General features: G+C 38.5%; 1 pseudogene; it reads left to right on the top strand.

Annotated features, from left to right (window-relative positions):
* The first annotated feature begins 30,068 nt into the window (after positions 1 to 30,068).
* LOC102952904 lies at positions 30,069 to 31,591 on the top strand (annotated as a pseudogene).
* Positions 31,592 to 71,729: the final 40,138 nt, after the last annotated feature.

Genomic DNA, 71,729 nt, shown 5'->3' with positions numbered 1-71,729 from the left:
TTATAGATAGTGGTTGTTGGTTTCAGACATATCTTACAAAGGACTTCAGATAATTCAGGGAAAGTGTCCTAATTTATGATCATTATAAATATGTCAAAAATTGAATTGAATAGAGAGGAAGCAAACCATAGGATTCCCTGCCTTTGCCCTTTGTAGTTCCCTTACTAGAAATATTTCAGCTAATTAGGGGTACCAAAGAAACAAAATTGTACACATATTTCATTCTGGTTTTTCCCCCTTTCTGGTTTTTATTATAGTATGTGAAAAGAAACCAATCCAATACCCTAAAAATATTACTCTGTCAATATTAATCCATTGGTTACACAAATAAAACTTACAGATACTTAGAGAATTATGGAACTCAGATCTTTTTCCTCTGAGAATATTAGTAAATCCACAGGTCAGAAGTATAATTCCAGGTATTACCTAGTACACACATATTATGCTTGGTTAGCCAACAAGAAGGCCCTGAGGTTCTGAAGAGTGTTTCTGAGGTGGAAATAGAATCATTTATTCAATTTTATGAGATAAGGCAACAATTTTATTAGGTACTAGTAGAAATCAAAGATCAAGCAATCATAAAACTTCTAACTGTATTTATTAGGAAGCAGATGATTCATATTTTTAGAAACCACATTCTGATTTCATTTAATAAACCATATTACAAAAAGACTCCAGGACATCACCCAGGTGGCCAAGTAGGAGACCCCAGCCTCCATCTCCCCACAAAGATCAACAATTGGGCAGCTATCTATGAACAAAAACATCCTTGGGAGATCTCAGGAGTCCACTTAAGAAACTTCAGGAACACAGTGGGAAACCCTGAGAATAAGTGCACAAAAAGGTAAGGAAGAACAATTTCATTTTGCTTGCATCATCCCATCCCCCTGAGCAGTGCTCAGACCAGCACTGCTGAGCACCACATGGGAATTCCTCAGCTAGAAAGGACCCCTCAATAGGAAAGACAGACCAAGGTGAGGAAACAGCCTGCCTAGGTTTTAGGGTACCACATGAAGGACTCACTTCAAAGTCACCTCACTCAGACACTTGTAAAGCTAAGATGAACAGAGACAGCTAGGATCAAGGAATAAAAGCAGAGGACACTGGTACCAACCATGCTGAATGACTGAGTTTCCCTGTAACCTGCTCTGCAAAGGACCCCAGCAGCTTTCATCTCTGAAGAAACCCATGACCAGGAAAGCAGCCTTTTTACCAGGTGTTCACCCCATGGGTATTTGTATTCACAGACTCCAGCCGCCTGAGTCCCTCCCTACTTGCTTCTACTCCCACCATGACGGAGTCCAGGAGCTGCACCAACTGAGGCCTCTGCAGCTACAACACACCAGCCTTGACCTCTGCATGTGACCCCCCATCTCAATGTATATGCTTAATACTAACCCCTCCAGCTGTGCATTTACAAATCACTAGCCTCTACCATCATGTATGTGTCCATGGAAAGGTCTTACAGACACAGAAGTGAACCCCAAAACCTAGGTTCTAACAGATGCTTGTGGCCCATATCTGGTCCTACCTCCAGTCACCATCTTGTACCACTGGCTCTTTGGCAACTAGCCCACACGGTTGCTTGTAAGCTTGGCTCCATACCTAGCTCCTTTCACTGGCCTGCACCACTGGGTCTGCCTGTAGCAACCCCTTCCAGCTATGCACCTTCATGCCAGTGGCCCAGCTCCCTTCATCACCTTCCACTGTCATACATGCACCCATAAGGAGACTCTGAAGTCCAAGGAATACATGCTGACATGCAGGGTTCCCACAGCTTCCAGCACACCCACACTTGACCCAGACCCTTGCTGATGGCTGTGGCCCCCACTACTGTGTTTGCCATTAACCACTACTACTGCACAGGTATCTCCAGCTGGCCCCCTCAACTAAGTATGTACAGAACACCACCTCTAGTCACCAATGCTGTCTGCCATAGTTCTTAGCCACTGGACTGGAGGTGACACTAAAGATCCCTATAGGCTTTACAGCCACTGTAGACTCTTGCCATGTTCATGAGAACCATTCAGTTGTTGATAGTGTGGATTCCAGAGGCTTGGGCCAAGGAGACATCATGCCACCCCAGACTTAGAGCCACCACATTGCCCTGCACAACTAGACCCAGTGTCACAGTACATTGCAGGATTCTCACACCTACAGGTGAAGAGCTTTCTTTACAGAAGTCAGATCATGAGGTCTGGAAGAGGTAATGACTTCTTCAAATGTGCAGACACCTGAAAAAGGTTATGGGGATCATGAAGAATCAGGGAAACATGACATCAACAAAGGAACACTTTAAACTTCCACGTATGGACCCCAAAGAGATGGAGATACATGAATTGCTTGGCAAAGAATTAAAAATAATTCTTCTGTGGGCGCCTGGGTGGCTCAGTTGGTTAAGCATCCAAATTTTGATTTTGGCTCAGGTCATGATCTCACAGTTGTGAGATCCTCCCCCACTGTGCTTTCTCTCTCAAAAGAAATAAATAAACATTGATAATAATAATAATAATTCTGAAGATGCTCAGAGAGCTACAAGGGAACATAGATAAAGATTTAACAAAATCAGGAAAACAATTTAACGAAGTGATAAGTTCAACAGAAATATAGAAAATATAAAAAAGAACCAAACACAATTTTGGATCTGAAGAATACAATGACTAAAATGAAGAATGTAATATAGCGTCAACAACCCACAGCACCAAGCAGAAGAAAGAATTGGTGAGCTCAAAGATAGATCATTTGCAGCTGTCCAGTCAGAGAAGAAAACAGAAAAAAAAAAGGATGAAAAAGAATGAAGAAAGCCTGTGGCACTTGTTATCGGAAGATAAACAAGAGAAATAAGAGAAAGGATTTACACTAGAGTCCTAAGAGGAGAAGAAAGTAATAAAGAGAAAGTTTACATAAAGAAATAATAGCTGAAAACTTCCCAAACCTAGAGAGAGTTTTGGACATCAAAGTTTAATAAGCTAATAGATCACCCCATAATTTCAATCCAAAATGATTTTTGACAACAAGTATTATAATAAAACTATCTAAAATCAAAGACCAAAAATAAACTTTATTTATTGTAGTATGGAAGAGAATTAACCACTTAACTCTGATATAAAAGTTAAAATATAAAAGCATTAAAAATAGCGTTGCATTGGAGGAGCCTGGGCAGTTCAGTCATTTGAATAGCAGACTCTTGATTTCAGCTCAGGACATGACCCCAGGGTAATGGGATAAAACCCTGCATCAGGCTGTGCACTGAACATGTAGCCTGCTTAGGATTCTCTCTCTCTCTCCCCCTACCCCTCTCCTGCACTCATGCTCTCTCTCCCTCTCTAAAATAAATTTTTATAAATGAATATATAAATAAATAAAACTTAAAAGACAAAAATAGCTATGCAATAACTTGTTAAACAATACACAATATAAAGAGATGCAAAATGTTACATCAAAACATAAAACGGGGACAGGACAATAAGAGTGAAGAGTTTTTTATGCAACCAAATTTAAGTTGTTAGCTTAAATACACTGTTATATTAGTAAGGTGTGCCAAGTAAGCCTCAGGGTAACCACAAAACAAAAACCCATAGTAAATATGTACAAGATAAAGAGAAGGTAATCAAAGTATATGACTACAGAAAATCAAAAATTCGTAAAGGAAGACAGCCAGACAGATAAAAAAGAACAAAGAAACTATAAGACAGGGAAAAAAATTAACAAAATAGTAACAGTAAGTCTTTACCTATCAGTAATTACATCAAGTGTGAATGGATTAATTCTTTAATCAGAATTTTCTAACACAGAGTGGTAAAATGGATAAAAAACACCCACAAGACTTGACTATATGTTGTCCACAAAAGACTCACTTCAGCTTCAAGAGTATACATAGGCTCAAAGAAAAAGGATGGAAAAAGATGGAAACCAAAAGAAAGTCAGGGGAACTACATTTATAGCAGAAGAAATATACATTAAGTCAAAACTGTAAGAAGAGACAAAGAAAGTCATTAGATAATGATAAAGTGGTCAATTCTTCAAGAACTATATATATATATATGTATACATATATATATATATATATGCACACACACACATATATCTCCAAAATAAGAGCATCTAAATATATTAAGTGAATACTAATAGACCTGAAGAGAGTAATAAATGATAATACAATAGTAGGCAATTTCAAAATTTTAAAAAATTTTTTTAATGTTTATTTATTTTTGAGACAGACAGAGAGAGACAGAGTGAAACAGAGTATGAACAGGGGAGGGTCAGAGAGAAGGAGACACAGAATCTGAAGCAGGCTACAGGCTCTAAGCTGTCAGGACAGAGCCCGACACAGGGCTTGAACTCATGGACTGTGAGATCATGACCTGAGCTGAAGTCAGATGCTTAACTGACTGAGCCACCCAGGCACCCCAGTAGTAGGCAATTTCAATACCCCACCTTGAACAATAGATAGGTCATCCAGATAGAAAACCAAAAAGGAAACAATGGATTTGATGTGTAATATACTCCAAAGGAAAATAACAGACCAAATAGAGCCTAACTAACAGAACCTAACAAAACATTCCATCCCATGAAAGAATACAGGCATACCTTGTTTTATTGTACTTCACAGATACTGTGAAATCTGAAAAATGAAGGTTTTTGGCAACACTGCATTTAGCAAATTCATCAGCACCGTTTTTGCAACAGCATTTTCTGACTTCATTTCTATGTGTCTCATTTTGGCAATTCTCACAATGTTTCAAACATTTTCATCATTATTATATTTGTTATGATGATCTGTGATCAGTGATTACAACTTGTTGAAAGTTCAGATAATGGTGAGCATTCTTTAGCAATAATGTTTTTTTTTTAATTAAAGTACATACATTGTTTTTTTTTTTTTAAACATAATGCTGCTGCACACTTAATAGACCACAGTATAGTAGTAATTTTACATGCACTGGAAATCAAAAAATTCACTTGACTTGCTTTATTGCAATATTCACTTTATTGTGGTGGTCTAGAACCAAACCCTTAATATCTCCTAGGTGTGTCTGTACATAATCTTCTCAAGGCAGAGGGAACATGTTCCAGGATAGATCATATGTTAGTTCACTTAAAATGTCTTAGCAAATTTAAGAAGATTGAAATCATATGAACTATCTTTTCTGACCACAATGACATGACACTGGCAATCAGTGACAAGAAGAAAAGCTGAAAAATACCTAAGTATGTGATTAAACAGTATACTACTAAACAACCAGTGGATCAAAGATGAAATCAAAAGAGAAATTCAAAAAGTAGTTTGAGACAAATGAAAATGGAAGCACAGCATACTAAATGTCTGGGATGCAACAAAAGCAGTTCTGGTTTTCTCTGAGGGGGCAGCAGGCAGAGGAAGAGGGAGAGAGAGAATCTTAAGCAGGCTCTACATCAAGAGGAGAGCCCAATGTGAGGCTTCATCTCACAACCATAAGATCATGACCAGAGCTGAAATCAAGAGTTGGACACTTACCTGACTGAGCCACCCAGGCACCCCAGCAAAAGCAGTTCTAATATAGAAGTTCATAATGATAAATGCCTACCTCAAGAAACAAGAGAAATCTCAAATAAATAACCTAACATTACACCTCAAGGAACTACAGAAAGAAAAATAAAACCCAAAGTTAGTGGAAGAAAAGAAATAACAAAGATAAGAGTGAAAATAAGTGAAATAGAGACTAAAAAGACAATAGAAAAGATCAATGAAACTAAGAGTTGGGTTTTTTAATGTTTTTCAGCTTTTTTTGATAATATAAAAAAAATTGACAAAGTTTTATTAGACTCAGCAAGAAAAAAAAAGATAAAGGATTTAAATATAAAAAAATAAGAAATGAAAGAGGAGATTTCAAAACTGAAAGCACAGAAATGCAGATCGCAAGAGACAACTATAAACAATTATATACCCACAAATTTGACAATCTAAAATAAATGGATAAAATACTAGCATCATAAAACCTACCATGACTTAATCATGAATAAATAGAAATCTGAACAGACCAATTACATGTAAGGTGATTAAATCAGCAGTCAAAAACCTTCAAACAAACAAAAGCACAGGACCAGATGGCTTCACTAGTGAGGTCTATTAATCATTCAAAAAATAATTCATACCAGTCCTACTCAAACTCTTGCAAAAATAAAAGAGGTGTAAACACTTCCAAACACGTTTTATGAGGCCAGCATTACCCTGGATACCAAAAGTAGACAAGGATGTGTCAAGAAAAGAAAGTTACAGATCAATATGCCTGATTTACATAAATGCCAAAATCCTCAACAAAATATAAGAAAAATTAATTCAATAATACATTTAAATAATCACATACCATTATCAGTTGTGTTTGAGATACAAGGATGGTTCAATATTTGCAAATAAATTATAAGGAAACACCATAATAAAATGGAGGATAATAGTAATATGATCACCACAATTGATACAGAAAAAGCATTTGACAAAATTCATGATAAAACTTGCAACTAAGTGTAGAGGGAATACATCCCAAAATAATAAAGACCATATATGACAAGCCCACACCTGAAGCTGAAACTTTTTCTCAAAGATCAAAACAATAAAAGGATGCCCACTCTCACCACTTTTATTCAACAGAGTATTGGAAGTCCTAACCAGAGACATTAGGCAAGAAAAAAATAAATAAAATGCATCCAAATCAGAAAAGAACGATTAAAATGTCACCATTTGCAGAATGACACAATATTATATATACAAACCCCTAAAGACTCCATCAAAAAACTGTTAGAACTAATAAATGAATTCAGTAAAGTTGTAAGATACAAAATCAACCTACAAAATTCTGTTACATTTATATACACTAATAATGCTCTATCAGAGAGAGGAAATATAAATCAACCTCATTTACAATTGCATCAAAAAAAAAAAACAAACAAACAAAATACCTAGCAATAAATTTAATCAAGGGGGTGAAACACCTGTACATTTAAAACTATAAGACACTGATGAAAGAAATTGAGGAAGACACAAATAAATGAAAAAATATTCCATGCTCATGGACTGGAAGAATTTATATTGTTTAAATGTACATACTAATCAAAGCAATCTACAGATTCAGTGCTATCTCTATCAAAGTCCCAATGGCATTTTTCTCAGAAACAGAACAAAAAATCCTAAAATTTGTATAGAACCGCAGAAATTCCTAAATAGCTAAGGCCATCTTGAGAAAGAAAAACAAAGCTGGAGACATCACATTGTCTTATTTCAAACTATATCACAGATCTATAGTAATCAAAATTGTGTGGTATTGGGGCACCTGGGTGATTCAGTTGGTTAAGTGCCCAACTCTTTATTTCAGCTCAAGTCATGATCTCAGTTTGTGGGATCCATCCATGCATCAGGCTCTGCACTGACACTGTGGAGCCTGCCTGGGATTCTCTCTTTCCCTCTCTTTCTCTGCCCTTTCCCTGCTCGTGCTCATGCATTCTCTCTCCCCTTCTCTAGATAGGTACATGATAGATAGATGATAGATAGATGATAGATAATAATAATAATAATAATAATAATGATAGGTAGATAGATGATAGATAGATGATAGATAGATAGATAGATGATAGACAGACACATAGATCAATAGAATAGAGAGTCCAGAAACAAGCCCATATAAATATGGCCAATTATATTTGACAAAGCAGCCCAGAATATACAATTGGAAAAGACAGTCTTTTCAATAAATGGTGCTGGGAAAACTAGCAGTTACATGGAAAAAAAATGAAACTTGATCACTCTTATATCACACACAAAAACTAACTCAAAATAGGGGATGCCTGTGTGGCTCAATTGATTAAACTTCTGCTTTGACTCAAGTCATAATCTTGTGGTTTGTTAGTTCAAGCCCCATGTTAGGCTCTGTGCTGACAGCTCAAAGCCTGGAGCCTGCTTCAGATTCTGTGTCTCCCTCTCTCTCTGCCCCTCCCCTGTTCTCTCTTTCTCTCTCTCTCTCAAAAATAAATAAACATTGAAAAATTAAAAAAAAAACCTCAAAATATATTGAAACTTGAACATAAATACCTGAAACCACAAAACTTCTAGAAGAAATCATAGGCGTTTACCTCCTCAGTATTAATCTTAGTAATGATTTTTGGGATATGACACCAAAATCAAAAGGAACAAAAACAAAATTAACAAATGGATCTACATCAAACTAAAAAAGCTTCTGCACTGGAATGGAAACCATGAACAAAATGAAAAGACAACCTACTGAATGGGACAAAATATTTGAGGTTAATACCCAAAGTACACAAAGAGTTCATACAACTCAATAGCAAGACAAAAACAAAAAACCCAATGTGATTTAAAAATGGCTAGAGGAGGGGCGCCTGGGTGGCTCAGTCGGTTAAGCGTCCGACTTCGGCTCAGGTCACGATCTCGCGGTATGTGAGTTCGAGCCCCGCGTCGGGCTCTGTGCTGACTGCTCAGAGCCTGGAGCCTGTTTCAGATTCTGTGTCTCCCTCTCTCTCTGACCCTCCCCCATTCATGCTCTGTCTCTCTCTGTCTCAAAAATAAATAAACGTTAAAAAAAAATTTTTTTTAAATAAAAAAAAAATGGCTAGAGGATCTGAATAGACATTTTTCTAAAGATGGCAGATGACCAAGAATTACATTACAAGATGTGCAACACCCCTAATCACCACTGAAAAGCAAATAAAAATCACAATGAGGGGCTCATGGGTGCCTCAGTTGGTTAAGTGTCTGACTTGATTTCAGCTCAGGTCATGATCTCACAGTTCATGGGATCCATCTTTGTGTTGGGCTCTGCACTGACAGCACAGAGCCTGCTTGGGATTCTTTCTCTCTCCCTCTCTCTCTGCCCCTCCCCTGCCCACACACTCTGTTTCTCTCTCAAAATAAATAAATAAACTTTAAAAAAATCATTGTGAGATTTTATCTCATTCCTGATAGAATGGCTTCTCACATATATGGACTCTAAAACAATAAGGAAAAAAATCAAGCTCATTGATACAAAGAAAAGACTGGTGATTGCCAGAGTCTGAGAGGAGGGGGATAAGTGGAATAGGTGAAGGTTTTGAAAAGGCACAGACTTCCAGATATAAAATAAGTCATTCACCAAGATACAATGTACAGCTTGGTAACTCTAGTTAATAATACTGTGTTGTTGGAGCCATCTGAAGTTCCCTTGTCTCTCAAACAAAGCAGTGTTGAGGCTATAGGACTTTGAACTCCAAGAGTTCAGGTGGCAAAGAGACACAGAAACTTTCAGGGACCCACCAGGACAACCTAACAGGCCACACGTGCATGATTGTGAGCTTGGAGAGATAAAAATAATGGAGGGGAGTGATCCCCTTCTGCAGAGAGACAAAGGGAAGAGAAAGAGAAGCCGGGGAAGCATAGCACTGTATCTGGACAAGAGGGAAAAAAAACACAGAGCAGGATGGAGAAAGATCCAATCTCTAACTGTTGGCTTTCCCTGGACTGGGGCCAGCTGCCCGGATCGCACACCTGGGGAGGAGGGCAGCCAGCCTTGGGCTTGGTAACTAGCTCAGAGGCGCAGTCTACAGAGGGAGAAAGCAATTCCCTCCCTGGAGTGCTGTGGGAAGAAGGTATATATCCACTCAAGAAGTGGCACTTCCCTGAAACTGGGTGGACTAAGTGGGAACCTTAATGTCATCGGGGTTTAAGTCCCAGCAGAGAGGCATAGGAGTCAGCGGAGTGGGACAAACCATGTGCTTAGCACTGTGTGGTGGCAGAGCAGCTCTTCCCTGGAACCAGGATGCACAGAGCAGGAATCTTTAAGACATTGGGGTTTAAATCCAAGCTGAGTGCCAGGGAGGCCCAGGAGTTGGCAAAGTGGGACAAACCGCCTCACTGGCACCTGTGGCACAGTGAAAACAGCTTGAACAGAGTGGTTTGGGACACCTGGCCCATGGAAGGGTGACTGTGGTGTCACCATTTTTCTCCCCAACACCAGCGAGGTGGAGCTTCAGGGAATGGACAGAGGTCCCACAGTGGAGGCGGACCCACCTGCACCAAACTACTCCCCTCCATGCCTGGTAATTGCAAATCTACCAGAATGGGATTGACACTGATGAACCAGTGTCAGACCAGCTCAGTTGCATTGCCTGATTTAATTCTCTGACAATCCTTATTATTATATAGATATATTCTTCCTTTCTTTTCTCCTTCTTATCTCTTCCCTCCTGTAGTCTGGTTACTCTGGTTGTTGGTTTGTTTAAGCAGACATATTTCATCCATTCTCTTGATACATATTCCACACCTCCTTCTTTATTTTCCCTTCTCTCTCTCTGGATTAAGCCATATACCTTCTCTGGTCAATTTTTATTTTATCTTCTTTTCCCCTGCTCTTGTCATTTCTCTCTTTGTATGGGATAAGACCTCTTCCATCAGGACTGCCTCCACCCTGTTGTTTAATGTAGCTGGTGTTTCTTGTTTTGGTTTTTGTTTTTTCTTTGTGTGTTTATTTGTTTGTTTGTTATCCTTTCCAGGGATACTTCAACAAACAAATCCAAGCACACGTGGTGCAGGGCTCAAAATATCACTACAAGTAGAGAGATAAAGTAACCAAAGTCACAAAAACAGAGAGTAAGTAACACTCTCCAAAAACTGCCTGAAGGGCCAGACCCTGGACAGTGTATGACCCCTTTTTAATATAGTAGTGCTCACAGGTGCAGGGCACATAACAAGCTTTTAAAACACATAAGAGAAAACTAGCCAAAATGATGAAACAGAAGAATTCTCCTCAAAAGAAATTCCAGGAAGAAATTACATGTAAAAATTGTTCAAAACAGATATAAACAATATAACTGAACAAGAATTTAGAATAATAGTTATAAGATTAATCTCTGGACTTGAAAAAAGCATAGAAGACAGCAAAGAACCTATTGTTGCAGAGATAAAGGAACTAAAAAATAGTCATGATGAATTAAAAAATGATGGAAATGAGGTGTAAAATAAACTAGAGGCAGTGACAGCGAGGATTGAAGAGGCAGAGGGGAGATTAAGTGAAGTAGAAGATAAAATTATGGAAAAAGAGGAAGCTGAGAAAAGAGATATAAAAAAATCACAAGGAAAGAATTAGAGAACTAAGGGAATTCAATGAAATGGAACAATATCCATATCATAGGAGTTCCAGAAGAAGAAGACAGAAAGGGGCCAAAAGTGTACTTGAACAAATCATAGCTAAGAACTTCCCCAATCTGGGGAAGGAAACAGACATTGCAATCCAGGAGGCACAGAGAACTCCTTTCAGATGTAACTTGAATCAGTCTTCTGTATGACATATTGTAGTGAAAGGGGCAAAATACAAAGATAAAGAGAGAATTCTGAAAGCACCTAGGGATAAACAGGCCTTAACCTACAAGGGTAGACACATAGGATAGTAGCAGACCTATCTGCTGAACCTTGGCAGGCCAGAAAGGAGTGGCAGGAAATTTTCAATGTGCTGAAGAGGAAAAATATGCAGCCAAGAATCCTTTATCCAGCAAGCCTGTCATCTAGAATAGAAGGAGAGATCAACATTTCCCAGACAAACAAAAACTGAAGGAATTCATCACCACTAAACCAGCCCTACAAGAGATCCTGAGGGTAAACTCTGTGAGTGGAATGTTGCAAAGACCACAAAGGACCAGAGACATCACTACAAGCATGAAACCTACAGATAACACAATGACTCTAAACCCATATCTTTCAATAATAAAACCGAATGTAAATGGACTAAAGGCTCCAATCAAATAAGGTATCACAATGGATTAAAAAAAAAGACCCATCTATTTGCTGTCTACAAGAGACCCATTTAGACCTGTGGACACCTTCAGATTGAAAGTGAGGAGATGGAGAACCATCTATCATACTACTGGAAGCCAAAAGAAAGCTGGAGTAGCCATACTTATATCAGACAAATTAGATTTTAAACTAAAGACTGTAACAAGAGATGAAGAAGGGCATTATTTCATAATTACAGGGTCCATCCATCAAGAAGAGCTTATAAATTCTTACACACCAAATTCAGAACATCCAAATATATAAAACAATCACAAACATAAGCAATCTTATTTGTAAGAATGTGGTAATTGCAGGAGACTTTAATACTCCACTTACAACAAAGGACAGATCATCTACACAGAAAACCATTAAAGAAACAATAGCCTGAATGATACACTAGACCAGATGTACTTGACAGATATATTTAGAACTTTTCATCCTAAAGTAGGGGAATACACATTCTTCTAGAGTGCACATGGAACATTCTCCAAGATAGATCACATACTGGGTCACAAAACAGCCCTCAATAAATATAGAATTGAGATCATACCATGCACACTTTCAGATCACAATGCTATGAAACTTGAAATCAACCACAAGAAAAAGTCTGGAAAACCTCCAAATACACAGAAGTTAAAGAACATCTTACTAAAGAATGGATAGGTCAACCAGACAATTAGAGAAGAAGTTAAAAAACATATGGAAACAAATGAAAATGAAGACACTACAGTCCAAACCCTTTGGGATGCAGCAAAGACAGTCCTAAGACGAAAATACATTGCAATCCAAGCCTATCTCAAGAAACAGGAAAAATCCCGAATATGAAATCTAACTGCACAACTTAAGGAATAGAAGCAGTACAAAGAAATCCCAAATCCATCAGGAGAAGAGAAATAATAAAGATCAGAGCAGAAATAAACAATACAGAATCTAAAAAAAAATAATAGAACAGATCAATGAAACTTAGAGTTGTTTTTTTGAAAAAATAAACAAAATTGATAAACCCCTAGCCAGAATTTCAAAAAGAAAAGAGAGAGGACCCAAATGCATAAAGTCACAAATGAAAATGGATTTATTACAACCAATGCTTCAGAAGCAATTATCAGAGAATACTATGAAAAATTATATGCCAACAAACTGGACAACCTGGAATAAGTAGACAAATTCCTAGACACCCGCACACTACCAAACTCAAACAAGAAGAAATGAAAATTTGAACAGACACATAACTAGTGAAGAAATTTAATTAGTTATCAAAAATCTCCCAACAAATAAGAGTCCTGGGCCAGATGGCTTCCCAGGGGAATTCTACCAACATGTAAAGCAGAGTTCAGAGCCATCCTTCTCAAGCTGTTCCAAAAAATAGAAACGGAAGGAAAAAAATTTGGACTCATTCTATGAAACCAACATTACCTTGATTCCCAAACCACACAGAAACCCCACACAAAAGGAGAACTACAGGTCAATATCCCTGATGAATATGGATGCAAAAATTCTCAACCGGATACCAGCAAATTGAATTAAACATCATATCAAAAGAATTATTCACCATGATCAAGTGGGATTCATTCCTGGGCTGCAGGGCTGGTTCAATATTCACAAATCAATCAGTGTGACACATCAAATTAATAAAAGAAAGGATAAGAACCATATGATCCTGTCAATAGATGCAGAAAAAGCATTTGACAGACTACAGCATCCTTTCTTAATAAAAACCCTCAAGAAAGTCAGGATAGAAGAAACATATTAAACAGTGAAAAGCCATATATGAAAAGCCCACAGCTAATATCATCCTCAGTGGAGGAAACCTGAAAGATTTCCCCCTGAGATCAGGAACACATCAGGATCTCCACTCTCACCACTGTTGTTTAACATACTGTTGGAAGTCCCAGTATTAGTAGTCAGACAACCAAATGAAATAAAATGCATCAAAATTGGCAAAGAAGAAGTCAAACTTTCACTTTTCACAGACAACATGATACTCTACACGGAAAACCCGAAATACTCCACTAAAAGATTGCTAGAACTGATGCATGATTTCAGCAGTCACAGGGTACAAAATCAATGTACAGAAATCGGTTGCATTTTTATACACAAAAAATGAAGCAACAGAAAAAAGAAATCAAGAAATTGATCCATTTACAATTGCACCAAGAACCATAAAATACCTAGGAATAAACCTAATCAAAGGCGTAAAAATCTGTATGCTGAAACAATAGAAAATTATGAAGGAAATTGAATAAGACATAAAGAAATGGAAAAACATTCCATGCTCATAGATTGGGAGAATAATTTTTGTTAAAATGTCAACACTTCCCAAAGCAATCTACACATTGAATGCAATCCCATTCAAAATTGCATCAGCATTCTTCTCAAAGTTAGAACAAACAATCCTAAAATGTGTATGGAACCACAAAAGACCCTGAATAGCCAAAGTAATATTGAAGAAGAAAACCAAAGAGAAGGCATCACAATCCCAGATGTTAGCCCATACTACAAAGCTGTAATCATCAATACAGTATGGTATTGGCACAAAAACAGACACATAGACCAACTGGATAGAATAGAGAACCAAGAATTGGACCCATAAATATATGGCTAACTAATCTTTGACAAAGCAAGAAAGAATATCCAATGGAAAAAAGACAGTATCTTTAGAAAATGGTGCTGGAAGAACTGGACAGCAACATGCAGAAGAATGAAACTAGACCACTTTCTTACACCATACACAAAAATAAACTCAAAATAGATTAAAGATAAAAAGTTTCTGTACTGCAAAGGAAGTATCAACAAAAGTAAAAGGCAACCGATAGAATAGGAAAAGATATTTGCAAATGACATATAGGATAAATAGTTAGTATCCAAAATCTATAAAGAATTTACCAAGCTCAACACCCAAAAAACAAATAACCCAGTGAAGAGATGGCAGAAGACATGAATAGACACTTTTCCAAAGAAGACATTCAGATGGCAAACATAAAAAGACACATAAAAAGATGTTCAACGTCACTCATCATCAGGGAAATACACATCAAAACCACACTGAGATACCACCTCACACCTGTCAAAGTGGCTTAAATGAACAACTCAGGAAACTACAGCTGGTGGTGAGAATGTGGAGAAATGGGAACCCTCTTGCACAGTTGGTGGGAATGCAAACTGGTGCAGCCACTCTGGAAAACAGTTTGGAGGTTCCTCAAAAAATTAAAAATAGAACTACCCTACCACCTAGCAATAGCACTACAGGAGATTATCCAAGGGATACAAGAGTGCTGATGCATAGAGGCACATGTACCCCAATATTTCTAGCAGCACTTTCAACAATAGCCAAATTATGGAAAGAGCCTAAATGTCCATCAACTGATGAGTGTGTACACACACACACATTCACTTAATGAGTGAATTAAGTCAGTCAGAGAAGGACAGGTATCATATGTTTTCACTCATGTGCATCTTGAGAAACTTAGAAGATCATAGGGGAAGGGAAGGGGAAAAAATAGTTACAAACATAGAGGGAGGAAGCAAACCATAAGAGATTCTTAAATACAGAGAACAAACTGAGGTGGATGGGGAGGTGGGGGAGAGGGGAAAATTGGTGATGAATATTGAGGAGGGCATTTGTTGAGATGAGCACTGGGTGTTGTATGTAAGCAATGAACCATAGTAATCTACATCAAAAATCAAGAACACACTGTAAATGCTGTATGTTAGCCAATTTGACAATATTTTATATTAAAAAATAATAATTCTGTATTGTCTATTTGAAGTAAGTGAAGAGATCTTTAAAGTTATCTTCATAAGAAAAAAAGTATAACTATGGTGACAGATACTAACTAGACTTCTGGTGAATATTTTGCAATATATACAAAATAAAGTCATTATTCTGTGCATCTGAAATTAATATAATGTTATCTGTCAATTATATCTCAACAACAGAAAAATAAAAAAAAAACAATCTTAAATTTCATATAGAATAAAAACAGACCCAAATAGCTAAAGCAATCTTGAGAAAGAACAAAGCTGGGGGCATCATGCTTCATGGTTCAAACTCTATCACATAGCTATGGTAGTAAAATCAGTATAACACTGGCATAAAAATATACATATTAACCAATTTAACAGGATGAAGAGCCCAGAAATGAATGCACACATGTACAGTCAACTAATATTTAACAAAAGACCCAAGAAAATCAACAGGAAAAGGATAGTGTCTGACAAACAGTGTTGGGAAAACTGGATATTCACATGCAAAAGAATGAAAATGGATCCCTATCTTATGCCACTCACAAAAATTAACTCAAAATATATTAAGGACTTAAACATAAAACTTAAAATTACAAGATCCTAGAAGAAAACTGGGTAAGAGCATCTTGACCTCAGTCTTGGCAATGATTTTTTGGATGTGACACCAAAAGTACAAGTAATAAAAGCATGAATAAACAAGTGGGACTACTTCAAACAAAAATCTTCTTCACAGCAAAAGAAATGATCAATGAAATGAAAATGCATCCTATAAAATAGAAAAAAATATTTGCATAGCATGTATCTACTAAGAGGTTAATATCTAAAATATAAGTAACTCATACCACTCAATAGCAAAAAGAAACAAAATCTGATTTTCAAAATGAATAGGAGGATTGAATATTTATGCCTCCAAAGAAGACACATAAATGGCTAAAAAGTACATAAAAAGTCATTCAATATCACTAATCATCTGTGAAAGGCAAATCAAAACCACATGAGATATTACCTCACACCTGCTGGAATGGCTATTAACAAAATGACAAGAAATAACAAATGCTGGTGAAGATGTGGAGAAGGGGGAACCTTTGTACATTGTTGATTGGAATGTATATTAGTACAGTATTATGGAAAACAATATGGAGGTTTCTCAAAATTTAAAATGGAACTACCACATAGTTCCCACTTCTAGGTATGTATCCAAAGGAATGAAATCATTATCCCGGGGTCATATATGCACTCCCGTGTTCCCCAATTAACTGGTGATATTTGGATATTGTAAGTATCTTCTCCTCACTAATAAATTACATTTCACATACTGTCTGATTCACATAGTGTCTGATTTCAAAGTGCGCGCTCTTTATCGTTATGCTCACAGACTATGTTTCTTTGAGCTATCTATACATTTCTTAATCATCATCTTTCTACATGTCTCCCAACCTCCCCACCTCCTTACTTTTACATAGTCAATGGCTATGAGGATATATTATATTTCCATCTTAAAACACTTTGAGATTTTAGCCCTTGGCAGTTTTATAATCAAGGTAGTCAATTTCTCAACAGAATTAAAAATGTCTTAATAAATAGACATTTATTTAACAATGAGACAGACAATAGACAAAATTTAGACAAAATTTAACAATGAGACGCCTTTTGTCCCACCTTCAACCTCAATTCTGATACAAGGGGGAAGAGTTGATGTCTGAGAGTTCATATACAGTGTATGTGACATAGCAATGCCCCAGGAGAGATTCTGAGTACAAGGTAAGCATGTTACCATCATGATGAGTGGGGGAGCTGACAGCCCTGAGAGATCATGCTTTCCTTTAAACCAAGATTTGTTTCAGACATGGGAGAAGGCAACATTGTTCTAAGAAACACAGATGCCTGAGGAACCCTATCACATCCCTTCTTCTCATGTTACTTCCCTGTGTTAGCCAATCACTGAGACTGAAAATGATGACAAGGAAGGAATGGGAAGACAGGGTGACCCATGATTCCTTGCCTCTTCCTTCCTCAGTAGTAAGGAAGGAAGTAGTAAGGAAGGAAGGTCCTTCCTTCCTCAGTAGTAAGACAAAAGTAGTGAATTGGTAGAATGTGCGCATATCAAGAAATGAAAACATTTGTGGGTTTTTTGTGCAGAATTTCCACCATTCTGGTAAGAACACAGTTATGTATGTGCGCACAGGCTACAAAACATGAATTGTGACTGTGTTACTTTCTTGATCCCACATACAAGTCAAATGCTCCTATAATCTTATTTAAAACTGGCTTCTCAGGATGCCTGGGTGGTTCAGTCGATTAAGCTGCTGACTCTTGATTTCGGCTCAGGTCATGACCTCACAGTTGTGAGATTGAGCCCCACTTCAAGTCCCTCATTGGGCTCTGAGCTGGACATAGAGCCTGCTTAAGATTCTCCCCTTCCCTCTGCCCCTCCCCCACTTGCACGCATGCTCTCTCAAAATAAACAAACATCTATAAATAAATAACAAATAAATAAATAGATAGATAGATAAATAAATAAATAAATAAATAAATAAAAACCTGACATCTCACTTAAAACAATTCAAACATAAATGGCACCACATTTCACATATATGACCCCAAATAAATATTTATTTCAAAAATGTTAGCAAACAAACCAAACATCTGTTAAAATTACCCACACAAGTTCAAAACCATCGTGATTATTACAGCAAGACAAATAATTGTAAAATATAATTGTAAGTTCTTTGAGTAAGTGACAGTTTAAAGAACATAAGGTTTTCAAGAATGGATACTTATAAAACTTCCAACTCTTATCTCCTCAAATGGCATTATATAGTAAAGTTATACATACAATAATTGTTTATAATCTGCATATTTATTAATCAGTTGGGAAGTATAAGTTGTTGTAATAAATATCCAAGTCATAATATTTTGTCAACAATTTCATGCCCTTCTATCACCCCAAAAGTATTCAAAGGAAATAAGCTAAGTTCTTCAAAGTCTTATTTTAAAACGCTATTTTCATAAAACCAAAGTTTTTCTCAGTTAAGGATCTTTTCTTTCTTTAAATAATACAAATTGTTGGTGAAATGGTACCTATCATTGTTTCTAAATGAATGATGTTTAAGCAAAAACAAATGTTTTTGCCTTGGAAATCTGTATGTGAAAACTCACTTTAAACTGGGGTTTACAGTATAGTGCAAGGGGGGGGGCACCTGGGTGGCTCAGTCAGTTAAGCATCCGACTTCAGCTCAGGTCATGATCTCGCCGTTCATGAGTTTGAGCTCCACTGAGCTGTCAGCACAGAGCCTGGAGACTGCTTCAAATTCTGTGTCTCCCTCTTTCTCTGCCCCTCCCCAGCTCACACTCTGTCTCTCTCTCAAAAATAAACATTTAAAAAAAATACAGTATAGTGTAAGGCACATACTAAGTGTTCAGGAAACTTTTCCTTAGAAAATATCCCTTAGTTGCATAAATAATAATAATAATAATAATAATAGAGCTATCTGGAGATGTCAATGGCACAAGAATGATCATAGAAACATGGTGCACAATTACACACAAAATAACCCAAATATACTCCAAGAAAGGAAAAGATACACATACTGTGATATTTAAAATAATAGAATAACACCTAGCAACAAAAACAGAAAAACCCAAGCTTCCTACATTATGATATAGGTGGAAAATATAATACTGCATGCAAATATCATGTTGCAGAAGAATTTATTCAGAATTACATAATTTATCCAAAATATAAAAACCAAACTAAACAATGGGTTACTTAGGCAAATGATAGACGATTAGATGGTAGATAGATAGAGCTACAGATATGGATATAGATATAAAATGAATATTAATAAGCATATCTTGATTTAAATATAATATGTAAAGGAACCTATGTGTAAGTGTACGTGCGTGTGTGTATATACACATACATATGTATACACAAAGAAAATTCAGAGAATTTTAAACACAAATTTCAAGATAATTTTTAAATCTGGTGGGGAAAACACAATGCCATCAAAGAGAGATACACAAAGGGCTTCAAAGATATTGATCAGCTATATTTCCTATTTTTTTAACAGCCCTCCTGTCGTGTAATTTACATGATGTAAAATTCATTCTTTTTAAAAAATTTACAGTTCTGATACATATACTGAAGGACTTTTGGTACAGTTCTGATACATATACTGAATTGTCCAACCATCATCATAACCTAATTTTAGAACATTTCTATCACCCCAAAAAGACACCTGGGCCCATCTTGCAGTTTCTCCCATTGCCATCCCCAGATCCAAACAAACACCAACATACTTTCTGAAGTGCATTTGCCTTCCTGCATATTTCATAGAAATGGGAACTTATTCTGTTCTCATGGTTGATGGATTATTACCATTATTGATATAGATATTGATATTGATATAGATTATGTGTTATATGTATTATATACATGTATATAATGTATATACATTATATACATGAAATAGTTCATACTAAATAAATGGAAATAAAAAATATTCATAAGCTCTCTTGTGAACTGAAATTTTTAAATTTTAATAAGATTTTTAAAGTTTTATTTTCTCAATTCTGCTCACTAATACCTATTGGTAATGGATGCACAATGTACAAAGTAGCTCATAGCTTCTTAGTTTTATTGCCTGTAAAACGGGATGCATGAAGATCAATTAAGATGGTATTATATAGAGGACATCTGTAAACTATAAAGAATCACATACGACAAGGCTCTTTTATTGGTTCTCTATTTCTTTTTCAAGAAAAATGTTCTCAAAATTGAAGATTGTAATAATATGCTTAAGAGCAAATTGGAAATCAGGAACTGTGTGTGTGTGTGTGTGTGTGTGTGTGTGTGTGTGTGTGTGTTTTCCTTTCTTTGGTCTAGAATTCTAGATTCATAAAGGAATATTCTTCTTATTTAATCTGAAGTTTCATACCATGGTTCTTATCTTGACTGCACATTAAAATTTTCTAGGAATACTTTTAAAAACCCAGAGGCTCAGTCATCTTTCCAGACAACATTAAATCAGAGTCTCCTACCTGGGGCCCAGGCATTAGGATTCATTGGTCTCAAATATTTTCATTAGCATTGTTACTTTCATAAAACGTGTAGAATAAATTATGACTTACATATCAACAGGCTCATTTTATCTTTAAGGATTCCAAAACACTGTCTTCTGAAGAGGAAATTCTTTAGAGAAAAGACATTGTCAATGAAGCATTCTTAGTATATATTTCTTTATCTGAAGCAGAATGAGTGATAGAGAGTGACTCTGGTTGAATCTTGAGTGAAAGTGTTTACTTTTTTAATGTACAACCTTATATGAACTATGCTCTAGGTCACTCACTCATTTTGGGTACAGGTGGAGTGAAAAGAAGGTCAGGGCATATCCATCAGTCTTGACATTGAAGGCAAGGTTATTGACAAAAGGGAGCTGATCCATCATGCACAGAGCACTCCCTTTCAAATAAAATACGTTCTTGTTATCACATGAGTATCGTGCACAGATAGATCAGCAGGAAGGATGCACTTATTAATGCATATCATGGATACTTTGTGTTTTATCCTTCCTTTTTCAATTGTTCTTGTCTACGTCTGACTGTAATTTTTTTAAGGAGCACAAAATGAAGATAACTTATAGAAACTTTCAATGCCAAACTTTATAAAATGGCCAGCTTCAAAAATTTGCTATAATTAACTCTTATACATACATATTAAGGCTCAGTTTATATTTTTTAAATTAAAAAAATCAAGTTTTTTTTTTAATTTTCTATACAGTGTGGTGGTTAAGATCAAGGACGCTGGCACAATGCTGCCATTCAAATCATGATTCCAACACTTGCTAACTGTGGCAAGTTTCATCACCATTCTCAGCCTCACTTTCTGCACCGGTCAAGTGAGTGTCTGTGAAACACTTGGAATACTACCCGGCACACCTGAAAGCTCCACCGAAGTATGTGTTCTGTAATTTTCATCATACTTTTATTTACAAGTGAGGAGGTATCCCTACAATAAGAAAACAAAACCAAGCACCAGTTTTGTAAAGTATTTCAAAGAGAATCTGGAGTCTGCTGCTTAGACACAGTGTGTGGTCTCAGGCTGGTGTCTTGGCTTCATTAGCTCTTTGATGAAGGTGAGTCCTATTAACTCCCACCGTTAGCCTAATCCAAAGTTACAAGGACAGGTAGCTGGCATGACACAGTGAATTTGATTATTGAAGTGGCACTGTTTGTTTGTGGTATATCTATGATTGGGCTATATGCACAACAGAAAGCTCAAAGTTCAGAGAAGATAACTATTTAGTTATCTTTAGTTCAGAGAAGATAACCAGACTTTGGTGGCTCCTCTTGAGCTGAGAATTTTCCTTGTCAGAAGAACAGACATCTAAAGCTTGTTGCTTCTGCATTACTAAATTACAATTGCACTGTTTCTGAGGCATCTCCAATCCTGTCGTTGTTGGGACATGAGGCTGCCTCTCAGGTAAGTGTGGAACTCTACTAATTAGTCACTGCATTGCAGGGACCAGGAAGGACTCTTGCAGAGTACAGGCTGTGGTTTGCAGAATTGCTCATAGTGTCACAGTCCTTCCCAATTGTCCTCCAGTAGAAGTGCTTTGAAAGCACCTCCCAAGTGGTCAGCCCTTTTTAGTATAAAACCCTAAATTCACTACTACTGAAAGTAAATAGACTTGATTGAAACCATTGGAGAAATAGCCTTAAGATTAAAGATTTAAATAAATATATATATTATATAAAATAAAATATGTATAATTATAGACAGATATGCACGGTTAAAATTAGTTAATATGTATATTTATATATATAAATGATTACTTAATCCTAATGATGAATATATATGTGTGTGTATATATATATATATATATATATGATTCAAGAAAGAAATTATTTGAGTTTTAGAGTACAAGCCTGTCCCCTCAGCCTCCCCTAGCCTCATGCTTCTGGTTCCATTGCCTGGCAAGAGTTTGTAAACTCCCCCAACAAAACTATCAGGTCTTGTCAACCTCCAGTTAATGCAAGAAAGATTGGCAACTCATAATTTGGTTGAAAAGAAGAAAAAATTCAGCTTGACCGTTCAGTGAATTCTTTAGAAAATACTACAGGCAACAACAGATGTTGAAGAGGATGAGTGAAAGAGGATCTCTTTTGCATTGTTGGTGGGAATGAAAGCTGGTGCAGCCACTCTGGAAAACAATATGGAGGTTCCTAAAAAAACTAAAAATAGAACTACCCCATGACCCAGCAATTGCACTACCAGGCATTTATCCATGGGATACAGGTGTGCTGTTTCAAAGGGACACATGCACCCCCAGGAACAATAGCCAAAGTATGGAAAGAGCCCAAATGTCCATTAATGGATGAATGGATAAAGAAGATGTGGTATATATATATATATATATATATATATATATATATATATATATAAAGATGTGATATATATCACTCAGCAATCAAAAAGAACGAAATCTTTCCATTTGCAATTACATGGGTGGAATTGGAGGGTATTATGTTACATGAAATTAGTCAGTCAGAGAAAAAGAAAAATCATATGACTTCACTCATATGAGGACTTTAAGAGACAAAACAGATGAACATAAGGGAAGGGAAACAAAAATAATATAAAAACAGGGAGGGGGACAAAACAGAAGAGACTCATAAATATGGAGAACAAACTGAGGGTTGCTGGAGGGGTTGTGGGAGGGGGGATGGACTAAATGGGTAAGGGGCATTAAAGAATCTACTGAAATCATTGCTTCACTATATGGTAACTAATTTGGATTAAATTGAAAAATAAAAAATAAAGTTAAAAAAATAAAAATAAAAATAAAAAAGAAAATACTATAGCTCCCTATAGGCCAGAGCCTCACATTTTAAAATCTGCTCTATCAAAATAGAACCCTGAAACAGATCTCACTACTTTGGGCTGACAAATGCCCTTTGTTCAGATGTTATTTCTTCTTAGAACATTTTTGTTTCATTTACAGAGAGGTTAAGATTGCATGGTCAATTACCATTTGGCAAATAGAATTTGCAAGTTTCTTTTTAATTCTACAGGCTACTTTGGTTGTGACTAATCTTAATTTTCAGTACTTTACTAATTTTCTACTATATTAAGAGCTCAGTCTTTTGTTGCATATAATTTGCTATCAGAATTGCACACATAATGTCAGCCAGAAACCAAAGAAATATATAATGTATAACTACAAATATATAAATATTTCAATATATATGTATATGAACTTACATTTCCTTATTTTTTTTCAGTAATGAAAAAAGATTAAGTGATAGAGATATGACCATAATTATTTATAAGTCTTAGGCTGTCATCTTATTGACAGTAAATCAAAATGTGGATGGTGATAATATATTTTCTTCCACAGGAGTAATTTACTGAAAAAATGAAACAGTCTAAAGGAAAAAATATTAAGGATCTAGCTGCTTCTGCAGCCAATTTTGCCATATGTTAATACTGGATGTATTTTTTGACACTTGACACATTTCAAAAAAATTGAAATAATACTTCTGTAAAAGTCATATAGTATGACTTTCTGAGGTTCTGCTAACAATGTACCTACTGTAACTCCTAGATATCTACCACAGCATTAAGCAGTGACACTTTGAAGAGGCAGGGGATATTGACACCAAGTTGAACCCCACAGACAGCCCCAAATTCTAACTCGGGTTGGTAGGGTTATAGTCTTCTACTTCCAAGTATTTATTGAACTGCATTACTTTGCAATTTCCTCCATTTGATTTTTTTCTGCCCATCATGAAGTCAGCCAGCCCAAGGAAGAAGGACACACATGAATTACACACTGGCCCAACAGCCTCCATTTCTAGGACTTTACTTACTTAAGGGCACCTTCACCAAACAGACCACCTGCTGTGCAGGCTAAAACAGAGTCCACAAATGAACACAAGCAGAAGCTTGACTAAATAAGGACTACCTGACTACATAGTGAGTGCAGAATGCCAAACAGACAGAAAACTGTCCTTTTGGGGGGACTTTAAAAGAGCAGAGACTTAATAAGCTCATCACTTACAGAGGCTGAACACCTGCCTTGGAAAAGGAAAAATAAATGGCAAAGCTGTCACATGAACCCATTTCTCTTCCTGTGGAACTTCTCAGGACTGAAGCCAATATCCTTCTACCAGTGCTGCCCATAAGAGGCAGGTGGCAGAGCAGGACTGAGTGAAACTGAGGCTTCCTTAGCCCAAAGCAACATCTTCTATTAGAAGAGCTAACAATAGAGAATGCAAATTTCTCAGGAAGCCAGTCTTATTTATTAGGATTCTTTACTCAGATTTGAACTCTGTTCTTCCAGGGCAGCAAAAAGAATGATTCTCTTCTGGAGGATATCATACACACACACACACACACACACACACACACACACACCCACGCCCACACGCACACACACCCCAGAGGAAATCTTTTACTGGGTATGGATATCTATGCTATGGAAACATACTTCAAGTTGCTTTCAAAATTTGTAGGTTCAGAGTATCACCTTTCAACATACATTAATTATCTTTGATATTTTTTCATCCCAGTTGAAAAAAGCAGAATGAGAAAAAACATATTTGGTTCTGCTGTTGTTATTTGTACTCTACAGACTACAAAACTAGTACATAAGATAGGAAGCAAAATTATGATACATAAATGTTGACAGTAGGCCTTAAGGAATGAGCTTCTCTGGGGCTTAAAAATAAGTCTGTCTTGTTTCTGAAAGAAAAATATTATTTACATCTTCAAAGATAATGTGGAAGTTAATTATTGTGGAGATGTTACTTTCGTTCAATGTTTGCAATCTCGAAGCAGAATGATTGTTCCCAGACAGATGGCAGGAAAGGGTGGCCTTTGGGAAAACAATTGGCCATGCACTATTTCAGTGTAAAGGCCTAAGAATTGTACCAAGATCTGGGGCATGACAAATCCAGAATGTAGCTGTGCAAGTGGGAGGATGAAAACTGAATACCATGAAAGTTAAAATGAAGACTTAATCTGCAGCATTAAAGATGGGTTGAGAGTCCCCTGCATAAGTTCTCAATGAAAGAGGAGTTCCAGAAAGTTGTGTCAATTACTTAAACAAGAAGAGGGGGATGATATTAAGAAGAAGGTTTTGACTTTTAAATAAGGAGAAAGTTTCCAAGAGAAGGAACAATGTTTTTTTTTTTGATTTTTATTTTTTGATTTTTATTTTTTTAAATATATGAAATTTATTGTCAAATTGGTTTCCATACAACACCCAGTGCTCATCCCAAAAGATGCCCTCTTCAATACCCATCACCCACCCTCCCCTCCCTCCCACCCCCCATCAGCCTTCAGTTTGTTCTCAGTTTTTAAGAGTCTCTTATGCTTTGGTTCTCTCCCACTCTAACCTCTCTTTTTCTTTCCTTCCCCTCCCCCATGGGTTGAAGGAACAATGTTTCAAAGTAGCATTGGATGGGGCACCTGGGTGGCTCAGTCAGTTAAGCATATGACTTGACTTCAGCTCAGGTCATGATCTCACAGTTCATGAGCTCGAGTCCCATGTCAGGCTCTGCACCAACAGCACAGAGCCTGCTTTGGCTTCTGCTTCTCCTGCTGTCTCTTTCTCTCTCAAAATAAATAAGTATTTTTTAAAGTTAGAGAGAAGAAGTGTATTCTGAAAATGTAAAGGATTTATCAGAATAATGGAAAATAAGATAACTTTAACAGACATAGAAGCAGCAGAAATAGGATCTTGGTGGAGGAATCACAAAGCCTCAGGGAAATGGGATTTCAGGTGTCAAAAGCCTGAAGAGCTTGAGGGTCACCATCTGTGAGGCTTCATTTGAGCACACTAGAAGAGAAATGGGAGAAATTCCCTGTTTGTGGGTAAAGACTTCAACTCTTCCCAGGAAAGTCAGAAAGAAGGTGTATGCTCACAGGAAGTCTGGAAAACATATTTTGGATTTCATGTTATTACAGAAGGATCTGGATAGGTGAGGTGGAGATTATTAAATGTACAGGCAATATGCAAAAGACATGGAGCACCCATAGATGACCCATGTCCACTAGATCCTTGTTACTCATGTCCTTGCACAACACCTGACACAAGTAGATGCCCTACAACTACTGAACTGAATATTAATGAGCACAGCATAAACAACTAGGAATGAAACAACATTTCAACGAGAGGTTCACCTGGTGGAAAACTCTATCACCCAGGAACCCCGAGCTGTCACCCACACAGCTGTGTGCATCACAGCCAGAGGTGACCAGGGCAAAAGTGGATCTGGACCATTTCCTAAAAGCAGATGGAAATGGGAACATATTTTTGTAAGAATAAATTTTATTTCTCATCAGTAGAGTCTAAACTTGCAAATGTTGATGAAGAATGTACATTATAACCTCTATTCTCTGGGAGAATAGCAAATTATCTAAAGAAAGACAACGGGCTTCCGAGAGAAAACAAGTGGGTTATTGTGTATGTGCCATCCTGAGCATGTAACCACTGTGGCTTTAGTGTTGTGCTATGATACAATACAGTTTATGTGGCTTGCAGTGGAATTTTTTGCTACACTGCAATGCAGGTGATTTACATACAGAAATGGCTCAGGAAAAAAAAAGGGGAATCTGGGGAAAAGCCCTCAGTGGTCGGGAAAGACTGATTTAGGCATCTGGGAAAGAACTTTGGAAAGACATGTGTTAGAGAGGGGAGGCAGGCTGGAAATGAGGAACCTCAGAAGGAGGACTTCTCTCAGCTCCTGATAGCTCACTCAGAATGGTGGGACTTAGGAGTTCCAGAAAGAAAATTATACTTTTAAAAGATTGTATTTTGTGCAGCTTTCATAGGTTGTTACTGCCTCTGCTAAGAGGAATCAGGGAACTTTTGGATTTCTTCTTGACTCAGGTGTTAAAGGTACAGCAGTATCCCTATCTACTCTTACTGATGAAATTATGAAATTTTGGGGTTCAGAGAAAATGGCTAAGAAAGAATTCCTGAGCCATTTTGGGTGCAAAAAGGTGATTTTATTAAAGCATGGGAACAGGATCCATGGGCAGAAAGAGTAGCACTGGGGTTGTGAGGAGTGACTGATTATATGCTTTTAAGTTTGTGGAGGGAGGAAAGATAGAGATAAGTAAGTTTCTAAGGAACTTTGATGGAAGGCTTTCAGAACCTTGAAGGGCTAGCTGCTGTTAAGATAAGGTTACTTGTAGTCTTTAATAAAACTTAAACATTAAGGCACTAATGCAGCCATAAGTCCTCGGAGGAAGGTGCATGTTTCAGGTGTCTATTAGTGGGCTCCAAACTGTAGGATTTAATTTAAGCTACAATTCTTTTGCCTTTGTTTCCCTCCTCCCTACCAGGAGCCAAAGTGATTATGGAGGTGAGCACAGGTGCAAGAAATGTTGGGGGCAGTGTTATACCTGTTCAGCTATTCTTTTCTAATGGGGGAGCCTCCTTCCACCAGTAAGCTTGGAAGTCTAGGGAATTTTTTTTTTTTATGAAGCAAGATCATAATCCATTGACCATAACAACTAATAGAATAGTATTTATCCCTTATAAACAAAACAAAACAAAAAACAATCAAAATAACAACTAGTATTTATTAAGTGATTTATTAAGCAATGTCAGACCCTATGTTACACCCTTTACATATTTTGAACTTATTAAATACTCCCTTAACCTCCCCTCATTCAGATGAGAATCTGAAGGTCAGAGAGGTTAAAGAAATGTCCCATGACTGCACAGGTAAGAAGTGAGGGAACCAGAATTAGCCTTGGGAATAGTCACTGAATGCACCACAAAGTTTGCTAAAAGATGAGAAGAGGGTGTATGCTTACACTGTTCTCATCAGATTTTAAACCAATGACCTTACCAGCCTCCTGCACTCTCATTAGGAGGGGCATCCTTACACCTCTTCCTGACCCCCAAGGAATCCCCCCGCACCACCAGGTGCCACTGTAGGATTATGTTCCGCCTCACTTGCCCTGGATAGGCTCCCTTAGACGTCATACTTGATATTTGACAGCTACTGTTCGAGCTGCATTTAACCAAATCTTAGACATTTGGTCTCTTTTTCTCTTTGGTATGCATAACTTGACTGCCTCAGTCTACTCCTACCTATCACTTTGACTTCAAGGACAACAATAGCCAGGTTGCTAAGTTCCTGGATGCATTGCTTAGAGTCCTCTCCATAATTTTAGGTGCCTAGTCACTTCCTTATTAGCACCAACAGATAAGCACTGCCTACAAAAATTCTTGTATAAGTCTAAACCTCCCTACCTTAATAAATTTCAGTGTGGCTAAAATCTATCTCAACTAGTACACAGATAATCAATGGGAATATAATTTCTCTCCCTTACTCTCCATTAACACTTGATAGCACGAACTGGAACCCTGGGAGTAAACGAGGCAGATTACAATTGATTTTCACCTCCCACCCGGAGTCACAAAGCAGCCTCTGCTGATGCAGATTCAGGGTGCCAATGGCACTGAATTTACATCTTTTCTGGGGAGGAACAAGGCAGGATTAAAACTGTGTGCTTCCAGAGACTTTGCCCATAGAATATAGAAGCACAGGTGGGTGAGAGCCCACCTGACTGAGACCTTGAGAGCAGCTTCCCCTGTCCTAGGTGTAACACACTTACAAGTTTGGAGTAGATGCCCTCCAGTGATGGGGACAGTGCAAAGGAATTGCTGCTCTCAGCCCACTCAAGGCAGGCCCTGGCTGCCGTGGGCCTGTGCCCTGACTTCAGCCATGAGCAACTACATTTAAAGGATTTTTTAAAAGATAAGTCCATAGACAGAGGTGGGGACAGCGGAGTGTGAGAAAACTGGGCTCCAATTACATTCCCTGAACACCAGAGCTCAACTCTGCCCTTTGTTCAAGGTAGAAAAAGCTCACTTTGGGTCAGTGTCTAGAACCAGAAAAAAGAGTAAAGTCCCTTTACCTGCACAAGAAAACTCTAGGACAACCAAGATGGCTATAGCATCTGAGAGAAAAATTAACTGATTTTAGGCAGCAACAGTAACAGGACATTCCAGCTCTTGTGCTCTTGTTGGTTTGTCAAGGATAAACTCACCTCCCTGGGCAGTGTTTCTGAGTGCTACAGAGGCCTGATGCCTGTGCTAGAGACCAAATGAGGACAAGATATGTGAGATAGGACTTTAGCTTGAGGACTACATTGGGAGAAGGTAGGGCCTGATGACCAATCACAGATCCCTACTGGGGCAAGTACCCTGAGGATACATAAGGTAGAGGGCATTGCATGGTTGCCTAGTAGACCTTGTTTTTCCAAGTGTGGCCCTTGGGCCAGTAGCAACTGAAAATCCTGGAAACTTGTCAGAAATAGGGCATGTGAGGCCCCATCCCAGACCTGATGAGATTCGAGGAGATCCTTATGTACATAAAATTGTAAGCAACACCACTCTAGTCCAGCAGTTTTCAAACTGGACTGCACATTAGAATAACCAGAAGAGTTTCCAAAAATTCTGATTCTGAATACTGGAGTGAGTTCTGTGCCTGTGAGGATAATGCTATGTTGATCAAAATCAAGTGCTTGGATGTGACCCATCTTATCATACAATACCTGAAGGAAAACAGCGTATATCAGGCATTAGCTAATGTACAGGAAGAGACTACTGTGTCTCTGAACATCATGGACAGCACTGAAAGTTTTGTAGCTGACATTAATACTGGGATACTGTTTTACAGTCTCTGAAATTGCCAGACAAAACCCTCATTCACCTCTATGAATGGGTTGTTCTGGAATTGATAGAGCTGCGTGAATTGGGGGCTTCCAGGTCACTCCTGAGACAGACTGCTCCCATGATCATGTTAAAACAAACACAGCCAGAGCAGTGTGTTCATTTGAAGAACCTCTTGGCCAGGTCTTATTTCGATCCTCGTGAGGTCTACCCAAATAGAAGTAGCAAAGAGAAGAGCAGCAATTTCCCAGTCCTTACCTGAGAAGTCAGTGGTGTCTCCATCTCACCTCATGGCATTACTGGGACAGGTACTGAAGTGGCAGCAACATCAGGGATTGCTTCCTCCTGGAATGACTACATAGATTTGTTCTGAGGCAAAACAACCGTCAAAGATGTAGAAGAAGAAAAGTTTCCTACACAACTGAACCGTCATATTAAGTTTAGTCAGAAATCACATATGGAGTGTGCTCAATTTTCTCCAGATGGTCAGTATTTGGTCACTGGGCCTGTTGTTGGATTCACTGAAGTCTAGAACTTTACAACTGGAAAAATCAGAAAGGATCTTTAGTTCCAGGCCCAGGATGACTTTAGGATGATGGATAATGCTGTCCTCTGCATGTGTTTCAGCAGAGATAAAGAAATGTTAGCAACTGGGGTCCACAATGGAAAAAATCAAGGTATGGGGAAGATTCAAAGTGGACAGTGTTTAGGAGATTTGAAAGGGCACACAGTAAAGGTGTCACAGAAAATCTTTTCTAAGGATAGCAGTGATATCCTTACTGCCTCTTTTGACCAGACAATTAGAATTCATGGTTTAAAATCTGGGAAAACCCTGAAGGAATTTTGTGGCCATTCCTCTTTTGTTAAATAGATTAACTTTTACACAAGATGGACATTGTATTATTAGTGCATCCTCTGATGGGACTGTAAATATCTGGAATATGAAGACCACAAAACGTTCAAATCCGTTTAAATCCCTGGGCAGCATTGCAGGGACAGATATCACTATCAACAGTGTGATCCTGCTTCCTAAAAACCCAGAGCACTTTGTGGTATGTGGAAGATCAAATACAGTGGTCATCATGAACATGCAGGGGCAGATTGTCAGAAACTTCATCTCTGGTAAGAAACAAAGAAGGTGGTGATTCTGTTTGCCATGCCCTATCTCCCTGTGGTGAATGGATCTGCTGTGTAGGAGGACTTTGTGCTCTCCTGTGTTAGCACAGTCACCAGCAAATGCAAGAGAACTTTGACAATTCACAAGAAGGATGTGATTGGTATCACACATCACTCTCATCAGAATCTGATTGCTACCTACAGTGAAAATGGGCTCCTAACGCTCTGGAAACCCTAATTCTACTTTTCATTTAAAATTCACTTGACATTTTAACAATATTTATTCTTCTAATCCATGAACATGGAATGTTTTTCCATTTCTTTATATCTTCTTCAATTTCCTTCATAAGCTTTCTACAGTTTTCAGCATACAGATCTTTTACATCTTTGGTTAGATTTATTCCTAGGTATTTTATGCTGCTTGGTGCAATTGTGAATGGGATCAGTTTCTTTATTTGTCTTTCTGTTGCTTCATTATTAGTGTATAAGAATGCAAATGATTTCTGTACATTGATTTTGTATCCCGCAACTTTGCTGAATTCATGTATCAGTTCTAGCAGACTTTTGGTGGAGTCTATCGGATTTTCCATTTATAATATCATGTCATCTGCAAAAAGTGAAAGCTTAACTTCATCTTTGCCAATTTTGATCCCTTTGATTTCCTTTTGTTGTCTTATTGCTGATGCTAGAACTTCCAACACTATGTTAAACAACAGCAGTAAGAGTGGACATCCATATTGTGTTCCTGATCTCAGGGAGAAAGCTCTCAGTTTTTCCCCATTGAGGATGATATTAGCTGTAGGCTTTTCATAAATGGTTTTTATGAAGGAAATTGAAGAAGTTATAAAGAAATGGGAAAACATTCCGTGCTCATGGATTGGAAGAATAAATATTGTCAAAATGTCAATACTACCCAAAGCTATCTACACATTCAATGCAATCCCAATCAAAATTGCACCAGCATTCTTCTCGAAGCTAGAACTAGCAATCCTAAATTTTTTATGGAACCACAAAAAGCCCCAAATATCCAAAGTAATTTTGAAGAAGAAGGCCAAAGCAGGAGGCATCACAATCCCAGACTTTAGCCTCTACTACAAAGCTGTCATCAAGACAGCATGGTATTGGCACAAAAACAGACACACAGACCAACAGAATAGAATAGAAACCCCAGAACTAGATCCACAAAAGTATGGCCAACTAATCTTTGACAAAGCAGGAAGGAATATCCAATGGAAAAAAGACAGTCTCTGTAACAAATGGTGCTGGGAGAACTGGACAGCAACATGCAGAAAGATGAAACTAGACCACTTTCTCACACCATTCACAAAAATAAACTCAAAATGGATAAAGGACCTGAATGTGAGACAGGAAACCATCAAAACCCTAGAGGAGAAAGCAGGAAAAAACCTCTCTGATCTCAGCCACAGCAATTTCTTACTTGACACATCCCCAAAGGCAAGGGAATTGAAAGCAAAAATGAACTATTGAGACCTCATGAAGATAAAAAGCTTCTGCACAGCAAAGGAAACAACCAACAAAACTAAAAGGCAACCAACAGAATGGGAAAAGATATTTGCAAATGACATATCGGACAAAGGGCTAGTATCCAAAATCTATAAAGAGCTCACCAAACTCCACACCCAAAAAACAAATAACCCAGTGAAGAAATGGGCAGAAAGCATGAATAGACACTTCTCTAAAGAAGACATCCGGATGGTCAATAGGCACATGAAAAAATGCTCAACGTCACTCCTCATCAGGGAAATACAAATCAAAACCACACTCAGATTTCACCTCATGCCAGTCAGAGTGGCTAAAATGAACAAATCAGGAGACTATAGATGCTGGAGAGGATGTGGAGAAACGGGAACCCTCTTGCACTGTTAGTGGGAATGCAAACTGGTGCAGCTGCTCTGGAAAACCGTGTGGAGGTTCCTCAAAAAATTAAAAATAGACCTACCCTATGACCCAGCAATAGCACTGCTAGGAATTTACCCAAGGGATACAGGAGTACTGATGCATAGGGGCACTTGTACCCCAATGTTTATAGCAGCACTCTCAACAATAGCCAAATTATGGAAAGAGCCTAAATGTCCATCAACTGATGAATGGATAAAGAAATTGTGGTTTATATACACAATGGAATACTACGTGGCAATGAGAAAGAATGAAATATGGCCCTTTGTAGCAATGTGGATGGAACTGGAGAGTGTTATGTTAAGTGAAATAAGTCATACAGAGAAAGACAGATACCATATGTTTTCACTCTTATGTGGATCCTGAGAAACTTAACAGAAGTCTATGGGGGAGGGGAAGAGAAAAAAAGAGGTTAGAGTAGGAGAGAGCCAAAGCATAAGAGACTGTTAAAAACTGAGAACAAACTGAGGGTTGATGGGGGGTGGGAGGGAGGGGAGGGTGGGTGATGGGTATTGAGGAGGGCACCTTTTGGGATGAGCAATGGGTGGTGTATGGAAACCAATTTGACAATAAATTTCATATTTAAAAAAAATAATAAAATACTTAGAAATAAATTTAATCAGGGAGGTAAAAGATCTCCACCCTAAAAACTATAAGGACCTTGATAAAAATCAAAGAAGACACAAGTAGATGGAAAATATCCTATGTGTAAGAATTGAAAGAGTTAATATTGTTAGAATGTCAATACTACTTAAAGCCATCTACAGATTCAGTTGTAATCTCTATCAAGATTTCAATGGCATTTTTTACAGAATTAGAAAAATTCTAAAATTCATATGAATCCACAAAAAGCCTAAATAGCCAAAGATTTATTGAAGCCAGCTAAGGCTGTCATACAAATGCCATAGACTCATTGACTTAAACAACAAAAATTTATTTCTCATAAATCTGTAGGAGTCCAAGATCACAGTGCTGGCTGATTCGTTTCCTGGGGATAGCTCTCTTCCTGGCTTGCATATGGCCCTCTTCTTACTGACCTCACATGGCAGAGACTAAAGAGACAGAAAATAAACTCTCTCTTGTCTCTTCCCATCATGATGGCTGCACCCTCAGGACCTAATTACCTCCCAAAGGCCCCACTTTCCAATGTCATCACTTGGGGGTTATAGTTTCAACACATGAATTTGGGGAGGGCAGGGGACACAAACTTTCAGACCACAGCAAAGATCTTAACAAGAAACAGTGAATCCCATGATTGGGAGCCCATTGTTACACTTTCTTTGCCATCAAGTGCACCCTGGTCATATGCAGTGTAGTATGGCAATGAATATGGATTCCTTTAAATGTAAGAATAGTGTTTCTAACAGAACACCTACAGGTAGGGGAGTCAAATCCATAACTAAAGTGTGTGTCCATCCACAAAGGGTAATGGGTTGGGGTCTAATATGGCCAGAGGCCACCATACGGCGAGGTGGTTCCCCTGAGGAATGGTGTCAGAGGGGATTTTGCTGTGGCCTGTGCTGTTGGCATGTTGTTCACCCTTATCCCTGCTTCTCCTTGCCTGCTGCTGTTCCCATTGTCCAAACCCCACCAGAGATCAGTGCCAAGACATTCAGACTTCCTGATTTTCAGACAAGGAACTCTCCCTAAGCCTCAGCATCACAACTTTTTCCTCTTTTCATCTTGATAACTTTTTTTAAAAGACACAACAAGGAGTCATTATGACCTTCACTATTATTTGGGCGAGAATAAATGATTATTTTTTATAACATTTAATTTATCTTGTATTTTATTACTGAGGTATTATCTTTGGATGGTTTTATGCTTTTTATGCACTTCTACGTGTCACATCCCACCTGTCAGCCACCTGTTGTCATGAGCATGGGAAGGTTGGAAACTATCAGTCATCAACTCCAGGAACTTTAGTTCTGGCTGAAAACTTAACCCCTCCAATACTTCACAAATAAACATCACCAGTAAATAAAATGAATTTTCTCATTACCTGTGACTAGTTCTCTTGCTTTATTATCAAAAAAGAGCTGACATGTAAATCACAGGGAGCTAAAATTCTACTGGCATTCTATTATACAAGGCCTCCTGTTGGAAATCAGGCCTCAGGCACAGTAATAAAACAAAGCTAACAGTAACAATGAAAGAGAGAGCTGACAACATATGGGCTATCATGAGGAAAAGGGATGACTGTTTCATTGTTGTTGCTTAGTTATATTTTACTGTTTTATTTGTATGGAAACCATTCACATGATAGAAAACATTTAGGATGCAGCAACTTCCCTTTTGTTGTTTCACCAGGAGAAAAGATAAAATTCAAATGTACACATTAGATCATTACCTCCCTGATGGAGAAATGAATACCAAGCTTTTTAATGATTTGTAAGAAATGCAAAACAAAAACAAAACAACAACAACAAAATCAACATCAGTGTCCTGGACATGGAGCCAACAGCTCCAGATACAAATTATATTTCTCACCCAGCAGGGTGTTTTCCATTAAATTAAAATGTTCACTATTTCTGCATGCATTAGCTTTACTAATTGAGATTAATCTAATGTTCTTAAAAGGCTGAAAAGCAAATATGGAGAAACACAGATATTACAGGATTTTACTGACTGATTAGTAATGTGTTTCTATAAACAAGTGGCACAGCGGTTGGCCTGTTTGGTGGCACACTGTTAGACATTGATGAAAAATGTTAATTTTCAGTTGCGTTAATGGCCTTTGACATCAGTACTTCTCACACTGCTTACTGTCCTTCTCAGTGGGTACGAATGCCAACCTCTGTCAGGATGGCTTGCTATTTGCATTAAGTATTCATCACAAGAGATAAATAGTCATGGCCTGGCACAACACAAACTGGATTTGGAGAAATCCAAGCAAGCCCCTAGAGATGGAGGGGAAAGGAACATGAGGGTTTTGTTTTCTCGAGATTCAACCCAGTCTGTGCAAAGCTAGTGGGTGATCACACAATTTACAGATGGCACAAATGCAGACAGACCACATCTGTTTACCTCAAGCTTATAAACCTTACTATGTCTATCTGTAAAGGCATTCAGTATCTATTCATTTATTCAACAAATATTCTTTCAGTGGCTACACACATATACTAGGCACAGTTCCAGAAACTACTCTCATGTAACTTTGTAATTCTAGTGGTAAAAATCAGACTACAAACAAATAAATCTATATAAGCATAATCTTGGGGATAAAATTCCTGTCCCTTCAAGGAAAGAAGATTTCTTAAATAGGTTCATACCAAATGTAAAGCTGAGCATCCCCCTCTATGGCTGAGCTCTGCATGGATGTTTTTGGAAGTGGGGAGCAAAAGAAAATAGAATAGAATGGGGGAAATAGAATAGAAAAAAGAAGAAAGAAAAATTAAAATGAAGAGAAGAGAGACAGCATGAAAATGAGAAGGAAAGAGCAAAATAAGTGAGAAGAAAGTAATAGGGAAGCAATCTCCTGTAAATGAATAGTGACAGAGCACCTGTGATTGATGCCAGAGATGACTCCATTCACCCCAGAGGTTTGTTGGGTACATGACGTTGATTTCATTCATTCCTCACACACTCACACAAACATGATGAATATAAGGTGTATATCATAAAATGAAAGTGCTTTCTACACGTGCCTACAGACATTATTGTACAAACACACCTTACACACAAAAAAAAATAACTGTGACATACATTTTGATGTCTGCTAGTTTCCTGAGGAAGTGTAACAACAGATCTGCTTATGTATAAAGGGGAGAGTGTTTCCCATTGGCTTATTGTGGAATCTCTCCAGAGACAATGATCTTAAGCTATGCTTTTCCATGGGTTCTACTACAAATGATAACCTTACTCACATTGGTAATGGAAGGAGTCAAGTAAGGGTGAAACAAAGCCATCTCAGCAAACCAAGTAAGTAAAGCTGTCTACATGGATCCCTGTCAGCCTTTAGGAGAAAGATCATTCATTCAAAACATAATCCAATATTCATTATTGACCTCCCATGTGTCAGGATCTGGGTTTGGCTCTTGCAATAGAAAAACTGAACAAGATTAGCTGCCCCATGGAGCTCCAGTCTTCCATATTTGTCACCCTGTCCTACCTCTCCATAAGAATCCACCCACTGGAAGGAGCAAGAGTGTGACCCGTTAGGGTCAGTTTTCAATCTCAGTATTCTAGGGTTTAACCTTGAAAGCATAATTAGTGAGTCCTCACCTACTCCTCTTTCTCCTTCTTATACTTTTTATTCTGCCAGGATGGATGAAGATCTTCCTTTGGGGCCACTCCAAACACTGGTGGGAAATGAGGTCTGTCCTGCTGTGTGCCCCCTCACTCCTCTCTCATGCCAGGGAATGCTGCAGATGACCCTGCTCCCCTCATCCCTCATCCTGTAGTAAGTTTTACAGTTAAGATGGTAATGAAGAGAAGTCTGGTGATGATATTTTGATTAAAAAAGGCAGGAGTGCCTGAAACCTACTGTGATCTGACTGCTCCCTCCTTCCCATGAGCTTTCTGAGAGTCATCAGTCACCTAGGAAGCCAACCACAGCAAAGAAATTTTCTATGCACAGTTGTGATGTTGATCCCCAATTCATTGCAAAACTCCTACAACGTATAGGGGGATACAAGGATGGCTTCATTTTCCTAAGCTCAGGTATTTAAGGACACAGACCAAACCTAGTCATTTCCCCATAAGTTGGGTGGAGATTCAGAGGATTTCCTTCTCTTGAAGGCATCACTACCAAATCCAATTAGTTAATTTTCCTAAGGTGGAGTTAACATTGTAAACATACCACATGCAGGTTGGGCATTATTTAACTATACTTAAACTGAATCTGTCTATATCCCACACACTTCCATTGGTATCCCCCCAAGGATTAGCTCTGATCTTCATCCCAGACATTGATGTTGAAATACTGACCACTGGGTTTCCATATTAGTCCCTGAATCTTTTCTGCTTCATACTCCACCTGTAACCACTTGGATCTGTGACATCACTTGATTGTCATTTCTGTGATTCTATAGCCTTGTGTCTATCTCCCTTGTGGCATTTGGAGCCCAGTCCTTAAAAAGCTACTTAGTGATAAAAAATTTTGATCTCCAATGATATACTTCCTTGATGATGATATAAAGCCCACAGGCCTCCCTAATTTCACATATCTTCAGGTCTCTACTTCTGTGGTAAGTGTTATGGCCACCTTGGAGCTCCAGAGCCAACCATTACCTCAATTTTAGTATATGTGCTGCCGAAGCTAGCATGAAAGCCAACCATTACCCCAAACATAGCTGTTTTGTCAGTCAAGCTTCCCCTGCCTAGCTGAATTTCTGCCTCCATGTCCATCCACCATCCCCCACTATCTTGTTTTTCTGGGTGGTGTTCACCTTAAAAATAGAAAAGTGTGTTCTTTTTCCAGCAAAAAAAAGGGGGAGGGTTTATTTGAGAATTGCGATTAAGGATAATAAAACTATGGCAAAACCATAGGCAAGTCCAATGTTAAGAGAGATATGTTGTTTTATAGAGAGGGGAGAAGTTGGGAGAGGTTGTTTTGAATGAAAGTCCATTGGGAAAAGCAAGACCTAAGGATGATGACAGTTTCTCATGGACTGAGTTGTAGGGATAGTCAACTTCTTGTTGGAGAGGAAATGTAAACCTTTCTTTGCTGGGACTTGTAATTGATGATTGAGGATCATTGAGGATACTTTATTGGGTCTGTAATAGATCATCTCGTAATAAGCATTGAGTGGTAGGGGCTACCTCATCCAGCCTCCCCTTCTGGAGTGTCCACTTTAGATAGTTTTCCCTTTATTATTTTTCTCAGTTTTAACATCCTATAGACAAGCTCCTGCCTCCTTATCCCTGTTCCATGTTGACACAGAGCAATCAAACCTCATATACAAATGACTTGCCTCTCTTCCATGATACTCTTTTCACTTTCTAGATTAAATGTACATCGTGTCTTGTCAACTTCTTCCCTAATCAAGATATTTCTTCAAGAAGAGAAGACAGGAGATGTGTTACTTCCAAATGGCATTAAACCAATCTGATTTAGTTTTAAACTAGAATTCTCCATAGTTAAAGGCAAGTTTTCTTCACTATAGGCACATAGAGCATTGAGGATCAGGCGTAAGAGATGTTTGAGAATATAAGGACTTCCATATACCTCCTAACTCACCATCCAGCAAGACAGAACCAGTGTTAGGGTTACTATACACTGAGATTACTCTTCCCTGAATATTCCTTCCAGTTTTCTGTCCTCAACCTACCTTCCCTGTTAAGCAGAAGCAGCCAGATCCTCCTTGGAGCCTCTGGAGGCTTCCTGCCCTGCATATGTCTGTGCAGTTGCAAAGTCAGAGGGCAAGGTGGTACACATCACAGTTTCCAATCTTTACAGAGACTCGGGAGCCCTTCTTAATCCAACATTTTTCAGACCCACACATGATAATAGCAATGGTACTTTCATTATCTGATTAAGAATAAAACATAATGGTGAAAAATTATGAGATGTATTCAATAATTCTTTTTGAAATGTTGAACTTATTAAGTATAACAATATACACACATTTAGAAATAGATCTACACATGGCCAAGAAAATTTGTGTTTTAATGTACTGATCATGTGTGGTGCACATTTGGGGTCCAGATGCCTGGTTTAATTCTGCTGCCCGGCAACCATCTAGCTCACTGAGTCTAAGTGCACTTAGACTGTGGACAGATTTCCTACTGGTAATAGGAGCCTTCTTGTTTTATCCCAAGATGTTTGACATCATGAAGACAGTCTCAGTCCTCTTTCCTCTGCTACAAACAGGGTTTTGGGGGACTGACAAGAGGTTCATGTGGCCAGTTTTGGACCCATGTCCCTGATAAGAACAATAGGCAGGGGCTGAGGTCAGTCTCCAGAGAAGGGAAAGAAAGCCACTTTTCTCCTCAGACCAAAGCCAAATAGCTCTGTGTCTTGTATATGGGCACTTCTTAAACATTTATTTAGTCCCAGTTGATAGGGAATAACTGACACCCCCATGGGGAGGAAAATAATTTGGTCATCTTTCAAATGAACAATGTTTTCCTTTGACCATCCAAACAATGTCCTATTCTATTAAGTGTGAATCAGCATTTTCTTCTCTCCATGAGGAAATGTAAAAATTCCACTTATAAAATAGAAACCATATTTTCACATTTCCCCTTTATCCTTAAGGGGGAAAAAATGAAGTCTTGGTTAAAATCTTCTCTATTCCCTTGTTGAGACAGTCACTCGTATTTTCTTATCCCTTGCTGGTTTTAGAGAAACAGTTGCATACATCAGTTTACACTCTTAGTAAGTCTTCTGTGAGTCATCAGAACCATGACTTGTCAAAGAAAAATCTTCTAAAGCAGTATATTTTAAAGATAGAAGAAACTTCCAAAGATTTATACATCCAACTCTAAGGAAGGGATACAAATTAAACCTTCAATTTCCTTCCTGAAGCTCCTGAATAAAATTCACTTCATGAGTAAGTTCTGTCACTGAGACTTTCCCAGGGTTTACTGTGGCTTATTTATTTTCTTGCCAAGGAATTATTTTTTCCAAAAGGAAACCTAATTTTCCAAGGTGAGTATAATTAATGCCAAGAACGATCCTATCCCAAATTCAGACCCACACCTCATTTCTCTCCTTATTTGAAAGGAATCTGTGAGCACCTGAGTAGCTCAGTTGGTTAAGCATCCAACTTCGGCTCAGGTCATGATCTTGTGGTCCGTGAGCTCGAGCCCCACATGGGCCCACTTCGAGTTCTGTGTCTCTCCCTCTCTCTCTCTGCCCCTCCCCCACCCTTGCTCACACTGTCTCTCTCTCTCTCTCAAAAATAAACATGAAAAAAATATTTTCTTAAAAAGAAAGGAATCTGCCCTTCCAGTATTTATTGAGCATCAACTGCGCATCAGATTTTGGTAGCAATGAAAATAGGAAGGCAAATAAGACAAATCCCTGTAAACTTGGGACAAGCACAGGAGGCAAAGAAAGCACACAGGAGGTAACCAGTCCAATCTTGGGGAGATCAAGGAAAGTTTCCCAAGGAAGGAACATCCTAATTGAGACCTAAAGGAAGAGTAGAGGTTATGGGGAAGTTATGCCAATGGTCCTAAAAACTAGAACTACACATTGGTGCCAATCACTGTCTGTTGTCATGGCAAGATAAGGGCAAACTTGAGAGCAGGCAATGAGAAACTTTTCTATCAATTTGCATCACCATGATATCCAAGCATGTGATCAGTAGGTTTATGTTTGGTCTTTTTTTGATTATTTGTGATTTTCTAATAATTGTCTTTTATTGTACTCTATAAAAAGTATTAGTCTGCCATGAGCTAGAAATTTGACCTTTCCTCCACCATTGATTTGAAAAGCAGTGATCTAGTCAATGATGTGTGAATGACGGATGTTTGGGCAGAGAGTACAAGACAGAGATTTTAAGGCTTGGCTCTGAGGCTACAGAGATGGTAGGCATGTTTTGGGAACTGTGGTTCTTCCTGAAGCATCCACTATCCCAAAGTACATCATCTTCTTCTTATAACCCAGGAGCACTCCTTTCTGTAATATTCATAATTTGTAACATTGTGCATGCTTTCTGTGCGTCTGAAACTATGCTAAACTCTCTGTGTTGCCTATTCTTTATACCCTCTGATAAGTCAGATGCTATTATTCTTGTTTTGTAAATGAAAGAAATAAGATTTATGAAAGTTAAGCAACTCAGCTGGGGTCAGATCCCAGACTCCAGCCCAGAAATCTCTGACTCTACTCATTCTTCTGGCCCACAGTAGAATTGGTTATGCCCCAGCTCTGCAGATTCAGGACATCCCATTGCCTCCTAAAAAGTTGCTTAGAGGTTTCCAATTCTCTCACCTCCATCACTATTCTCAGAATTGTCTTTCTTTCAAACAGTTTTACTTGCTCAACACTACTTCAGAAAGAAATATGTCTACAACCCTAGAGTTGTTTGCTTTCTCTGAACGTGAACAAAGCTTTCAACTTGTTTACCTCTGAGATCTGCAGTGAAAGATGATCATGGTTGGTGCAATAAAAAATAATAACAACAAAAAAAACATATCATTTTGATTTCTGACCCATTTGCCCCCAAGACCACTTCCTAGTGTAATTCTCAGTCTTTATGAGGATTCTTTTTTTTTCCTTTCTGCTCATTTCAAACTAAATCAGGGATGAAGATGACTGCAATAAACTCTACTGTGACGGCTGGTTCTCCCTAAAATGAGGCTTTCTCTGGCAGCGGTGTGCTGCTAGCTCATTACACAGCTGTTTTCCTTTGTACTTGGTACCACCTCCTGCAACTGTGTTCTAGGTTGCAGGGAGCCTTCCAGCTGACAGAGTAAACAAATAGCCTATGCTCTGATTGCAAAATTTTCTAAAATGCAAACATCACTTGCAAACATCACCAAGACAGGAAGCTTTTTCTGTTTGTTTTTTTTTTCGAGTGGGTTCCAGTCATCAGAAAGGCAAACTCCCCATGAATGCCTGCAGTGATAAAAGGCTTTGAGTCTATTGCATGAAGGGACAACCATATGGACAGCTTCTCTGAAGGCGATAATGAAAAGGGTTTTAATTCAGAGATTTTTTTCAAAGACAATTCCAGCAAAAAAAAAGGAGAAGAAGAAGAAGAAGAAGAAGAAGAAGAAGAAGAAGAAGAAGGTGGTATTGGGGATTTAATTTAAAAAATTTCCCTTCTACTCCCTTCTTAAACACACTATGATATCAGCATATTCAGTATGAGATCCATAGGATTTTTTTTAAGTTTATTTATTTATTTTGAGAGAGAGACAGAAACAGAGCAAGTGCATGAGCAGGGGAAGGGCAGAGAGAGAGGGAGACAGAGAATCCCAAGCAGGCTCCATGCTTTCAGCACAGACACAGGGCTCAAACCCACAAACCATGAGATCATGACCTAAGCCAAAATCAAAAGTTGGACACCCAACAGACAGGGACACCCAGGCACCCCAAGATCCATAGTTTTATCCTCAATTCCTTATTCTCTGGATTAAGTGGCTAGAGTGGGGGAAGAAAGAGTGTAAGAAGAATAATTAGCACTGGGACAGGGAAACATTTGACCTATTTCTGAATCAGATGGGAGCCCCAAACTCCATTAAATAAGATGATTTTCTTCCATTTCTATTTTGACTTTTACCTGGCTTCATTTCGCCCTTTGATGCCATATATTGCAGTTAACACGTTAGTCAGTTTATGCTATCTCTTTGCTGCTCTTGAATACTTCATTTCAGAGATATTTAAATCTAGGACTCCACTGGCTACATAACTGAAGTAAACAGTGAGTTGCTTCTAATAAATTAGCATTATTTGTCTTATTTTCCAGATTTCTGTTTTGATATTTTGCTTTTTCTTTGGCTTCAAATATCTGGTATTCTTGGGTTGTTTAGTTGATTTGATAATTAGTTGATTAAAATCAATATCTTTCCAAGGGTGCCTGGGTGGCTCAGTTGGTTAAGCATCTAACTTTTGGTTTTGGCTCAGGCCACGATCTTCCAGTTCTTGAGTTTGAGCCCTACATTGAGCTCTGGGATGATAGCATGAAGCCTGTTTGAAATTCTCTCTCTCCTTCTCTCTCTGTCCCTCCCCCACTCATGCTCTCTAAATAAATAATAAATAAATATAAACTTTAAAAAAAACAATGTTTTTCCATGTCTGAAGTATAACAAAAATTGTTAATGTTAAAAGTTGCCTTTTTAAGATCACTCACTGCAATGTCATCATTTTAAGTCAGACCTGGAACACTCAGATGACTCCCTGCAAGTGCTGACTGACAGGAACCATGCACTTACTCGTTTTCTCCTTCACAGATTCAATTATGCTGCCTTCCTAAGCACTTGATTCCTTTCTCCAAAGACTGTAGTTACTAATGAGAGTATTGAGACCACTCAGTGAGTGGTAGGGAACCAAAAAGAAACTTATTTTTATTGTTATTTTCACTAATATTTTGTCATTTATAAAATTAATAATTCATGTATCTTATATTTGACTTCAGAGTGTCTGGAGTTCACAGTGTCTGTTCATGTACATTATTTAATTATCTTCAGCATAACCACATGAAAATCTTTTGTGATCTATATGTGTACCCCAGTTAATTTTGTCTAAAGCACAAACAGTGAATTTTCACTTCATAATGGACATTCTGAGTATAAGTGTCTTTCATGTGACCTGCTTTCCACAATTGTTTCAACACAGACTGGCTCCACCTTCATCTTTTATCACTTGCCATGTAGAATGCTATAGGGCAGTTTGGGATTACCTGGGCAACAAGTATGTATCAGGTGATAGTCAAGAATAGAAGTGATCTCATCTTTGGCCACAAGCCCCTTATCGAACTTCTGAAAACTCATTTTCTTTTGAAATTACCACCAGCTGATAGTGTTTAATAATACTATTCTTCCGGGGCGCCTGGGTGGCGCAGTCGGTTAAGCGCCCGACTTCAGCCAGGTCACGATCTCGCGGTCCATGAGTTCGAGCCCCGCGTCAGGCTCTGGGCTGATGGCTCGGAGCCTGGAGCCTGTTTCCGATTCTGTGTCTCCCTCTCTCTCTGCCCCTCCCCCGTTCATGCTCTGTCTCTCTCTGTCCCAAAAATAAATAAAAAAAAGTTGAAAAAAAAAAAAAAAGAATAATACTATTCTTCCAGAAGAAGCAGGGTGGAGGGCAATGGATCTCAACCACATGCACATTAGACCCCCGTTGGACAGGAAGCACTGTGTTAAAGTGCCACTACCTACTCCAAGCCGAATAAATCAAAATTACTGGTGGTGGAGCCTGACACTAGTCATACTTTTAAAGACCACCCAGGTATTTCTAATGTACAACCAGGTTTGAGAACCACTGTACAGTAGAAAGCTCTCTAGATTTTATTCAGAAACACCTGGCTACTTGCTTGTGCTATAAATTAAGGTAATTTACTAATTTCTCTGAACTTCAATTTTCTTATCTATAAAAATGGGAATAATTGTTCTTATCTCATAGGGTTAATGAAAGAATTACACGAAATAGCATATGTGAAGCAGGCCAGCACTCTAATGGGCAGATAGCAGCTTTTCAATAAATAATAGATTCCCTTCCCTGTCCTGACATTTGAACTCACATTTCTCTGAGAATCACAATATGAAAAACATGATGCCCTATGTCACACGTTTATGTTTTCCAAGCAACAAGCTATGGTTTTCTGGAAAAGAAAGTGGGCACCTTTTGCACATATTACATTCACATATCATGGACTACTAGAAATGTCCCCCAAATAACCAATTTAGAGTATGATTTTCCCAATGCACAGCAGCAAATCTAATGCAGAAGCACTAATACGAGCTTTTGAAGCTGCCTTTACCAATAACATATTTAAATTCAAGACTAAGTATCATTTTGGAAAAGTTCCATAAATATAGAGTAAATCTCATCCTAAGAAAACCTGCCACAGGGGCGCCTGGGTGGCGCAGTCAGTTAAGCGTCCGACTTCAGCCAGGTCACGATCTCACGGTCCATGAGTTCGAGCCCCGCGTCAGGCTCTGGGCTGATGGCTCAGAGCCTGGAGCCTGTTTCCGATTCTGTGTCTCCCTCTCTCTCTGCCCCTCCCCCGTTCATGCTCTGTCTCTCTCTGTCCCAAAAATAAATAAAAAACGTTGAAAAAAAATTAAAAAAAAAAAAAGAAAACCTGCCACAAAGCAAGTAAGGTTTAGTAATCAGACTGAACCAGACCTATAGGCCAAAGTCAAATTTTGAATTATACCCTGACCAACTACTAACAAGCATTTAAGTATCTAACTTGAGAAGCCACAAAGTGTTTCATCATCCTCTATCTCATTTTTATTTTGTTATCTGATATTTATAATCTATAGCATGGAGGCAAGGTAAATATCTTACAAGAGGGAATAAACTAAAAATTTAGAAATACAAGAGGGGCACCTGGATGGCTCAGTCTAAGCATCTGACTTCAGCTCAAGTCATGATCTTGCAGTCCTTGAGTTTGAGCCCCATATTGGGCTCTGTGATGACAGCTCAGAGCCTGAAGCCTGCTTCAGATATTGTGTCTTCCTCTCCTTCTGCCCCTCCCTCACTCACACTCTCTCTCAAAAATAAATAAACATTTAAAAATTTTTAAAAAGAAATACAAGAAAGTAATAAAATATACTTAATCTGACTCCATGGTTTGGGAGTAGGTAATAATTATATCCAGGGAGGACTACAGTCACTAAGCAAATCAATAATGTAATTGAAGTGAATGAAAAATGTTTCACCTGTGTAATAGAACAAGATGATTTTAAGGCCATTGGTACACACATTGATGTGCCTCAATACAGTTAATGTTTTTCTTGGATTTATGTAACATTTGTTATCACATATTGAATTGCATTCCTCAAAATCTGTATAAACTCGGACTTTACATTAACTCAGGCTGACACTTTACCCCACCTAGTCCAAATGCATGATCCTTTAGTGCTGGTAATAATTCATGGCACTCAGTGGTATGGACTGAATAATTGTGTGCCCCCACCCCAAATCCTTGTGCTGTAGCCTTAGTTTCCAGTGTGATGGTACTTGGAGGTGGGCCTTTGGAAGGTCATCAAGCAATGGTAACACCTCATGCTGGGATTAGTGTCTACAGAAGAAGAAACTCCAGAGAGTTCTCTCCCTCTGCCATGTGAGCACATTGTAAAATGATGGCACCTACAAGCCAAGAAAAGAGGCTTCAGAATGAACCCTGCTTTGCCACACTTTGATCTTGGACTTCCCAGCCTCCTGAACTGTTGGAAATAAGTGTTTGTTGTTTAAGTCACCCACTCCTTAATATTTTGTTATAGTTGCCAAGCAGACTGATACAAATGGGTAAATAGTGACACAGGGGAGGCAAAGAGGCTGGAGGGGATCCAGGAGGCTCTTTGCAGCTGGACTCCTCTACCCCAGCTGATGCCACTCAGCAGAATTAATAGAGATAATTACTTCTGGTTGGATGCACTGCTGCCCATCCTAAATTGCAGCCACATCTTTCATTAATATTGGTCATATATTACTTGTGATTACCTCTATCTGGAAGAGACTCTCCTAAATGAAGGTTAGTGAAGAGTGGGGCAGGCTCTTGCTAATAGCATTACATGTTTCAGACTGAATTAATAATTAATCATCCATCCTTATTAACTAAAGGGCAAGCCATCTATTTCACATGGAACAATGACATACCTTAGTTATAAGAACTTAATAATAAACACATAACTTCTTAAGAAAGGAAACCCAAGAAGCTTCCATGTCAGTTTTTCAATCACTTGCTAGCCAATCTCAAGTTCCTATTATCTCATATGCTGAGCTTATTCCCTAAAGCAATGGTTCTCAAAGTGTGGTCCCTTGACCAGCAGTATTGACACCTCCAGGGAACATATTAGATATACTCCACTCCAGAAACTGAAACAGAAACTCTGGGGGTGAGGCCAGAAATGAGACTTTTAATATCTCTAGGTAATTGGATGCACATTAAATATGAGGACCACCTCCCTAGAGCAAAATGATACTTAAATACATGCTTTGGGGCACGTGGGTGGCTCAGTCAGTTAAGTACTCGACTCTTGGTTTCAGCTCAGGTCATGATTTCACGGTTCAAGGGTTTGAGCCCCACATCAGGCTCTGTGCCTGTTTGGGATTCTCGGTCTCTTTCTTTCTGCCCCTCCCTTGCTCATATACATGCCTTGCTCTCTCTTTCTCTCTCTCTCTCAAAAGTAAATAAATAAACATCAAAAAAAAATGCTTCAACCATGTCAGAACTAGATGATCAGAGAAAACCATGTTTACTGACACTGTTAGTTATGACAGATTCTTTCCAATATTATCTGATGTCCCACTCTGAAGGAAGGTGGTCTATTATTCAGAAATCATGTTTTAGCCTCTGTTCATTATTATATATTACAGAAATAGGTGCTATTCTGGCCAATCTTTGCACTTGGAAATATTAAATGAGAAATCATTGTAAAAGGCAATAAAACACATCAGTCACTACTGAAATCAGTTGAAATAAATAAACAATTTAGGACCAGTAAACAAAGAAACCTTTAGAAGAAACCGAAGTATTCACTTGGGGTAGTTGCACACAAAGTGCAAGAAGTTCTGCAATGTGTGGGGATTCATCTTCATCTCCTACTCATTTAGGCACATGGAATGCACACTTGGTATATAGGGAGTAGCCTACTTTATTGGCCAGTTTTTGTATCCAGGGGGGAGGGTGATGGGGGCTTATGAATCAATTCCACCATAGTGTTGTCATGGCCAACCTACAGGCCCAATCCCACCTCACCTCTTGGTCACTCTTGACCGTCACAGGAAGTATTTATGAACAGGCTCAGCTTCAGCCCCAAAATCTTAGAGACTGGAAACAGGTTCCATTGGCCTGCCTGATGTCCTTGAACTATTTTCTGCTATAGGGAAGCCCTAGTATCTCCATGTGACATGGTAGCGTCTTTTTTGCCCTGAAATATACTTCTCCCCATCACCACCACCTCATTTATGAACTGAAGTAGACCTGAGCCTCAACCACACTTCATAGAATGCAATTGCAGCCCTGTCCATGTCCCAAGCCCCATTCTATTCAGGCTTGGTTTGTTTCCCCTTTCAGCCTGCCCATAATGTGGGCATTTCAAAGTGTCTTGTGCCCAAACTTACCTTTGTCCAAATATATCTTCCTCACAACCTTTGTCTGACCATTTGAAATTTCTACATTACTAGCTTTGTTTAGAGTTACTGAAACTCCTTGTTCACCTGAAAATGTTATCAAGGAGTATAACCCATTAAACCACTTTCAGCCACTAAAATCTTTTTGGTTGTTTTGGTTTTTGTTGTGTTTTGTTTGAGACTAAATAGAGACACCATTCTTTATTTAAACTATTCTCCTCCCAATTTCTACTATTCCCAGATCAACAGATATTTCTAGAATAAACCATTTAAAATTTTCTCTGGGGGCATCTAGGTGACTCAGTCGGTTCAGCACCCAACTTCAGCTTGGGTCATGATCTCATGGTTCATGAATTTGAGCCCTGCATGGGGCTCTGTGCTGACAGTTCAGAGCCTGGAGCCTGCCTCAGATTCTGTGTCTCCTTCTCTCTCTGCCCCTCCCCCACTCCACATTGTCTCTCTCTCTCTCTCCCTCAAAAATAAACATTTAAAAAATAAAAATAAAAATAATTGCTCTAGATAAAATAAAAACTAACATTATTAAAATTTTTATTTTTAAAATTTGCATCTCCCTAAGAATATAGTTATGAGAGGGGCACCTGGATGGCTCAGTCACTTAGGTGCCCAGCTCTTGATTTCAGCTCAGGTCATGACCTCACAGTTTGTAGATTCAATCTCTGCATCAGGCTCTGAGCTGACAGCATGGACCCTACTTGGGATTCTCTCTCTACCTCTCTTTGCCACTCCTCACTCATGCCCTCTCTCTCTCAAAATAAATAAACTTAAAAAAATAATATAGTTATTAGACTATATATCTTTTTCTCATCATTTGTATATTTTAACATAATATACATAGTACATGTTATATTTAACAATATATGTTAGATATCATATTATATCTTATGTATATTATGTATGTGTATACAATTTCATTACCTCTCAACCCCTATGAATTTTTAGGTAATTTCTCCATCAATGTGTATCTGAAAAGCAGCCACTAAAATCTTAACTCAAATGAAATTGTTGGGTAACATCCCAGTTAGTACCTATAGAGAATGGAACTTTAGACAGAATTTTCTCTGGAAGCAGCTTCCAAACCAATTTAAAATTTAAAATTCAGGGTGATACAAAGTATAAAGGCTGCTAGAAGAATCTCCAAATGAGTGGTCCTTCATGGTCACTAAGAGATCGAAAGTTCCTAAGAGTCATATGAATTTTAAATCATATTTTAAGAGCAATGTGCAAAAACTACAACCCTCAGCATCAGATAAACCTTGTAGTATAACTTTAATTTTTTTAAGCCTTGGTTTCCTTGTCTGTAAAAATATGTATCATAATATCTGCTTTGCAGGGTTGTGTCCAAATTTAAAAGAAAGTATTGAACTGTGCCTGAAACAAGAAAAGCAAAGCAAAGCAAAGGAAAGAGAAAAGTAAAACAGGGTTTTTTTCAACTTTTTCATCTTCTGTAGCCTGTACATGCAGGCCCTAAGGCAAGTAATGAAATGTGTTAATTGGGGAATCAGGACAAGTAAGGAAAAAACCAAGAGCCCAGATATTGAGAATCCTGCACAAGCAAAGCAACACCATGAAAATAACTCATAGGTCATTTTAGGAACCACAAAGTCTCCCACTGCACAGGACCCAAGGGGTATTCTCACACTAATTCAAAAACTCTGGTAAGATTTTTTCTCCCCATATTCTCTGTTAGAAAGGGCCACATTGGGACTCTGAATGGCTTTCCTGCCAAAATAGATGCTTCAGTAGAGTTAACTTCAAAATAATGCAAGCAAAAACGAAATGCACGTTACAAACACCTGAGATGGATTTGATATATATACATATCATCTCCTTCCAATGCCGTATTTTTATGACTTGGCAGTAGAAGTCATTCTGACACAAGGTCTTTAATAGCACTGGGATTCATTCCTTTACTCTTCAATACACCCAATTAATATATTCTGCAGATGATCTGTCACCCTGTGAGGCTGCTAAATGAATCAAGCTCATTAAGTGCTCCTCTTTTATTAAAAGAACAAGTTGCATGTCTGCAATGTAGAAATGCTATTATGGAAGCCTGTTTCTGCCTCTTGTTTGAACACATTTTATGAATAAGTCAGCACAGAAAAGGATATAAATCAAGATAATGGAGCCTGTCATGGAAACCTGGAACAAATGACTCCCTACCTCCTCTGAGGGGTAGTTGATGCACTATCATTGGGCTCCTGGCAAAACAGGTGTCAAGGGGGCAAAAGCTGCTCACCATTAGGTCAGGTTTCTTAAACCACTTCTTAGTCTGAAAAACCATGAATTAAAACCTCTTTCTAACATATGAAAGCAGGAATCCTAGATTATTAAATTAGGAAAGACCCCCAAAGATCTTGCCTAGTTGTTCTTAACCCTTATCATAGATAAGAATCATCTGGAATATTTTTAAAAATATCAGAGTCTATTATTAAACAAAGTGCCAATAAATCTTAAAGGATTCAAATGGTACAGAAGCTGTTTTGTGACCACAGCTGAATTAAATTGAAAGGAGACATTAGAAAAGTCCCAAACAGAAATCAAGGAATAGATTTTTAAATACAAACTATGCAAATTAGAAAGTATATTGAACTGAATGATAGTGAAAATATAGTACGTCAGCATCTGTGGTGGGATGTAGCAAAAGAAATGTTTAAATATAAATTTATAGTTTAAATGAATATAATAAAAATGAAAAAATTTAGGAGTACCTGAGTAACTCACTTGGTTAAGTGTCCCACTCTTTATTTCTGCTCAGGTAGTGATCTCGCAGTTATGAGGTTGAGCCCCACATTGGCTTCACACGGGGCATGGAGCCTGCTTGGGAGTCTTTCTCTTCCCCTCTCTCTCTACCCCTGACCCCTTCCTGGCTCACACTCACACTGTCTCTCTCTCAAAAAAAGGAAGAAGAAAAATTTTAAATCAGTCTGTGAGTCTACCTTAATAAATTAGGAAAAGAAGAGAAATCAAGCCCCAAGCAAGCAAAAGACAAGCAACACGAAAATTGAGTAAAAATCAATCAAATAGAATATGGACAAACAAGAGAGAAAATAAATGAAATAAAAAGATTTGTTGTTTCAGTTCTTCAAAAAGATCAGTAAAGTTGATAAACTAGAAAAACTGACCAAGAAAAAGGAAAAAAAAGGACACAAATTATTACTATCAGAATTAAAAAAAGAGACATCACAGAGATCCCATAAATATTAAACAGAAAACAAGGGAATATTATAAACACCTTAAAACAATACATTTTAAAACTTAGATAAGATTTATAAATTCTTTGAAAGAGACAATAAACCAAAATTGACAGAAAAAGAAATAGAAATTGTTAATAGCACTATCTGTTAAATAAATCCAGTGAGCAATTAACAACATTCTGATGAAGAACACTCCAGGATGAGATGGTTTCACTGGTAGATTTTATCAAATATTTTAGGGAAAAATACTACCAGTCTTACACAAGTCTTACACAAGTCTTTCAGAACATGGAGGAAGAGGCATCACTACCCAACATATATTCTGAAGCCACAACCTGATACCAAAACCACACAAGGTTATTATAACAAGAGAATATTATTATCAATACTCTCATAAACACAGACACAAAAATATTCAAACAAAATATTGGAAAATCAAACTCATTAAAAAGTAATCATGATAATGTACTGTGACCAAGTTTACCATGTAAAGAGAAAAGAGAAGAAAAATCATATGATCGTTTCAGATCATAAAGATCCAGAGAAAGCATTTGACAACATTCAATACCCTTTCGTGATAAAAATTCTCTGCAAATGAGGAATAGAAGAAAATTTCCTCAATGTGTCAAAGGGACCTTAAAAAAAATTCACAACTAATATAATACTTATTTGTGAAAATTAAATGCTTTCCCACTAAATTTGGAAATTCAAGTACAATTTAATTAAACAGGTAGGAAATTATTTCTCTTGGAAGCCTGCAGCACTATTTAAAATATCTCAGGCCCACACAGAGAGTAGACAAGCCACCTGTCCCCAAAATGGTCACCCAGAGCTGGTAGAGGGGGTACCCATTCAGTTACAAGGTTTGTAAAATGGAGTCTCAGCAACATCAAGTACTTTAGGACTCTTCACATAGGGCAAGGCACCCAGTGGGGTGACCAGACTGCCCTGATACCTCATGTGTGTTGGAAAAACTCATCATCCAGGGCAGCAGTCCTGAGAAGGTGAAAGCCCATGAAGGAGCTGGCTGTGGGTTAAACAGACAAGGGTGATCCCAAGAAAAAATCTCCTTAAGGAAACCCAAAGTCAGGCCCTCAGTCCAACCACAGGTTCGTCCAAAGGACTGGGTAGCTGGCACAAGAAGAGAATGCCAGCTTTCTAGATCTCCAGGGATCAGAACAGAGAGCAAAAGCTATAAGGGCAGCCCAGACCTAAGGGGTAGTTATTACCCATGAATCTTCCCTGAACAGGCAAATAAGCAGGTGGCTTCTCTTCAGTCCTAAGGAGACTGAGTGTAATGCTCAGCCTCTTCTCCACCTTTGACTATGCTGAATATCACAGGAGGCACAGGATGTGGGGCACCCAGAAGTTGTTGCCTATCTCTTTGTGTCATCCTGCCCCTTGGGACACAGCAGGTGGTAGGTACTTCAGAAGGTGCTTCCCAGTGGGCCCTGGAATGTTGTAGAAGCCTCAGAAGGTGGAAAGAGAGCCTATGGGATCACATGGACATCTTCTCTGGAGAGAATAGCATTGGGTAGGCAGTTGGAAGAAGGAAGAAATTCTGGATTTATGATGGCCAGAATTTTCTATGGCATTTTAAGCCATCAAAATATCTTTTTACAGCACCAGATAAGGAAATCCCTAGTAATGTTTTACCAACCATATTTTAGCAGACCTATGGTGCAGCTTAATCTCTACCTAGTCTTATCCCATAACTTTGTAGAAAGACTCCCAAATCTCTGAAGCTCCTGGTACCTGGAAATAGCTGTATACATGTAGCAGATCCTCAGCCAAACTTCTAGACTTGAACCTTATGTCTTAAACCCTCAAAGCAATTTGTGTGGCCTTTAACAAGGTTTATTGAATATCACCAAAAGGGCAGAATCCTGAAGCATGAGGAAAGCCTGAGCATGAATACAGACAGTCTGAAGCATCCTCTTTCTCCCCCACCATCTCTGTAGGAAACTCTGTGCTTAGGACATGGAGTGATGTCGGTAAAATATTTGGGGTGGATGTCACTGGGGTGGGTGTGAGGGCAAGAAGGACACAAGATGCAGGTACTTCTGTTTTCTGTCCTGACCCTTTGCTGTGCACTATCACAGGGCTACTCTGTCCAAACCCTCACCTGGAATTCTAAACCAGATGACAAACAAGTACAAGTAGGAGAAAGAGAGAGAAGAGCAGGAATGTTAGAGGAATAGGGTTAACTGAGAGAAAGCCCGGAAAGGGAAAAGAGATTGGGCTTTTTGACATGTTTTCAAATGTAAAATTACCAAGAAAGAAGCCACAATCAACCACAACAGACATATTAAAAGATCAAAGATTTAGAAACATATGCATGGAGGAAAGCCATGCTGTGCAAGCTAGACATGATCAGAAAGTTTGCTGGTTCCCTCAGGAAGTGAGAAGGTCCTATATTTGATGACTGTAAGGGGAGGTCCCTGCTGAGTACCCCCAAACTGTAGTACTTTTTAGTGGCTGTTGCTGATGTTTACTTTCTATCTTAATGTATATTTGTGATAGTAAACAAAAAAGAGAAGTCTATCAAAAATAAAATTAAACCACAACTTAGTAGTAAACAAATTTTTCCACAAAATGTCAAGTGTTTTTCATGGTTCCATCTTGTCTTCTGTGGCTCTTTTCTTTAACCATTGGGATGTGAGAAAAAAAAGTATGTCCTGCTCCTCCCCTCCTACCTGACTTAGTGATGCCACTATCAAAGCCTTCTCCTATGAATCTGAAGATCACCTAGCTGGGGTAAATTCATGAAAGAGTTATTTCATGCTGACTCTGAGTATGGCTGACCCAAGAGAAAGAGGTTGTGAAAGGTTCTTGCTATTGTATTTCTTTTACACTTGGTTATCTTATAAATCTTTATCCTCTGTTCTCTACACCATTAGACACCTACCCTCACAGCTTCCTGTTCCTCTTTGTATGCTTTGGATATCTCACTCCAAAGCTTCAGGAATAGCCACATCCCCCAGCAACAAGCTACTGACACCAGTGAAATTAACTAGGGCTGCCAGGGAGCCAGGATGGCATCTGCTTGCTGCTGGATCAGATAAGGCACCTGTCACTTTGCAGAGCATCCTGTGACCCACCATTGTTTTTTTGGGTTTTGTTGTTGTTATTTAAATGTTTATTTATTTATTTTTGACAGAGAGAGAAAGAATGAGAGAGCTCATGCAATGGCACACATGAGAAGAGGAGGGGCAATGAGAGGGAGAGAGAGAGAATCCCAAGCAGGCTCCACACTGCCAGCACAGAGCCCCATGCAGGGCTTGATCCCACAAACGTGAGATCATGACATGAGCCAAAATCAAGCAAGAGTCAGATGCTCAATTGACAGAGCCACCTAAGTGCCCCCAGAGGCCAGCCATTGTGAGTGCTGTGTTAGTTAGCAAGGGTCAAAGGATGGGAGGTAGAGGATGATTCATTACCATTTCAGAATTTGTTAGGAAATGTTAGAAGCAACTCGGTGAGACCTGTGTACCTGAAATCTGTCAAAAACAGAATAGGCAGAATTCTAAAGAGAACATCTGCAGGAGTCCGGGAATCCAGGCTGGAAAAGGCAGGGGAATGGGGCTTGGAGTTGCAACTGCTTCACCCAGAAAATGGCTCTAAATGCTACATATCCTTGATTAAAATGCATGGTGGTCTCAGACACCATCTATCACATTTGCCATACCAGTTAAGTTGGCCTCAGAATTTGAAGTATATGATTATAACAGGGGAAAATCATTCCAGAGCTGCATAAATTGTGTTTTCCAGAAACTTGGCAAAGTCTCTCCCTCTGACCTGGAGCTGTGCCTCATAGTTCTGAAAATGAGAAGGACCATCTATGACCCAATCAAGCTTCTCTATGGTGTGACAATCCCAAAGGAAATGAAGTTGTGCTTACAAGCTCATGTATTTTCCAACAGGATTCTCAACATAAAATCTTTGGAATTTTTTTTGCTTGATTTGATCTAATTTCTCATGTGATCTAACACTTTTTCAAGGGAAACTGGATTAAGAGTAGTTCAGTTGGTTTATGAAAGCGTGAGGATTGTCAGAGCCCATTAAGTAGGTAAAATTATTATTTTTAAAATGCAGCTCCTCTCATTTATGTTGACTTCCATGGGCCTTCATGAGGAATGCTGCCTGCAGCCTAATTAATATCAGTGTGTAGGAAGGGACCTCCAGGATTTATAGCTACAGCTGTAGAGGTCTGGTTGGAGACTGTCTTTGTGGAACAATACAGTTTAGGGATGGAAGGCCATCCTAGCACACCAGAGATTTGAGGCGCCTCAGGATACCCACACACATGGCTTTCTTCACAACAAGTGTTTTATGAAATCAACTCTTAGATAATTTTGGGATTTGGCTGCAAGGTGTGAATGGAAATCACTTTCAGTCTGTCTTTATTCATTAGATAGTTTAGTTCAGATTACACCTGATCACAGAGTTTTAGTAAAATCCCACCTGTAATTGTTCTATATTTAGACTGCCACAAAAAAATAACACTGTCATTCTTGGATGCTGGACTGACATCTATTTTATATGTCTGCACCCAATTTTTGCTTGATTTTTGTTTTTTATGTTTGTTTCTATTTTTTTTGACATTTTTTTCATTTTTGAGAGTGAGAGAGACAAAGCATGAGTGAGGGAGGGGCAGAAAGAGAAGGAGACATAGAATCTGAAGCAGGCCCCGGGCTCCGAGCTGTCAGCACAGGGACCGACACAGGGTTCAAACTCACCAACTGCGAGATCATGACCTGAGTCTGACGCTTAACGAACTGAGCCACCCAGGCGCCCCTGATTTTTGTTTTTATTCAAGTTACTCACCTGCCTTCTCCCACTAATGAAGTCTAGCTCAACCAGACACTCTCCCAGAAAGGAGACTGAAGTCATAGTACCATGTCTTGCAGTGACCAACAGTCCCAGCTGGCCTGCTACAAAGGGTTTTCCAGGATGTGGGACTTTATAAAATCAGTAGAGACTTGGGGAACAGGCCCAAAAGGAAACAGTTGGAACAGGCCTAAGGAACAGGGATTCCATGGAGAAAAGCTGGAGCAATCTTTGGAGTGGGTGGTTGTCTGCAGGCAGTAAGCCCTATGTCCTTGTACTTCTCCAGTCACCCATGATGTTTAAGCAACATGAATTGCTGTGGATTTCAGTCCTTCTTGTGTCATTTGAAGGCTTTCACTGGACTTGAACTCTCCCAAGCTCCACTGAGCTCTAAAGCTGATGTGTGGCTATCATCTGCCGTTGAACACAATCAGGGAAAGCAGAGAAAAATCAAAAGCAGTAAGAGGGCAATTCTTTAAACAGACCACACCTCACTAGTTGCTGAAGAAGAGATATCAGTGTTATGAAATAGATTCATTATTGATTATTGCTAATTAGAGAGTTAAGCAATAATACTAACCTTTTATAGCACACCAGAGCACACAGTAATTTCACTCATCTTTCCATTTGCGAATCTCAAAACAGATAGCCAACATACACAGAATAGCTATCATTATTATCTCTGTTTTACAAGTGAATAAAGGGAAATTCTGATGGGATAAGTAACATGCAGCAGGTCAGCAGGATTGAAAATCATCAGGAACAAAGGGCCAGAGTGGGACTACCTGGGTTCCAGTCCCAACTTCCCCACCTACCAGTATCCCTGGAGGGTTCTCTCTGTTTCAGATTTCCAGGTGTGAAGTGAGGATAGGATGAAACAGATCCTTCTCATAAGGTTGTTTAGGAGATTGGAAAACTGCACCTAAAGCCTTAGAACAGAGCTTTCCACATGCAAGTGGAGATTGGGAAAATGCACCTAAAGCCTTAGAACACAGCTTTCCACATGGAAGTTCTTAGCATTTGGCATCTTATTACTATCTAGTAGGTGGGAAAAGCTAGTTTTGATAACAAAAATCCATATTCACTCAAGGATGACACATAGTCTTGAAGTCTTTGTTTTCAGAGCCCATTCCACCACTGACTATAATCCTGTCTCCTGTTTTGAATTAGCCTTAGTGCCCTGTTCAATAATACTCCTGCCAAAGTAAAACTATTTTTTCACTTGTCAATATTTTTATTTCTAATGCAAAGACCCCTTAAATATCTGCTTTATTTTGTATTCAATTCACAAATGATTTACTGAAACTTACAGAGTGAGTAGAGAATTTTTTTTTTAAATAATCTCTACACCCAACACAGGGCTTGACTCTATCTATAACCCTGAGATTAAGAATTGCATGTTCCACCAACTGAGCCAACCAGGTGCCCTTGAGAAATATTTAATATAATGAAATAACTACTATAAAGTTACCCATAGCATTTACTGTTTTAGCTAACATATTCCCCATCTGAATATATAGAATACCTATTCAGCTATTGAAAATCAGAGTAAAATAATTTTTGTTCTCTGATGCTGATTACTTGTATATTTTGTCTTAATTTTTAAAAAATAGTTGTTAAAAATGAATAGGGGGAAATGCTTTCCCTAGGGATTATTAAAATTAAAATTATTTGTGAACATGATAAATGCAGCTTAAGTACTAAATTGTAGATTCATATCTTCCTTGTAATGCTAGTATTTGAAACCATAAAGGCCACTTTCAAATTACTATAAGTAAGTTTGAAGTTCTGTGGCTAATGTCCATCCTTTGACCCAGTAATTCCATTGCTGGGAAATCATTTTAAGAGAATAACTTGGAAAAACTTAGATACAAAAAGGACACTCCACGGGTATCTAAAATAGTGAAAATAGCAACTCAAACTGTGTGAGTGCTTATATGATATGGTATATCTGCATGATAGATGCAGGTAGGATAGTTAATGCAGCTGAAAAATTAATATTTATCAAAACTTTTCAAAATTGACAATTTTTTGTTATAATATTCAGCAAAATGGCAAAGCAATTTTTATTTACAGTGTGATCAAACACTAAAATGTTCATAGTGAAAGCCTTTGGGTGGTCGATGATTTTTGCCTTTTTACATTTTCTCTAATGTCCATATTTTATACAATGAGCATGCATTCTGTTCAAAATGGGGAAGGGAAGGGGCACCTGGGTGGCCCACTCAGTTAAGCATCCGACTTCAGCTCAGGTCATGATCTTGCAGTCATGGGTTCAAGCGCTGCATCAGGCTCTGTGCTGACAGCTGAGAGCCTGGAGCCTGCTTCAGATTCTGTGTCTCCCTCTTTCTCTGTCCCTCCTCCCCTTCCTCCTCCTTCTTCTCTCTCTCTCTCAAAAATAAATAAAAACATTAATATTTTTTAAACGGGGAGAGGAAGATTAAAATGAACACATCATGCAAATACTTTCAGTGTCTTGGGCTTCTGTTATTCCTAAGTCATTTGTACACTCCCTGTGGTTTAGCTTCTACTCTGTCCAACAGGAGGCCCTCTTCATGCACACCAGCCCTGGCATGCTTCATGGAGAAGAGAAGAGAAGAAGAGGAGAGGAGAGGAGAGGAAAGGAGAGGAGAGGAGAGGAGAGGAGAGGAGAAGAAGAGAAGAGAAGAGAAGAGAAGAGAAGAGAAGAGAAGAGAAGAGAAGAGAAGACTTCTAAGTAATTTATAATGAGTGGTAATTCATAGATATGACAAAATTTGATCCTTGAGGCCTTCTTGAAATAAGACTGGTCATCACTGCTGGCAGATGAAGAAAGAGAGCCTGGGCATTAGTTGCTGCTCATGGACCAGGCTCCTACAGGCAAGAAAAAGAACTGTAGCCAGGTCAACCTCACCTCAGAACCCTGAGGCTTTCTCTGCACTGCGAAGAGACCAAGCAAGACACTGTGCATAAGGTGTCTTATGAGAATTATAAATGCTATCAAAATAAAAATGCAGGAGTGTCCCTGTACTATTACCAGACCCAACAAAGAGGCACAAGCTCTCAAAAACAAGTGTACCAAAATTTAATTAAATCATTTATATTTAAAGAGATACCTTTATTAAAAAATTTCAAGATGCATTTTTCCAAGACTCTTTAGAATTTCTATGTTAACAGTAAGGTCTGAATGTAAAAAATAAATACAAAATCTGAAAATTTCCATTGTGCAAAGGCAGTAACTTAAATCTTCTGACAATAGCATGTCGACTGTACAATGAGCAATATACCATGAGGAGATCACTTGTTGGGGCGAGCACTGGGTGTTGTATGTAAGTGATGAATCACAGGAATCTACTCCCTAAGCCAAGAGCACACTGTATACACTGTATGTTAGCTAACTTGACAATAAACTATATTTTATTTATTTTTCACAGAGAGAGAGAGAGAGAGAGAGAGAGAGACAGAGTGAGAGACAGAGCATGAGCGGGGAGGGGCAGAGAGAGACGGAGACAGAGAATCCAAAGCAGGCTCCAGGCTCTGAGCCATCAGCACAGAGCCCAATGCAGGGCTCCAACTCACAGACTGCAAGATCATGACCCGAGCCGAAATCAGACACTCAACTGACTGAGCCACCCAGGCGCCCCTTCAATAAACTATATTTTTAAAAAGTGCAATGTATTATATTTAAGAAGTAAAGTGTGTCTTCACAGCTGGAAGGGATGCTTTGGAATAGTCCTTCCACACTTAATACAAAGAAAACCTGTCAATGTGCAAATGGAATGAGATAAAGTTGTTTTAAACTACCTAAAATGAAAACTGAGTAGTATTTTCATACACACACACACACACACACACACACACCACATCTTCTTTATCCATTCATCTATTGATAGACCCCTAGGTTGCTTCTATATCTTGGCTATTGGAAATAATGCTGCAATAAATGTAGGGGTGCATATATCTTTTAGAATTAGTGTTTTCATTTTCTTTGGGTAAATACCCAGAAGTGTAATCATTGGATCATATGGTAGTTCCATTTTTAATTTTTGAGGAACCTCCATTCTGTTTTCTTTAGTGGCTGTACCATTATGATTCCCACAACAGTGAACAAGGTTCCCCTGTTCTCACATCTTCACCAACACCTGTTATTTCTTGTCTTTTTGATATAGCCATTCTAACAGGTATGAGTGGTATCTCACTGTAGTTTTGATTTTCATTTCCCTGCTGATGAGTGATGTTGAGCATCCTTTCATGTGTCTGTTGGCCTCAGTATGTGTTCTTTGGGAAAATGTCTATTCAGGGGGTAGAGGGATGAATGGGCAAGCTAGGTGAAGCCGATTAAGAAATACGAACATTCAGTTATAAAATTAATAAGTCATGGGGATGAAAAGTACAGCATGGGGAATATGGTCAATAATATAATAATGTAATGGTGACTGATGGTGATTATACTTATTGTGGTGAGCATACTTATTGTGGTGAGCACTGAGGAGTTCCTAGAATTATCAAATCACTATATTGTACATCTTAAACTAATATAACATGGTCAACTATACTTAAAAATTAAATTAAAAAACTAAAAAGAGAAAAATATTTTTAAGAAAATGAAGGCAGATTAAAAGAATATTGAAAATAAAGCCTGCCCCCTTTTGTTTCTCTCCTGGAATTATAACTTGTAAATCTAGTGGTATCCAAACTGTTGACCACATGCCTCTCTCATTATGAAATTGTTTATAAATTGTAAATCTATTCTACTATCATTAATCAAAATCTCAAGACTAATACACACTTGAGGTGATGTTCATTGATAACAATATTGTATATAAATACACGTATCAAACATTCTTTCTGGTTATTTAGAATTCCTTTTGATCCAATTCTTGCAGACATTGCGGGATTGTCACAGTTTTCATCCACAACAAGGCTGATGAAATGTCCTTCTAGGAGTGGGGAAGGGATGGTGCTGCCATTTTCTCTTTGCTTTTGTTGCTTTGCTGGAAATTTTAGTACTACCCCCAGTCTGCACTTTCCTTACAGGTATCTACTCTAGGCCTCATCCATTTTATGAAGTCAGTTTAGTCAAAAATAAGCAACATAGGGGCACCTGGGTGGCTCCGTCGGTTAAGCATCCGACTTCAGCTCAGGTCATGATATCATGGTCCGTGGGTTTGAGCCCCACGTCGGGCTCTGTGCTGACCACTCAGAGCCTGGAGCCTGTTTCAGATTCTGTGTCTCCCTCTCTCTGTGACCCTCCCCCGTTCATGCTCTGTCTCTCTCTGTCTCAAAAATAAATAAACGTTAAAAAAAAATTTTTTAAAAATAAGCAACATAATGCATGAACATAATGCACATACATTTTTACAATATATACATACATATTTTTACAATATATACATACTATAATACATTAATACCTAGTACAGAGGATGTGTGATATAACACATAACATGCAACAGCTGGACATATGAACCAAATGAGAATACCAGTGTCAAAACCTATTTTGAATATTTTGCTTAATTTTTTAGTTTTATTTTCTAGTTATACATTAATATATTGCACACTCCTCAAAAACTCCTCACTTTGAAGACCAACCTTTGACCTACATATCTATGTGATGTCTCTCATTCCTTCATTACAAGGTCATGGGGGACACAGCGTATTAATTTTTGCACCCACTGTGCCTCGTGCATGTACTTAGTACAGTTTTGGATGAATGAATGGGAAGCATTGGCATTTTATTTTATTGAAAATGTCTAGTTAAAATTATTAATTTTTAATAAAACAAGAGCTTATTGAAAATAATATATTCCAGGATTAACTACTCCATCTACTCCAGGATGACTAGAGCCCTCATCACCTCCCTGCCTAAGCCACTTTATGTAAGTTCCCATGAATATTTCTTTAGATTTTCCTACTCTAGATTACTGTCTCTGTGGGGTTTTTTTCCCTGTACTGACTCACTGCTTGAGCAGAAATATTATAGTTATACTGTACTGTATTTTTTCTTTTTTATTATATAGAGATAAATATATTCTTATCTTAAATAAGACTGAATGTTCAAAATACTTTGTAGAGATATATCAGTGTATATAAAATGAAGAATTTAACAGTTCCATGTGATTTTTTGGCCACTTCCTAGGTTTACCAGATACCTGTTTAGACATGGGCCGGACTTTAGGATCCTGTAGCCTCAGAGAGTGTTGGTAACAATAGTAAAGCCAATATTCAGTGACCATTTTCCATGGTCATATTAAATAATTTACAAGCTCTAGCTTGTTATTTACATCTTTCACACACAGAAACTGAATCACAGAAAAGTTAAATCATTTGCCAAAGGCCACACAATTACCACATGATAGAAGCAGCTCTCACACTCAGGATATCTGATTCTAGAATCTGTGCTTTTGGATGTTGTGTTCTCCTGTTCCCTTTCAAAGACCCTGTAGACTGGGTCAATAAACACCAATGAATACCTGATGTACTAAACAAGATCTGTTAGCAATTCAACTGAGGACATGCTTGTGTTAGGCCAGGTGGAGTCTTATGGCAGTCTGAAGATGGCCGAGACATAAAAATACTGAGTGAAGCTAACCCTTTGCCCGAGGTGCTTACTAACAAGACCAGGATTTCAAGTAATTGTTCTAATCGACAGTGGAAAAGTAACAAAATTTTAAATAACAAATTCACCCAGAAGCATTTTATACGTTTACCTGGAATAAAGCCAAACTTTTGATTAGTGACTTTTTATTGAGTCTACTCCTTCATTCTCCTATTGGATACCACACCCCTCCAAATGCAGACATACTTCTTCATTCTTTTGTGTTACTTATTTCCCAACATAGCACAAAATGCAGCATTTGGCACATTCTCAAACATTTATGAAAGGATTGATTATACATTTTTACTTTGTTTTCTTTAATTTCCTTTGCAGTCATATTAAGGAGAGCTTGTATGTTCACAGAAAGTTCCTGGCAATGAATGAATGAGTGAGTGATAAATGAATGAATGATTTTTCCAAAATCAGCTTTAAAACCCAATTATCATAAGCTTGGTGAACGAAGTTAAAACTTTATTACTCATATATAAGTGGAGATGGGAAAATCAACCACTTCTTAATCCATATAAAATAAAAATAGACAGTCTCTTCAGATCTCAGCTAACAATGAGTGTAGGGAAAACTGGCCTCACTGGAAGATGTGAGAAAATTACAAGCTAGGGTCAGGAGGGCAGCTGCCTGCACAATTTTATATTTCTCCAGACAGCGGGTATTAGATATATTTATGATCTTTCAGAACAGAGTAGTCTGTAATGCAATTTTAGCTCATCTAATTGAGAAAGAAAAATGAGAAATGTTTTCCAGACATGTCTGCTTAAGCCTTCCCTGGATCCATGGCATTTGTATCAATGCAGGAAGTCATGAAGGTAAATTGAATTTATAGACTTGTGAAGAATAAATCAATTTCCCATGGAAAAACCCTAGTACCAGAGCTTATATGTAAGCCTCCTCCTTGGTTATTTTTATTTGTACTTGCTTAGAGCGTGGTACAAAGACAAAGAATTGTGACAGGTCTAAATGAGTCATTTTGGACAATGAAACCATTTGAGAAATTTTGCTCTAATAATGGAACTTTCCTATTTCTACATTTGCCTTGATTACACAGTAAGGTATGGAATTCCAATAACACTTGTTTCTTTAAATTACTCTTAAGATAGTGAAACAGGAAGTAACAAAGGAGAGAATTTTTAGTTGTTTATCTTTGTAACATAAGTTCAAATTCCTTCTTATATTTTTCTCTTTAGAGTAAAAACTACATTTGAAAATATTAAGAGAATGTGATGTTTTAGAGAGACCCATATGGATCCAAGTGACTAAAACGAGCAATGCTCATATCTTAAATAAATTAGACATCTTTCCACGTTCTCTCTGGCAAGGTTGTAGCAGGAAACAGATGGTCATTCACATGAACAAATAGAAGAAAGTTCAAAGGCTGGACTCATCACAACAGTGTGGACACAGGGGAGCCTAAGAAGAGGATGGTGAAAGTGACCAGAACTAGCAAGAGCCTAGGTCCTAAAAGGCAAGAGAAAGGGCTAAGATGCAGCAGGCTGTTGCTGTAGGAGGGCCAGGTAGAAGGAGGGCTGTGGCCTGGCTGGACTCAAGATGCCCCAGGGAGGTGGGAAGATATGCCCTCTCCTCTCTGTCTGTCCCCTCTGCAGTGTCTCGATGGTACTTCTCATTGTCCAAACACAACCAGAATTTGACAAGTGAGAGGTAAATTTAACATGTCCAAGAGTGATCTCTGCAGACTGATCTCCAAGCAAAATAGCTTCTCCTTCTAAGTTCCATGGAAAGCTCTACAGCCCAATGCTTAAGACCATGTATTCTGGAAAACCTCACGGGTTGGATGCCCAGAGCTGGCGCTCCCCCAACACACTCACTCAGCGGAGAGGAAAACGCTAGAGTCCAAGTGTTTGCCACATTGTGCAGCCCCTAATCACAGCTGGAGAGATCTGTACATCCCTAACCATGCAGCTTAAAATGCCATAACTCAAGGTTTTCATAATAACATCCAACTTTGATAGACTTCTGTGTGTTGCTCTAGAATGGATGGGAAACAGGGCACCCACACTAGTCCTGCTGATGTTACCTCCCTGAACCTTCCCCAGTGAGTGCTTGATATGGGTGCTGTCTCATCATTCATTTGTTTGCAGTGAGTAGGAAGCCCAGGTGATGCAATGCAAAGAGGTCAGCCTCCACACACACAACAGGGAAAAGTGTGCAGATTTGACTTGGAGAGGTAGGTTGTGCCAGACACTCTACTGGGTTTTAGGATCTCTCTCTCTCTTTCTTGTGTGTTCTACCTGTAATTGATTTCACCTTTGTGGCAGCACTGACCAGGGCTGAAGGAGAAAGCTGTTGATGAATTGATTTCTGTCTATTTCTGTTAAGGAGTGCATACTTCGTACTTTCCATCAACTTTATGTGTGATGTCTGGCAAGGTTTCAGGGAATTTTAGGCATGTGCTTCCTCTTCTGCTGAACATAAGCCAGGAATAGCAATATTAGCAGTTGCATTAATAACTACCATGGATACCACTTACAAGTTTTCTATATGTGCAACACCATTTTTCAGATTCTCATTTAATTCTCTCAACAACCTTTATTTGGCATTTTAAGTATGAAAAAAAAATGGAAGCTTTAGAGAAGATAAGTAACTTGCCTCTATTCACACAGCTGGTGAGTGGCAGAGCAGCTTGCTTCAAACCTAGGTTCAAACTCAATCACTGAACTATACTCCAGCACACTAATTATAGGATTTTAAAATTGCACCAATCTTGAACCCAAAAGACCAGTCCTTAGTCCTGGAGACAAACAGGTGACCCCCTGGTGTCTTAGGTCATATGCCAAAGGAAAAAAAAAAAAGTACCAGAGGTCATGAGATGTTGCAGCTGAAGAAATTTTTTGAGATATAAATTCCAGTTATTTGTTTGGAACATCCATCTTCACTTTCTGACATCTACCAGGGAACGTAGGACCCTGACACCCAGGATCCCAAACTGAGCTATGAAGATACTTCTAGAATAGTCAAGAGGGGCGCCTGGGTGGCGCAGTCGGTTAAGCGTCCGACTTCAGCCAGGTCACGATCTCGCGGTCCGTGAGTTCGAGCCCTGCGTCAGGCTCTGGGCTGATGGCTCGGAGCCTGGAGCCTGTTTCCGATTCTGTGTCTCCCTCTCTCTCTGCCCCTCCCCCGTTCATGCTCTGTCTCTCTCTGTCCCAAAAATAAATTAAAAAAAAAAAAAAAAAGTTGAAAAAAAAATTAAAAAAAAAAAAAATTTAAAAAAAAAGAAAAGAAAAAAGAAAAAAAAAAAAAGAAAAAAAAAAATAGAATAGTCAAGAGACACATGGTCCCGCACCTCTGGTAAGACTACAGTCTGCAGAGACTCTTGTCTCTGAGAAAGGAAGTATGAAGCAGTACAGACTGTTTTTCTCAGTTTCTGCCAATAACCAAACTGTTTTACCTGCCAATTTCCCACCCAATTAATACAAAGTAAGACACTACTTCCCTTCCTGACTGGTGTTGTGATGATAATACAGGGAGCTCAAGGCTCCTGCATGCATGATACCCAATCTCTCTGCATCCCCATCTTCGTTTATAACATGGTGATAATAACACCTTTTCTGTTTCACTTCAGAATTATCATGAAGATGGAACAAGAGAATGGATATCAAGTCTAAAGCACACTAAGTTGTATGTCTCCCTCAAATAGTTCATATGTATTACAGCCTTGTTCTGTGCCCAGAAGGGTGTTGAGAGTCAACAGTAAGAATAGGAGCTCTTAAAGGTCTTTGAAGATCTTTGGTCTTTGAGGACTTTGAAGAAAGAGAAAGTGTTGCTGCATAAAATGGATGCTTAATATAAACCGACTTCCCACCCTAAATGAATTTAACCTGTTGCTCAGCCCCCAGCAGGCTCCTGTATGTGCCCCCCCGCCCCGCCACCATATGGAATGATTTCCGTAAAGCAGTTGTATATAAGATTAGAGATCACATCCCATGAGGTCAATATGCTCATTGCACTTTTATTTCTTTATTGTTAAATGTTTATTATTTATTTTGAGAGAGAAAGAGAGAGAAGGTGAGGGGCAGAGAGAGAGGGAAAGAGACAATCCCAAGCAGGCTCTGTGCTGTTAGTGGAGAGCCCATCTTGGGGCTCCATCTCATAAACCATGAGATCATAACCTGAGCTGAAATCAAGAGTGGGACACTTAACCAACTGATCCACACAGGCACCCCTCCTTTACACTTTTAAAGGGATATCAACACATTTCAAATTTGACTTTAATAGTGACTTATGATCAAACATTTGGATATCCACAATTAGAGGAATATATAGAAATATGAGGGCCACTGCAACAGGCTGTGTTTGGAAACTGTGAAATCCACTGAGCTTTAATACTGTGCTAGTTCTCAAGAGGGAAATTGCCCATCCGACTCAACTGATTAAATCTTGCTGTTTATTTAAAGATGGCATTAAAACCTTTGGGAAAGAAACAAATGATTAAAAATCACTTTAAGGTTCCAAGCCATTAACAGCAGATTGATGACTACAACTATTTCCACTAAATCTATTTTTAATCAATTATTCATTTTAAAATTCACTTAGCTCTGATTTTCGTTTTTAAAAAATGGACACCATTGATTGTGTTGCTTCTGCAGACTACAAATCCATATATGTTAGGGGAAATTCCTTATTGAGTAGTGTTCAAGATTGGATCTCAATTAACTAGAAACTAGAAGGACTGTTTGTTTTCATTATCTTCAAATAACCAAGTGACTTCCTTCAGCAAGTGGCACAAACCCCTTTAACCTTGAGTTTCATTATTTAATGAGTGAAGGAGAGACACCAGATGATTTCTCAGTTCCCTTCCAGGTCTGACGTTGTTGGGCTCTAGGATTCTTCCAAGACTGGTTATTTTTAGTCAACACAGAAAGCAGCAAAGATAACCAGAGTAGGATCTGTGGCATTGTGTTTTCCATGCACAGAGCTTTCCTTAAAGGTGCTGTAATTGAGCTGGGCTCTGTTCATATTTTTTGCAGTTCTGGCATATTCGGTGGCTCCTCTGCCTCTCTTCTCACCATTAGCTCAGTTGGGCCCTGAGAACCTGCAGCCAGTTCTCTCCAGCTGAGGTCTCTGAGGCACAACTGATGAGAGAAAGTCTGGATTTATCCATAGAACCACCTTTGTGTGTCTAGTGCATAGCACAGGGGCATGTCTGGGGTCAGTTGAGCAGCATGTGGTAAAGCACTCTATGCTCATGAGGGAACAGCATCCTTGGCAGAAAAGTTGCTACTAGGATCTTATTGACCAAAATTCTAGCACAATTTCCCTTGGATTTTTTTTTCAATTTTGATGAAAATAATAAACCATATTTCCCACTTATTTTTCCTCAGAAGATACTTGTCTTTCCTAATTATGTAATTGCTGCCTTAATACTCCTTGTGGACTGATGTATTATGGATGAAAAAATTGGGGTTTCCAAAAAGGAGGGCTGTGGAAAGGAAATGAAATCCGACTTCCCAAGATTGTGCTTAAGGCCCAGGAGACTGACTTATAGGACCAGGGTGGGATTTTGTTTTGTTGTGGGAGGCATGTAGAGTATGGGGAGGGACTGAATTATCCTGAAGCAACACAGGAACGTTTTGGAGGCTACAGTAAGAGGTGAAAGGGATAGGGAAAATGACATCAAGAGAGGGACACCCAGAGGAGAACAGAGTCATCTCTGTTCCTCAGTTCCTTGAGTTCCTGGTATGAGGCTTACAGTGTGACTCCTCTTCTACATGGCCCCATGGTATCTTTAGTAAAATATTCATTCAGTGAGATGTGATTGAGAGGGTCTATTTTTTAGACTTCTTGGAATGCATAGTCTTGCTTCAAAATGCACTAGGATAAAAATGGAGGCTACCTAACAGAGGCAGACATTTTTGTGGCCATGGTTTTCCCTAGAATGTAGTCCTTGAGAGGGAGGACTGTGTCATTCAGTCAGTTTTATTTGCTGAAAGACAATTGTAATGCAAACAAAGGGAGGGACCAATAATTCCAGGAACTTGTAATATGATTTGATATTAAATATGTAAGTTATAGAAAATAGGACCACCTGAATATTTTCATGGAAATACTGTCACTGTGGAAATAGACCATAACCATAGGACGGTAAAAGAAGATATTCATTGAACAAATATTCACGCACACTTACCTCGTAGTAAGCACTGTGCCAAGCACTGGGGACCTCGCTGAAGAATCACATGTGCATATGGTCTCCACATTCATGGAGTTTACATTTCAGCCAGAGAGACACACATTGAATAATATAATTGCTATTCTAATAGGTGCTAAAAAGAAGTGCAAAAGTAATAAAAAAAAGAATGTAACAGAGAGATCTGCCCTGGTCTGGGAAATCAGAGAAATTTCTCTGAGGAAATAAGATTTAGCTAAAATATGATGGTTGGGAAGAGAGAATCAATTTACTGGAAAGGAAAAGCAACAGAAAGAGCACAAATAAAGGCCCTGAGGTAGCAAGCATAATGACATGTTCATAGAATGGAACCAGGAGAACAGAGGAAAGAGGGGCAGGGTATTCAGGAACTTTAACCACTTAGTCTTAAAACTAGGGTTTTAGGTTAGTTTTAGCCTAAAAACAGGCTGAGGCAAACAGGCTGCCTTCAGTTTGCCTTAGATGTCCGGAGTTTCAGCACTCAGAGTACTACATCCCCGGAAATTGCTTTGTTTCAAGCAAATGGGAGCAAGTTTCCCAAGACTGTCCCAATTTTAAAGCCAAGAGACCCACATGTTGGGCCTCAGTCTTGGGCGCCCCAGGACATTTGGTCACCACACCTCAGGGTAATAGAAAACCATCAGTGGAAATGGCATGACCTGATTTGAGCTGCAGGCAATGGGCCTGGACTGGCTGTGGGGGCAATTCCCCATCTGTCATTTGTACAACTGAGTGACTACTGGGACCTATCACTGAGATAGGAATCAGGAAGAGGAAGTCAGTTTGGGAGGTAAACCATCAAGAGCTAGGAGTATTTATGTGAAGTTGAAGGACCAGTGTGTCTTCCCTACTGTGGTGTAGCTGGCTCTCTGGAAAAGCTTCTGGGTGGCCTGGATCTGTGAGTGAAAAGCTAGAGAGGAGATACTTACTGGAAGTTATCAAATAGTAGCTGAGACTTTTCGGAATGACTGAGATAAACTAAGGAAACTGTGGAGTAAGAAAGGAGTCTAGTAACTAAGGCCGGAGTAACTTCAATATTTGAAAATTTAGCAAATGCAGATAATTCAAGAAACAAGGCTGAGGAAGTACTGCCAGAGATGTAGGAAGTAAACGGGGAGACCAGTTGTCAGGGCACAAATGGCTTTCCGGAAAGAATAAAGGATCAGTGTTTAGTCTGAAGGAATCCTCAAAAAACCCCACTGAATTTTGCAAAGTAGAAGTCATTGTTAAAACTATGTGTACTTTCATAGTTGAAATTATTAACAAATACTTTATTTTTTTTAATATTTATTTATTTATTTATCTTGAGAGAGAGAGAAAGAGTACAATCAGGGGGAGGGGGAAAGGGAGAGAAAGAAATCCTAAGAAAGCTCCACAGTGTCCGTGCAGAGCCCAATGTGGGGAGGTCGATCCCTCAAACTGTGAGATCATGACGTAAGTCAAAATCAAGAGTTAGATGCTTAACTGACTGAGCTACCCAGGTGCCCCTTAACTTATACATTCAAGAATAAGTTAATAATGTCAACTCCTGGTGCATAAGTACTATTTGGACCCTAAAGAAATACTAGGTTGCACTAGGAAGGGACAAAAATACATAAACTCCTTTCAATAACCCAATACAGAATTCAGGGACTTCTTTGCAAGATTTATTTATATGATATCAAACTGCTTAGTTCCTTGGAATCATAAGCCAGGAATTTGGGCATGTTGGTGCTGTGTGGGTCACATCTCAAAGGTAACACCAAAATGTGGGGGGATATGGTTTCTATTCAATGTACTTTGATTGTACAAATCATATTAACTGCAAACACCAAAAAGAATACAGTGATTTTTCACAAATATACAGAAAAATGTTTCATCTTTAAAGAAGTATTACAGTAGGGATTTAAAACACTGTTTCAGCAAAGGGTCTGAAGTAAATATTTTAGGCTTTGAAAATGGGAAGGCAAAATCAAGGCTATCTGC

The sequence above is a fragment of the Panthera tigris genome, chromosome A3, assembly GCF_018350195.1.
Source record: "Panthera tigris isolate Pti1 chromosome A3, P.tigris_Pti1_mat1.1, whole genome shotgun sequence".
Lineage (NCBI taxonomy): Eukaryota > Metazoa > Chordata > Mammalia > Carnivora > Felidae > Panthera > Panthera tigris.
Note: the sequence above shows the minus strand (reverse complement) of the source record. Positions and strands in the feature narration are given on the sequence as shown.